Genomic DNA, 72,089 nt, shown 5'->3' on the forward strand with positions numbered 1-72,089 from the left:
TACCCTCGAAAACTGTTGTGATCCCCTATACTTGTGGGTTATCAAGACTATTTTCTGGTGCCGTTGCTGGGAGCATAGCTCTATTCTTTGAGTCACTTGGGATTTCTATCTGCTGATCACTATCAGGAACTTGAAAGACGAGAAAACCAAAATTTATCCCTCAACTATGAGGGGAGGTAAGGAACTGCCATCTAGCTCTCCACTTGATTCACCTTCTGTTTTGAGTAAGCTTTCGACACCTAAACCTGCTTCTGCTATTAATTCTGATATGTCGCATGTTATTGATGATGCCACTTCTGCTATGCATGATACTTATGATGAAACTACTTCTATGCTTGATAATACTGTGCCACTAGGTGAATTTCTGGATGAACAACTCGCTAGGGCTAGAGAGAATGAAATTATTGAAACTGATAATATTGATGAAAGTGATGATGAAGATTCTCCCCCTATATATGAATTGCCTGTTGTGCCTGAGGGTTATGTTATGGATGAAGAAACTGCTAGAGACTTTCTTGCTTGCAATGATAGGAAGGATCTTAAGAAATTATTAGCTAAGATGAAAGAAAAATCTCTGAATGCTAGAATGAAATATGATCTTGCTTATGCTACTTCACCTATATTTGTTACTGATAAGGATTATGATTTCTTTGTCGATCCTAAGATAATTACTTTGGTTGAATCTGATCCTTTCTATGGCTATGAATCTGAAACTGTTGTGGTGCATCTTACTAAATTAAATGATATAGCCACCCTATTCACTAATGATGAGAAAACTCGTTACTACTATATCCTTAAATTATTTCCGTTCTCATTAAAGGGTGATGCTAAGACTTGGTTTAATTCTCTTGATCCTAGTTGTGTGCGTAGTCCCCAGGATATGATTTATTACTTCTCTGCTAAATATTTCCCTGCTCATAAGAAACAAGCTGCTTTAAGAGATATATATAATTTTGTGCAAATTGAAGAAGAGAGTCTCCCGCAAGCTTGGGGGAGGCTCCTCCAATTACTTAATGCTTTGCTTGATCATCCTCTCAAGAAAAATGAAATACTTGATATCTTTTATAATGGACTAACCGATGCTTCTAGAGACCACCTGGATAGTTGTGCTGGTTGTGTTTTCAGGGAAAGAACTGTTGATGAAGCTGAAATTCTATTGAATAATATGTTGACGAATGAAAACAATTGGACACTCCCTGAACCAACTCCTAAGCCAACTCCGAAGAAAAGAGGTGTTCTATTTCTCAGTCCTGAAGATATGCAAGAGGCAAAGAAATCTAGCTATGAAAGAAAAAGGTATAAAAGCTGAAGATGTTAAGAATTTACCTCCTGCTGCAGAAATACATGGCCTTAATTTACTGCCTGTTGAAGAAACACATGGTCTTCATAACCCGACACAGGCAGTAAAGGTAAATTCTCTCTATAGATATGATAAAGCTGAAATCCCTCCTACTAAGTTTGCTAGCCAATTCTTAGATGAGTTTGATAATTTTATGGTTAAGCAAGAAGATTTTAATGCTTATTTTGGTAGACAACTGAAACGCAATGCTTATATGATTGAACACTTGAGTGATTATATGTCTAGAGTTAAAGGTGAACTTAAACTCATTAGTAAACATGCTTCTATGGTTACGACTCAAGTAGAACAAGTACTTAAAGCTCAGAATGATTTGCTCAATGAATTAAATAAGAAGAAGAATGATAATGCTGTTAGAGTTATGACTAGAGGGGGTAAAATGACTCAGGAACCTTTGTATCCTGAGGGCCACCCTAAGAGAATTGAGCAAGATTCTCAGAAAACTAATATAGATGCACCTAGTCCTTCTAAGGAGAAGAAAAAGAAAAATGATAGGACTTTGCATGCTTCTAGTGAACCTGTTGTTGACACACCTAAGAATCCCAATGATATTTCTATTTCTGATGCTGAAACACAATCTGGTGATGAACATGAACCTAGTGATAATGTTAATGATGATGTTCATGTTGATGCTCAACCTAGCAATAACAATGATGTAGAGATTGAACCTGCTGTTGATCTTGATAACCCACAACCAAAGAATCAATGTTATGATAAGAGAGACTTTGTTGCTAGGAAGCACGTAAAGAAAGAGAGCCATGGGTTCAGAAACCCATGCCTTTTCCTCCCAAACCATCCAAGAAAAAGGATGATGAGGATTTTGAGCGCTTTGCTGTAATGATTAGACCTATCTTTTTGCGTATGCGTTTGACTGATATGCTCAAAATGAATCCTTATGCTAAGTACATGAAAGAAATTGTTACTAATAAAAGAAAGATATCGGAAGCTGAAATTTCCACCATGCTTGCTAATTACACTTTTAAAGGTGGAATACCCAAGAAACTAGGAGATCTAGGAGTACCAACTATACCATGCTCCATTAAAAGAAACTATGTTAGAACCGCTTTATGTGATCTTGGAGCCGGTGTTAGTGTTATGCCTCTCTCTTTATATCGTAGACTTGAATTGAACAAGTTGACACCTACTGAAATATCTTTGCAAATGGCTGATAAATCAACTGCTATACTTGTCGATATTTGTGAGGATGTGCCTGTTGTGGTTGCAAACGTTACTATTTTAACAGACTTTGTTATTCTTGATATTCCCAAGGACGATAGTATGTCGATTATCCTTGGTAGACCCTTTTTGAATACTGCAGGGGCTGTTATTGATTGCAACAAAGGAAATGTCACTTTTCATGTTAATGGCAATGAGCATACGGTACACTTTCCGAGGAAACAACCTCAAGTTCATAGTATAAACTCTATTGGAAGGATTCCATCGATTATTTTTGGAGGTTTTGAATTTCCTCTTCCTACTGCCAAGAAGAAATATGATATTCTTATTATTGGGGACGTGCATATCCCCGTTGAGGTAACCTAGTGCTATTAAAAAATTCTCCGGTTTCATGCAATTCGGAATGAGTTTGTTAACAAGACCTGATCAACCTTGTTAGTGGATTCCTTTTGATGAGCATGAGATGGATGAAGTTAGAACGCACAACCTTCTGTACCCTCCTTTTACTTTTTGTTATCTAGATTAAATAAAGTAAAAATAGTATTTTCTATCTGTTTTCTGAATTATCCGTGCAATAAAAAATACCCTGAAAATAAAAGTTCTCCAAATGCCCCGAAATTGAAATATGATTTTTCTGGAATATTTGAGAATATCTGGCACTAAGAACACAACAGGAGGAGCAAGCACCTGGCCATGAGGGTCCATGGCGCGCCCACCCCCCCAGGGCGCGCCCACTGCCTCTTGGGCCACTGGTGGCCCCCCTCCACTTTTTCCAGACACCACACACTCCTTCTTCCTCCCAAAAAATCACCAGCCAGCTCAAACACGAGTTCTAGCTCATCTTGCTGCCATTTTCGATCTCCTTGCTCAAAGCTCCACTCACAAAACTGCTTTGGGGGATTGTCTTTGGTATGTGACTCCTCCAATGGTTCAATTAGTTTTTGTTCTAGTGCTTTATTCATTGCAAATTTTTGCTGCTTAGGTGACCCTGTTCTTGAGCTTGCATGTCAAATTTATATGGTCCCAAGTAGTTCTAATGCATGATATAGTCTCTAGGCACTAGTGGGAGTAGTTGCTATCAATTTTGTTGAGTTTGGTTACTTTTATTTTAAGTTACTAAAAATTTCAGAATTTTTCAGAAATCGATGAAGAGATTTTTGAGGGGCTCTTCGAACCGAAGCTGGAAGGATAAGCAAAGTGAAGAAGACAAGAGGACCAAATATAATCTCCCTCGCACCGCGGAGGTTCGGCCGTGTGAATGGCCTTGTGATGATTTCTTGAGAGCAGCCGGGATTTATGATGATTTTTATGAGTTGGCTGAGAATGCAGGCCTCACCGACTTCCTCCGCGACCAACGCGAACAGTATCTCATACTCACTAATATTTTTGTGCAAAATTTTCATTTCCATGCTAGGAGGTCACCACCTTCGGTGGATTTATATTTATATGATGAGTATAAGGAGATGTCCCTCTATGAATTTTGTGAGGTTTGCAAGTGGCCCTTTTCGGGCAGCGCAGAGGAACCACATCGTAACGATGTGGAGGGGTTTATTGATACAATTGCTGTAGGGGAAACGAGGAAGGTTTTCGACGCAAGAATTACTAGCATACACTTTCCTATTCTACGTTACTTTGCAATATTTGCTAGTAGATGCTTAATTGGTCGCGGAAACTGTGGCAACCTTAGTGCCCCAGTATTGTCATTTTGTGCCATGCCTTGTTCCGTGATGACACATTTAGTATGGGCGCTATTGTTGCAAAGCGGTTAAATCTTAACCATACGAAGGGCTCATCTTGGGAGGTATTTTCGCCTCGCGCCTCGCTTCACATTTTAACATACCTATTAGGCATTATGAGAAAGAAGAAAAGTTGCTGCCTCCTGTTTTTCTAGACTATAAGAGCATGGTAGCACATAATTTTATCGTTAAGAGCAGGGAAAAGGAGCTTAAGTACAAACTGATATTTGATAAAATTCGCCCTGAGATTATTACTTTGCCTGCTCCTTCCTTGTTTGACTTATCTGCAGGCAAGTACCTTGTTCCGCCGTAGGTCATTCACGCCTACCAAAACCCCACACTAGCTTAAGAGCTAGAGCCACAATTTGATCCTTCACGCAGTCTGTTTACCAGTGGGATCCGGAGGAGATTGCCAGCTAGTGGCACCCCGATGCTCCATCACAGTATGACCCCAGTTACAACTTCGGATATCCGCCAAGCCAGCCATGGCAATAGACCAACTTAGGCCAAAAGCCTAAGCTTGGGGGAGTACGTATTTCTCACCGACATTACATTTATATTCACACACTCATGCTAGTTGTCGGTGCTCATTTTTTCATTGTATTATCCATGCTAGTTTATTTTCCCTTTTTATGCTTTCTTCTTGTGTGTTTGAAAAACCTTAAGAAAAACCAAAAAATTAGTAGTAGCTTTTAGCTAGTTTACTTTCCATGCTTGTAGTGGTATTAATTAAAAAGAAAACCCAAAAAGATTTATTGTTCTTCTTTTGTTTGTTGGGAGCTTTCCCGTGTAAATAGTTTTATTTCTTTTCTTGTTCTTTGGGGGTCGAGAGGAGAAGACCATAATGAAAATGTTGAAGTGGCTCTTATATACATTATTGTAGATTTAACCAAGAGCCCATATTGCCTTGTCTTCTCCTTTTTATTGAATGCTTGCAGATTCCAGCTTAGTCCAATGCACGTACACTATTATTATTATCATCGTTCGGTCGTGCAAGTGAAAGGCAATAATGACAAGATATGATGAACTGATTGAGATGAGAGAAGCTGGTATGAACTCGACCTCTCTTGTTTTTGTAAATATGATTAGTTCATCATTCCTGATTCAGCCTATTATGAATAAACATGTTTGCAATGACAATTAGAGATTATAGTTGCTTATGCCATGCTTAATTAGCTAGGAGTTTATAATGGTTTACCTTGCGTGCCAACATGCTATTAAAATGGTTGTGATGTGGTATGATAGGGTGGTATCCTCCTTTGAATTATTCGAGTGACTCGACTTGGCACATGTTCAAACATGTAGTTGAAACAAAATCAACATAGCCTCCACGATATTTATGTTCATGGTGGATTATATCCTACTCATGCTTGCACTCAATGTTCATTAATTTTAGTGCATGTTCATGGCTGTTTTCGCTCTCTAGCTGGTCGCTTCCCAGTCTTTTTCTAGCCTTTACTTCTACTAAGCGGGAATACTGCTTGTGCATCCAATCCTTTAAACCCCAAAGTTATTCCATATGAGTCCACCATACCTTCCTATATGCGGTATCTACCTGCCGTTCCAAGTAAATTTGTATGTGCCAAACTCTAAACATTCAAATGAAATTCTGTTTTGTATGCTCGAATAGCTCATGTATCAACTAGGGTTGTCTGTATCTTCCATGCTAGGCGGGTTATTCTCAAGAGGAGTGGACTCCGCTCCTCACTCACGAGAAAATGGCTGGTCACCGGGATGCCCAGTCCCATGCTTTAAGCAAATCAAATCAAAATAATTGCAAACAAAACTCCCCCAGGATTGTTGTTAGTTGGACGGTACCCGTTGTTTCGGACCAGCCGTGGAGTGTGCTTGTTGGTGGTGGGGGAGTATAAACTTTACCATTCTGTTTGGGAACCGCCTATAATGTGTGTAGCATGGAAGATATCGAGATCTCTCGGTTGTTATGTTGACAATGAAAGTATGCCGCTCAAAATATTATTTATCTCTATTTCAAAAATCGAGCTCTAGCACCTCACAAATTCCTGCTTCCCTCTGCGAAGGGCCTATCCATTTACTTTTATGTTGAGTCATCACCCTCTTATTAAAAAGCACTAGTTGGAGAGCACCGCTGTCATTTGCATCCATTACTATTAATTTATATTGAGTATGACTATGACTGGATCTCTTTTACCATGAATTACAATGTTTGGTCAGTCCTTGATCTTTAAGGGTGCTCTGCATTTATGTTTTGTGGTCTCGGAAAGGGCTAGCGAGATACCATCTTGTTATATCATATTATGATTGTTTTGAGAAAGTGTTGTCATCCGAGATTCATTATTATTGCTCGCTAGTTGATTATGCCATTGATATGAGTAAACATGAGACCTAAGTGTTATTGTGAATATGGTTAGTCATAATCTTTGCTGAAAACTTGAATGCTGGCTTTACATATTTACAACAACAAGAGCAAACAGAGTTTGTAAAAGTTTTTCTTTATCACTTTCAGTTTATCAACTGAATTGCTCGAGGACAAGCAAAGGTTTAAGCTTGGGGGAGTTGATACGTCTCCGTCGTATTTACTTTCCAAACACTTTTGCCCTTGTTTTGGACTCTAACTTGCATGATTTGCATGGAACTAACCCGGACTGACGCTGTTTTCAGCAGAATTGCCATGGTGTTATTTTTGTGCAGAAACAAAAGTTCTCGGAATGACCTGAAACTTCACGAAGATTATTTTTTGAAATAATAAAAAATACTGGCGAAAGAATCAAGGCCAGGGGGCCCACACCCTGTCCATGAGGGCGGGGGCGCGCCTGACCCCCCCGGGCGCGCCCCCTGCCTCGTGGGCCCCCTGGAGCTCCACCGACCTCAACTCCAACTCAATAGATTCACATTCGGGGAGAAACAAATCGGAGAGAAGGATTCATCACGTTTTACGATATGGAGCCGCCGCCAAGCCCTAAACTCTCTCGGGAGGGCTGATCTGGAGTCTGTTCGGGGCTCTGGAGGGGGGAATCCGTCGCCGTCGTCATCATCAACCATCCTCCATCACCAATTTCATGATGCTCACCGCCGTGCATGAGTAATTCCATCGTAGGCTTGCTGGACGGTGATGGGTTGGATAATATTTATCATGTAATCGATTTAGTTTTGTTAGGGTTTGATCCCTAGTATCCACTATGTTCTGAGATTGATGTTGCTATTGTAGGAGATATGCCCTAGAGGCAATAATAAATGATATTATTTATCTCCGAGTTCATAATTATGTTTATGTTCCATGCTATAACTACAATGATTCTCGAGTCTGCAATATCCACGAGGCTCGGAGGAAGACTCATATGCACGTGTGGAATAATAAACGGTAAGAAGTATTCTTAGTCTGGCCTCTAAGACTAGCTCAAGTGTTGCATGATGGTTCTGTTTTCCTGATCATGGGCATGTCAATGCCAGCAACTTTGAGGGCACAATGTTAAGAGAACATTTGTGTTGAATCGACCCGGATTGATGTTATGCTATGAGATACATTCGTCACAAGTTAATGGTTTATAACACAGAGATAGTTAATGTTTGCATAATTCCTTAGACCATGAGAGTATGGAGTTTCTTCATGCTTGCTTCATGAACTTTGGGGTTTGTTAAACGTCATCCGTAACTGGATGGCTATTACGGCGGCTTACAGGTTCATGGGAAAGTATGTTAAGTAACTTGATAGCTCGAGATTGGGATTTTCTCCTCCGATGATGGATAGATATACTCAGGCCCTCTCGGTGTTACGGTGTCCATCATCGTCTGGCCACACACTTTGTGATTTGATCACGGCGATGCCGGAACACGAAACGAGAAAAGAGAACAAAACCGGGAACGAGGTAACTAGCATAGTGGACAAGTTGTTGATCCACGGGAATGCCAACATGTCTCACCTCGGGTATTTGTAACATATCGCGAAGCAACAGGAATAGCACACGGCAACTGGAGGTTCACTCGAATATTTATTCGTGTGGGTATAGGGGTCAATATGGGTGTCCACTGCTCCGATGTTGATCATTGATCGGAAGGGGTTCCGGGTCAAGTCTATACTTCACCGAACCTATAGGGTCACACGCTTAAGGGTCATCTATCTGCTGAATACTAGACAGGGAGTCTGAGAGAAAATCACCGAAAAAGTTTCGGACACCGAAAAGTGTCGGACAGCGGAATCGTACCACGGAGAGAGGTCATTGGATAAGTTTCGATGACACCGAAAAGTTGTTTCGGGATACACCATTAAGTCAAATTGGTTTCGGCACATGCCTGATAATTCTTGGAGGATGCCAGAATCATTCTGGAAGCTTTTTGGAATTTTCTGAGATAAAAAGCGGAAATGTTCCGGAGCTGCCGGAGCCACTTCAGATGCGTTTCGCAGATGAAAATCACTAAAACCAGAATTGTTTCAGAACGCGTTGAAAATCATTTTAGTGGGTACTAGAAATGTTCTTAGCCCACATAAATATTTTCAGTTCGATCAGACGCTGAAAAATGTCGTCATGAATAGTGAAAATCAGCTTTATGGTTACTTTATGGAAAGCCACCTTTTGGGGCTTTGCTCCAAAAGATCTTGGGGATGACATGGATGGATAGGAGCCATTTTTTGGGCCTCTCATGGGGGTGTGGCCGGCGACATGGGGTATCCCCCCTTGGGGACCCTCTTGTTGATTGGTTTCACTCCTAGGTCCTTGTGGAAGGACTTCATTCATGTGCATTTTGGGTTTTTTGTGAAACTACCCTACCCCTTGGGATTTCCTATAAATAGAGGTGGAGGGGCAGCCCTCCACACTCATCCCTTGCTCTCATACACATGCCATGCATTATCTGGCTTCTTCTCTCCCTCCCACGAAAAGAGTTTCGTAGAGCCGTAAGGCTGTCTGGGTTCCAGCAGGAACTAGTTCTGGACGGCGAAGCCCTGCCGGATAGATGACACCGTATGTGTGCAACTCTGTAGAGAGATCATAGTTTCGGTCTTAGTTCGTGAGTGCCTCCCGAAGGGCTGTCCGTGTGACCGTCCGAGTCTCGAAGGTCCTCCCGAAGGGCTGTCCGAGTGACCGTTCGAGTTTCGAAGGTCCTCCCGAAGGGCTGTCCGCGACACCGTCCGGGGGGCTGTTCGACCGCCTCTCGGAGGGCTGTCTGAGGAGCAGATGAGGGTATACATCCTTGCGGTTGGGAGGTTGTAAATCCTAGCTGCGGGGATCTGCACCGCCGATCGTCATCGACTCTACTTCCCGCTGCGCTACGAGTCGGTAACGAAAAAGATCAAACCATGTATGTAGTCTCCATAGTGGTCTTGGGCTGGTGCGTATGTCGGAAATTTTTTGTTTTCTGTCGCGTTACCCTACAGTGGCATCATGAGCCGTGCTATGCATAGATGCAGGTTGCGATCTAGAATACATAGAGATGTATGGGTATTGCATAATATAATTAGGTAGTAGATGAGATCTATTGCTGAAAATTATTTATGTGGGTGACAGATGAAATCTGTTACCCGACGTTCTTGGTACTTCCCTAGAATTTGCGTTTGCTCAATCTCGAGACAGCATGGTGGAATTTGACAAAGTTCTGGCAATCCGTGATCCTGATTGATCATGGAAGTGCTATCAGTTCTTTGGGTTCTGCCGTAGTCAAAAGAAAGATGAAATTCGCAGATGAAAGGGCATTGCAGATATGATCTGCACGAGGGTCATGCGTATGACGAAGTTTAGTATGGGGCTCAAGATTTAATTATCTCGTGTTTCATACACCCCGAGATGTTAATCTAGCAACTTGAATAATCATACTTGATGATAAAACGTTGGTAGCTGCGGTTTAAGTCAAAACCTTAGAAGCCACGGAAAATAAAATTTTGCATAAACCGATTAGAGGCGTCTAACTTGGTTTTGCAGGATATGCATGTGATGTGGTATAGCAATGCTCATATTCAATTTGATTATGTATGAGATGACTATATGATGTAATTAACATGACCTGCGTGTCATGATTTGGCATGATGGCTGGAGCCATATGATTGTCACTTTAATGACCTGCGTGTCAACCTTAAGTAATGCACTTATTTTATTAGCTATAGAGATAGCAATATTATCTGGTGCATCAATAGGATGGTGGCAATCTTCGTGAAGGTGAACACCGACGCGAATGCCAAAGACGAAGAAATGAAATACTTCTCCGTCAGGAAGGGCTATACCATATCATGCTATTATGAATTGCCTGAGATGTTTATCCCTTATGATGCACCCTTCTTGATTGCGCGGTAGTCGCTTTTTGTTAGGGTGATCTCTCACTTAAAATATCAAAGTAGTTAGTGTTCACCCAAGTGTAGCACCGTCCGAAATTCGTATCTTTTCGGGGTGCGCCATGTACACATGAGCACGAACGAATCGAGAGGAATGAGGTGGGTGAGGTCAGACCTCGTAGCAAGATCACTTGGTTGTCTTTGACGTTCAGGCAGGAGAGTCCTGAGCTCGGAACACGCCCACCGAAAGATGAACAAGAATCACATAGAGATGTGATCGGCAAGTTGGCCTACCGATTGCAATCCGTGTCATCAGTGATGAACCCGTCAATGGCATCGAATAGAAATATGGATCTTGAATCACTCTAAATCAATTATGAGAGATATTGATTTGAGTGGGAGCGCACTTTTGAATTAACATGTTTAATTCTCAGTGCAATTAATTATGAACACTGTCTAAGTGTTTGTTGCAAAATAGTTGTAGAATAATGGCTCGCGTTTCCACCTTCCCTGTTAAAATTGAATAGCTGTTAAATATCTGGTTAAAACTTTACGTTTGGTAACGTAATGTGAGGATTGTCCTCAAAAGTGCCGAGAAGGATTTTGTCCTTTCGCATGCTTTCCGTATCCTCCCGCTAATGCTATGGATCATGTGACTCTCGTCCTTCGATCCAAAAGCTAGAATTCTGTTACGGTCAAGTGGAATATGTTTGCTTCCATGAAACCCAAACTTCGAAAGTTGGGATAGTATTTGATATTCATGGAACTGAAAATTATTTTCAGATACAAACAAAGCAATGTTTGTTTGCAAGTATTAGTAAAAGTGTTTACTATGCATTTGACTGTTCGGAAAGGGATCCAGAAGAACTCCTGTCATATAATGAAAGGTGAATAAAACAACAACTTAAAGATAAAGGAAGTGTCCAAAGGGTGTTAGTATGACTTACACGCCTAGGAAGTCCGGGGCTAATGCCACTCTTAAGTTGGGTGCTTCTTTTGCGAGTAGGAGAAATACTAAAAGTTAAACAGTTAGAAGTATAAAGGCAGAAAGAGAGATGACTGGAATATCCAGCTCATGTATGAATGTCATACAAGTTTTTGATGTATAGAAGGCTGGTCAAAGATATAGTTCTTGGGAATTTTGGTTAAACATGTTAATCGCTAATTCTTGGGTATTGTGAGTTAATCACAAAGATACCCGCTCGATTGCATTTTGTTGCGAATCAATGTAAGAGCTACTATGGCCTAAAAAGACTAGCCAGAAATGAGGTTAAGGTATACACAGGGAACATAGTAAATGTTACTATACTTTCCATCGGTGTATTGCCGTCTGTATTTATTTTCATAATTCATTTAGAGTTTTACAAACTCTAGCCCGTTGCATAAGGTATCTTGCAAGAAGGTTGTTCATAAGAGAACTTTTTATGTTCGATGTTATGAATAACACAAGGGCCATACTTTCATTATGAATGAGATGTATGTTATGAATATTGATAATAATACAATACCTCTGGGTTTACTTTCATAATTCATTTTAGAGTTTCTTACACTCTAGGCCATTGCATAATGTTTATTGCAAAAGGGTTGTTCATAAAAGAACAATTGTTGTTCAGTATTATGAATAACATGAAGGGCCATGCTTCCATCCAAGATGGGATGTATGTTATGAATATTGATGGTAGAATGATACGTCCATAACACTGACGCTAAATGTCGCAAGACTATGAGAATACCACACATGTGTGGAACTGCATTTGGTCACATTGGAGAAACCCGCATGGAAAAATTCCATTATGATGGATTTTGAAGTCGTTTGATTTTGAATCATCTGACACTTGCAACTTTCCTCCGAAAAGTGAAGTGACTGAAATACCGTTCACATCATACATTTTGATGTGTGTAGTTCAATAAATGTTGTTGCAAGTAGTGGATTTATATATCTTCAGAAATGACTCAAGTAGATATATGGATATTTGCTTGATGAGACGTAAGTCTGGATCTTTTGAAATCATTCAAAGGGTTTTCAAAAATGAAGTAGAAGTTATTGTAACAAGGAAATTATGTTTCTACAATTTGATTGCAGAAAGGAATATCTGAGTTACAAGTTTAGCGAATGTCTGATGAGTTGTGAAAAGAGTTTCATAACTTACACCTTCCGGAACACCACTATGAGTGGAATGTCTGTGAAGATGTAATCAAACCATTTATGACATGGTAAGGTCAAAGATGACATAAATAAATTTGCCATTATCCCTTTTAAAATGATGCTTTAGAGACTGCGGCTTTTACACTGAAAAGAGCTACATCGGGTCTGTTGAAATGAAGCCATGGTATGGTACGCCCAACCATGTTATATCTTTTCTTAACATTTGGAATATGGGGCTTGTGTAAAAGGTTACAAACCTATTCCAAATCAGACAAGTGCTACTTTGTAGGTTATACCAAAATGTTGGGTATTCCTCCCTCACTATACCGAGGCAAATAGTTTTGCCGCGAAACGGTGTGCTTTTAAAGAGAATGGTTCTTTCAAAAAGGTGAGTGGGAGAATAAGTGCAACTCGACGAGATAAACAGTATCTTCGTCATGAGATCAAAGGAAAGAGACCTTGGAAGTAATTCCAGAGTTTCCTACTGTGACTGATACGGAAGTCTCTACCATAAAATGTATGAACTTCGGTCGAACTTGCAGCTGAACCACGTAGGCAAGGCTCGTGCAAACCTCTCAGGTGCACAAATGAGATATTGTTGTTAGACAACATTATACCTACGATACACAAGGAAGCGTTGATGGGCCCTGACTCCGGAATTGGCTAAATGCCAATACAATCCGAGTTAGTTTCCATATAAGTGATTCAAGATTAAAACCTTGATACACCTTTCGGAAGACTTAGAGTCTAACGAATATTTATGGAACTTAAAACTGATACGGATAAAAATGTTTTATCCATAAAGCTCGACTTGTTGAAATAACAAGTTCAAGAGTTGACTACGATGAGGTTGTTTTCATCATAGCGATGCTTAAAGTCGGTTCGGGTTGAACTAGCAATTAATACATATTTCAATCATGACATATGAAACATCGATGACAATAGGATTTCCATCTGATGGAAATGAAACCAAGGACTTGCATGTGTTACAGTCCAAGGCATTTTGTCTATCCAGAGGATGCTAGTAAGGGTGCAAACTTCAGAGTTCCAGCGATGGACAGAAGAGAGCAAAATGGAGTTGGAATCTTCGTGCTTTGATGAAATGGTCAAAGGGGTTTGACTTCATCAATGGGTAATGAAGATGCTTGTAATTCAAGAAAGTAAGTGGGAGCATAATAATATTTCTAAAAACCTTGTGTGCTTGACACATTGTTAATTGGAAATAAATTTCTTGACACGAATTAGGACTTCATTTGAAAATAGTTTTTTGATGAAGTGCTTAGTCTAAATAGCCTCAATATTAGGCATAATGATCTATGGAGATATATTTACCTAATAGGGCTAAGCAATGAATACATATTGACAAGGTGCTAAAACCTTTTAGCATTTAAAACCGCCAGGGAGTGATTCTTGCCGGAGTCACATGGAAGAGTTTTTTGCAAGACTCGGTGTCCCAAAACACTGATGAGCAAAATACATGATGCAGATTCCACACACTTCTGTGTTTGGATTAATCATGTATTCCATGGTATGTAAAACAACCAGATATGTCCGATACTCCCAAGGTGTTGCGAGTATGGATACCAAAGTGATCAAATTACTGATCATGGGACAATAGTGAAAGATGTCACAGAGTACTAGAGTAACTACTGATGACATGGTTTTCTCGCAAGCAGAGATCATGAAGAGTTCGTTGTAAAATGTTACATCGATACAGTCTTCATCTTTTCTCCATGCGATTTTTGATTTAAATTAAGGGTTTTGTGTAACATGCAATGTGGTGGCACAGTTAGTTGGAATTTGTTCAAACTAGTTACTGTGGCGAATTCTATAACAAGGGCTAAGTATGTTGACGCTTTAGAAGCGACAAAGAAGATGTTGAATCATATAGTTCATTAATGAACTTAGTATGGTTCCAAGATGGCTTCTGGCAATGGGACACTACTGCAGGTAGTTGCTCCATAACTCAGTCTGAGGAATCCAGGTTCGACCTGTGATTCACATACATACAAAGCCAAGTCCACGCAAAATATGAATTTTGTGAAAACATGAAAACGCGAGGACATGCAAAGATACACACGGAGCTGAAGTCGTCAGATCCGTTGGACATCAGGCTATACCACAAGCGAAGCATATTTACACCGGTGTGCCACAGGTGTGAAGTGCATTAGCATTAACTAGATTATTGACTCTAGTGCAAGTGGGAGTCTGTAGGAGATATGCCCTAGAGGCAATAATAAATGATATTATTTATCTCCGAGTTCATAATTATGTTTATGTTGCATGCTATAACTGCAATGATTCTCGAGTCTGCAATATCCACGAGGCTCGGAGGAAGACTCATATGCACATGTGGAATAATAAATGGTAAGAAGTATTCTTAGTCTGGCCTCTAAGACTAGCTCAAGTGTTGCATGATGGTTCTGTTTTCCTGATCATGGGCATGTCAATGCCAGCAACTTTGAGGGCACAATGTTAAGAGAACATTTGTGTTGAATCGACCCGGATTGATGTTATGCTATGAGATACATTCGTCACAAGTTAATGGTTTATAACACAGAGATAGTTAATGTTTGCATAATTCCTTAGACCATGAGAGTATCGAGTTTCTTCATGCTTGCTTCATGAACTTTGGGGTTTGTTAAACGTCATCCGTAACTGGATGGCTATTACGGCGGCTTACAGGTTCATGGGAAAGTATGTTAAGTAACTTGATAGCTCGAGATTGGGATTTGCTCCTCCGACGATGGAGAGATATACTCGGGCCCTCTCGGTGTTACAGTGTCCATCATCGTCTGGCCAGACACTTTGTGATTTGATCACGGGGATGCCGGAACACGAAACGAGAAAAGAGAACAAAACCGGGAACGAGGTAACTAGCATAGTGGACAAGTTGTTGATCCACGGGAATGCCAACATGTCTCACCTCGGGTATTTGTAACATATCGCGAAGCAACAGGAATAGCACACGGCAACTGGAGGTTCACTCGAATATTTATTCGTGTGGGTATAGGGGTCAATATGGGTGTCCACGGCTCCGATGTTGATCATTGATCGGAAGGGGTTCCGGGTCATGTCTATACTTCACCGAACCTATAGGGTCACACGCTTAAGGGTCATCTATCTGCTGAATACTAGACAGGGAGTCTGAGAGAAAATCACCGAAAAAGTTTCGGACACCGAAAAGTTTCGGACAGCGGAATTGTACCGCGGAGAGAGGTCATCGGATAAGTTTCGATGATACCGAAAAGTTGTTTCGGGATACACCATTAAGTCAAATTGGTTTCGGCACATGCCTGATAATTCTTGGAGGATGCCAGAATCATTCTGGAAGCTTTTTGGAATTTTCTGAGATAAAAAGCGGAAATGTTCCGGAGCTGCCGGAGCCACTTCAGATGCGTTTCGCAGATGAAAATCACTAAAACCGGAATTGTTTCGGAACGCGTTGAAAATCATTTTAGTGGGTACTGGAAATGTTCTTAGCCCACATAAATATTTTCAGTTCGATCAGACGCTGAAAATTGTTGTCGTGAATAGTGAAAATCAGCTTTATGGTTACTTTATGGAAAGCCATCTTTTGGGGCTTTGCTCCAAAAGATCTTGGGGATGACATGGATGGATAGGAGCCATTTTTTGGGCCCCTCATGGGGGTGTGGCCGGCCACATGGGGTATCCCCCCTTGGGGACCCTCTTGTTGATTGGTTTCACTCCTAGGTCCTTGTGGAAGGACTTCATTCATGTGCATTTTGGGTTTTTTGTGAAACTACCCTACCCCTTGGGATTTCCTATAAATAGAGGTGGAGGGGCAGCCCTCCACACTCATCCCTTGCTCTCATACACATGCCATGCATTATCTGGCTTCTTCTCTCCCTCCCACGAAAAGAGTTTCGTAGAGCCGTAAGCCTGTCTGGGTTCCGGTAGGAACTAGTTCTAGATGGCGAAGCCCTGCCGGATAGATGACACCGTATGTGTGCAACTCTGTAGAGAGATCGTAGTTTCGGTCTAGTTCGTGAGTGCCTCCCGAAGGGTTGTCCGTGTGACCGTCTGAGTTTCGAAGGTCCTCCCGAAGGGCTGTCCGAGTGACCGTTCGAGTTTCGAAGGTCCTCCCGAAGGGCTTTCCGCGACACCGTCCGGGGGGCTGTTCAACCGCCTCCCGGAGGGCTGTCTGAGGAGCAGATGAGGGTATACATCCTTGCGGTTGGGAGGTTGTAAATCCTAGCTGCGGGGATCTGCACCGCCGATCGTCATCGACTCTACTTCCCGCTGCGCTACGAGTCGGTAACGAAAAAGATCAAACCATGTATGTAGTCTCCATAGTGGTCCTGGGCTGGTGCGTAGGTCAGAAAATTTTTGTTTTCTGTCGCGTTACCCTACAGCTATGACTTTGCTATGCTTAATGCTTGTCACTAGGGCCCGAGTGCCATGATTTCAGATCTGAACCTATTATGTTTTCATGAATATATGTGAGTTCTTGATCCTATCTTGCAAGTCTATAGTCACCTACTATGTGTTATGATCCGGCAACCCCGAAGTGACAATAATCGGGACCACTCCCGGTGATGACCGTAGTTTGAGGAGTTCATGTATTCACTATGTGTTAATGCTTTGGTCCGGTACTCTATTAAAAGGAGGCCTTAATATCTCTTAGTTTCCAATTGGACCCCGCTGCCACGGGAGGGTAGGACAAAAGATGTCATGCAAGTTCTTTTCCATAAGCACGTATGACTATATTTGGAATACATGCCTACATTACATTGATGAATTGGAGCTAGTTCTGTGTCACCCTATGTTATAACTGTTACATGAATGATTGCATCCGGCATAATTCTCCATCACCGATCCAATGCCTACGAGCTTTTCACATATTGTTCTTCGCTTATTTACTTTTCCATTGCCACTATTACAATCACTACAAAACTATCACTGTTACTTTTGCCACCGTTACCGCTACTATCATACTTCTTTGCTACTAAATACTTTGCTCCAGATATTAAGTTATCCGGGTGTGGTTGAATTGACAACTCAACTACTAATACTTGAGAATATTCTTTGGCTCCCCTTGTGTCGAATCAATAAATTTGGGTTGAATACTCTACCCTCGAAAACTGTTGTGATCCCCTATACTTGTGGGTTATCAGATAGCAAAACATCTCTAAGCTTGACACCAACGCTCGTCACCTACCTCCGGCACCACCATAGCAGCCACTGAAGAAAAGAATGACGAATCACCACCTCACCCGAGCTCGAAGCGGCTCCATCGCTGATATGCAGCTTTGCGGATCTCCAAGGTGGCTCACCAAAAGTGAAGCTCTTGCCATTGAACGAATCAGACCGGGGCAACAACCCGGACACAACATTGAACTCCAGATCTGGCACCCCACCACGACTACGGTGCCGAAGGAGGAAACCATATCTGCCATCCATGAACCATGAGCCCAGCACATGTTCCGTCTTCCAGATGTCGTCGATGCAGACCACAATCTGCATCCGCTACTGGACTACCTCCCAAGCTCCGCGCCGACGCTCGAGCAAACATCATCGCAACGGCAGAGCCTGAGGACACAGGTCCACGACGAGGATGCCACTGCCGCCACGACATCCTTACTTGAATAGACTGGTTTCCAAATCCATCCCCAACCACAGAACCGATGAGCTTGTCAGGAAAGGATCCGAAGAATATTTATTCAACGTCGTCATCATCTCTGTCGAAGCAAAGACGATGAACAACCTAAAAACCTAGACTACAAATGAGGAAAAATGATGGATCTAGCAACCCCCTCACCACCGACGACCGAGGTCGCTGGCGGAGGGGAGCCGTCAGAGAGCAGCGTTGGAAGATCGGCCTCTGGTGGCGGCTAGGGTTGCAGCCGCCAGATATGAGAGGAAAATAGCAATGCCTCATGCATGGCCGTGCGTGGTGTTTCACCGGAACGAGTGAACGTATCAGCTCAAGCGCTCGCCAAAGGAAAATGGATAAAAAAGACAACTCCAAGCCATGCATGGTGTCTCTACATCCGGAGCGGCGAAAGACCATCGATCTCTCCTATTGCATGCATGGTTACCCAATGTATTAGAGGTTCAGGGAAACCCATAGCTGAACCCCAATGGATTACGCCAACGGTTGAATGAAAAATAATGGTTAACATATACTCCATGAAGCTGAATAAATAGGCATCTACTTGCACTACAAAAAAAAGAGACATCCGTGACATTTTGGGTCGAACGAATTTTTTCTGTCATACTTATGACACTTCTATGACGATAATTGTGACAAAACCCGGTATCATCATAGATGTGGTGGGGTCCTACTTCTATGACAAAAAATCATGACAGAAAATGGGTTTTTCGTCCTGGGCGGGCCGGAGACGCAGCTGCATGACATTCTTTGGGCCGTCCATGACGAAAAAACCGTGGTAGAAGCGAGGGCAAGGAAAATATCGGGGAGTTCCCAGTTACAGTGGGTGGTCGGGGGCCGAGCGATGCGCGTTTCTCTCGTACGTACGCACGTGTGCGCGAGGCGTTGGGCTCTAACTGAACCCGAGTGAGGCGTTGGGCTCTAACTGAACCCGAGCGATTGCACTGCAGGCTATGCGTTACTGATCCCGAGCGATCGATCGATCCCTTGCTGTTAACTGAACCCGAGTGATTCCTTTGCTACTGCTGCTAACTGAAGCCGATCGATGCTGCCTCTGGATGAATAGTGAGCGTTGTTGGGGGGGGGGTTGTATGAACAGTTCTCGGTGGGGGGTTGGATGAACAGGACCCCGTGGTAGTAGAGGCCCTTGCCGCTGGATGAACAGTACCCCGATCGATCGAGCCGGTGGATGAACAGGACCCCGTGGAGGGCTGGATGAACAGGACCCCCATGGAGGGTTGGTTGAACAGTAGCCGATGGAGGGCTAGATGAATAGTAGCCCGTGGAGGGGTGGTTGAACAGGACCCCGTGGAGATGGCTGATTGAACAGTAGTCGGTGGAGGAGCCCGCGGTGGAGGCTGGATGAACAAGAGCCCGTGGATGAACAGTCGCAGGTGGAGGCTGGAGGAGGTCGACGGTGGATGAACAGGAGCCCGTGGAGGCAGTCGACGGTGGATGAGCAGTAACCCGTGGAGGCAATCGATGGTGGAGATGAACAGTATCCCGTGGAGTCCCGTTTTGCGGTACGCCACACCCCTCCTGATGAACAGGACCCCCGTTTCGACCTAGCGCTCCAACGCAAGTCCGTTTCCTCCGTTTTGTGGTACACCACAGCCCTCCCGATCAACAGGACCCCGTTTCCACCGTAGGAGGTCCGTTTCCTCCGTTTTGCGGTACGCCAGACCCCTCCCGATGAACAGGATCCCGTTTCGACCATGGCCGGTCGTACACAAGGCCGTTTCCTCCGTTTCATGGTACGCCAGGCCTAGTTTCCATCGGCTGTTCCGTCCAAGCCGGTTGGCTCCCGATGAACAGCACGCGTTCCGTTGCCTCCCGATGAACAAGACGCATTCCGTTGCCTCCCCATGAACAGGACGATGGCGCAACTTCTCCGTTCTGACCCAGCCATGTACACGAGCCCTGGCCGTACGTATGCGCGAGTAGGCGTTCGAGACCCCGCCCATATGTATGTACGTGGTCGTATTTTCTTTCTTGCACCCTGGCCGTTGTACGTACGTGTACATGCTACATGCGCGCCTCTACTACAACACGTGCGCGCCTCTACATCGACCAGTATGTATGTACACGTTCGCGGCCAGAATGACAAAGCTACATACGCTTCGACCAGGTGGGTTCCGACTGTCAGGCACTTCCTTGCATGCGAAGATGTAGCTGGTGGGTCCCGACAGTCAGGGGGCGAATCATTTTTTATGCCCATAATATGGACGCACTTCCTTGCGTGCGAAGATGTAGCTGGTGGGTCCCAGCAGTCAGCGGGAAATGTTTTTTTTTTTGCAAAATACGGTGGCCCGTCCGGTGAGTCCCTGCTGTCAGGTGGAGGAATAATTATTTTCGTGTAATAAGGAGGCACTGTTGGTGAACGTAGCAGAAATTCAAAATTTTCTACGCATCACCAAGATCAATCTATGGAGTAATCTAGCAACGAGGGGAAGGGCACTGCATCTACGTACCATTGTAGATCGCGATGCGGAAGCATTGCAAGAACGCGGATGAAGGATTCGTACTCGTAGCGATTCAGATCGCGGTTGATTCCGATCTAAGCACCGAAGAACGGTGCCTCCACGTTCAACACACGTGCAGCCCGGTGACGTCTCCCACGCCTTGATCCAGCAAGGAGAGAGGGAGAGGTTGGGGAAGACTCCATCCAGCAGTAGCATGATGGCGTGGTGGTGATGGAGGAGCGTGGCAATCCCGCAGGGCTTCGCCAAGCACCGCGGGAGAGGAGGAGGAGGAGGTAGGGCTGCGCCAGGGAGAGGAAAACTCATGTGTTTGCAGCCCCCAATACCTCAACTATATATAGGGGAGAGGGAGGGGGCTGCGCCCCCTCTAGGGTTTCCACCCCAAGGGGTGCGGCAGCCCCAAAACCCATCTAGGGCGGCGGCCAAGGGGGGAGAGGGGGAAACTTGCCCCCCCAAGCAAGGTGGAGGCGCCCCCTCCCCAAAACCTAGGCGCCTTGGGCCCTGGTGGGGGGGCGCACCAGCCCACCTGGGGCTGGTTCCCTCCCACACTTGGCCCATGCTGCCCTCTGGGGCCGGTGGCCCCAGTTGGTGGACCCCCGGGACCCTCCCGGTGGTCCCGGTACATTACCGATATCACCCGAAACTTTTCCGGTGACCAAAACAGGACTTCCCATATATAAATCTTTACCTCCGGACCATTCCGGAACTCCTCGTGACGTCCGGGATCTCATCCAGGACTCCGAACAACATTCGGTAACCACGTACATACTTTCCCTATAACCCTAGCGTGATCGAACCTTAAGTGTGTAGACCCTACGGGTTCGGGAACAATGCAGACATGACCGAGATGTTCTCCGGTCAATAACCAACAGCGGGATCTAGATACCCATGTTGGCTCCCACATGTTCCACGATGATCTCATCGGATGAACCACGATGTCGGGGATTCAATCAATCCCGTATACAATTCCCTTTGTCTATCGGTATGTTACTTGCCCGAGATTCGATCGTCGGTATCCCTATACCTTGTTCAATATCGTTACCGGCAAGTCTCTTTACTTGTTCCGTAACTCACATAATCTCGTGATCAACTCCTTGGTCACATTGTGCACATTATGATGATGTCCTACCGAGTGGGCCCAGAGATACCTCTCCGTTTACACGGAGTGACAAATCCCAGTCTCGATTCGTGCCAACCCAACAGACACTTTCGGAGATACCCGTAGTGCACCTTTATAGCCACCCAGTTACGTTGTGACGTTTGGTACACCCAAAGCATTCCTACGGTATCCGGGAGTTGCCCAATCTCATGGTCTAAGGAACTGATACTTGACATTAGAAAAGCTCTGAGCAAACGAACTACACGATCTTGTGCTAGGCTTAGGATTGGGTCTTGTCCATCACATCATTCTCCTAATGATGTGATCCCGTTATCAACGACATCCAATATCCATGGTCAGGAAACCGTAACCATCTATTGATCAACGAGCTAGTCAACTAGAGGCTTACTAGGGACATGGTGTTGTCTATGTATCCACACATGTATCTGAGTTTCCTATCAATACAACTCTAGCATGGATAATAAACGATTATCATGAATAAGGAAATATAATAATAACCTATTTATTATTGCCTCTAGGGCATATTTCCAACAGTCTCCCACTTGCACTAGAGTCAATAATCTAGTCCACATCACCATGTGATTAACACTCATAGGTCACATCACCATGTGACCAACATACAAAGAGTTTACTAGAGTCAACAATCTAGTTCACATCACTATGTGATCAAACTCAATGAGTTCTGGTTTGATCATGTTATGCTTGTGAGAGAGGTTATTAGTCAATGGGTCTGAACCTTTCAGATCCGTGTGTGCTTTACGACTATCTATGTCATCTTGTGGATGCTACCACGCGCTACTTGGAGCCATTTCAAATAATTGGTCTACTATACGAATCCGGTCTACTACTCAGAGTCATCCGGATTAGTGTCAAAGTTCGCATCGATGTAACCCTTTACGACGAACTCCTTTTCACCTCCATAATCGAGAAAATTCCTTAGTCCACTAGATACTAAGGATAAGTTCGACCGCTGTCATGTGATCCATTCCCGGATCACTATTGTACCCCTTGACCAACTCATGGCAAGGCACACTTCATGTGCGGTACACAGCATAGCATACTTTAGAGCCCACGTCTAAAGCATAGGGGACGATCTTCAACTTCTCTCTGAAATTACTTGAACCTTTCAATAATTCAGACTTGTGTTTCATCAAGTAAATACACTCAGCATCTACTCAAACCATCTGTGAAGTAAGAACATAACGATATCCACTGCATGCCTCAGCACTCATTGGACTGCATACATAAAAAATGTATTACTTCCAATAAGTTGCTCTCTTGTTCCATCTTACTGAAAAAACGAGGACTTTCAGTCATCTTGCCCATGTGGTATGATTTGCATGTCTCAAGTGATTCGAAATCAAGTGAGTCCAAACGATCCATCTGCATGGATTTTCTTCATGCATATATACCAATAGACATGGTTCACATGTCTCAATCTTTTCAAAAATGAGTGAGTCCAAAGATCCATCTACATGGAGCTTCTTCATGCGTTCTATACCAATATGACTCAAATGGCAGTGCCACAAGTATGTGGTACTATCATTACTATTTTATATCTTTTGGCACGAACATGTGTATCACTGCGATCGAGATTCATTTTAGGTGCAAGACCATTGAAGGTATTATTGAAATAAACAGAGTAACCATTATTCTCCTTAAATGAATAACCGTATTGCGATAAACATAATCCAATCATGCTCAACGCAAACACCAAATCTCGATGGTAGAGGGAGCATGCGATGCTTGATCGCATCAACCTTGGAAACACTTCCAACACATCGTTATCTCACCTTTAGCTAGTCTCCGTTTATTCCGCAGCTTTTATTTCGAGTTACTAACGCTTAGCAACCGAACCGGGTATCTAATACCCCGGTGCTGCCAGGAGTACTAGTAAAGTACACATTAATATAATGTATATCCAATATACTTCTGTCGACCTTGCCTGCCTTCTCATCTACCAAGTATCTAGGGTAGCTTTGCTTCGTGACCGTTCCCCTCATTACAGAAGCACTTTAGTCTCCGGTTTGGGTTCAACCTTAGGATTCTTCACTAGAGCAGCAAATGACTTGCTGTTTCATGAAGTATCCCTTTTTCCCTTGCCCTTCTAGAAACTAGTGGTTTTACTAACCATCAACAATTGATGCTCCTTCTTGATTTCTACTTTCGCGGTGTCAAACATCGCGAATAGCTCAAGGATCATCATAACTATCCCTGATATGTTATAGTTCATCACGAAGCTCTACTAGCTTGGTGGCAGTGACTATGGAGAGCTATCACTATCTCATCTGGGAGATTAACTCCCACTCGATTCAAGCGATTGTGGTACTCAGACAATCTGAGCACATGCTCAACGATTGAGCTTTTCTCCCTTTAGTTTGCAGGCTTAAGAAACTTGTCAGAGGTCTCATACCTCTTGACGTGGGCACTAGTCTGAAATCCCAATTTCAGTCTTCGGAACATCTCATATGTTCTGCGACGTTTCAAAAACGTCTCTTGTGCCACAATTCTAAACCGTTAGCATTACGCACTGAACTATCTCGTAGTCATCAAAACGTGTATGTCAGATGTTTCGTAACATCTACAGACGACACTGAGGTTCAGCACACCGAGCGGTGCATTAAGGACATAAGCCTTCTGTGCAGCAATGAGGACAATCCTCAGTTTACGGACCCAGTCCGCATAATTGCTACTACCAACTTTCAACTAAATTTTCTCTAGGAACATATCTTAAACAGTAGAACTAAAGCGTATGACATAATTTGCAAAGACCTTTTGACTATGTTCATGATAATGAAGTTCATCTGATTATTTAATGAACTCCCACTCAGATAGACATCCCTCTAGTCATCTAAGTGATACATGATCCGAGTCAAACTAGGCCGTGTCCGATCATCACGTGAGACGGACTAGTCATCATCGGTGAACATCTCCATGTTGATCGTATCTGCTATACAACTCATGTTCGACCTTTCGGTCTCTTGTGTTCCGAGGCCATGTCTGTACATGCTAGGCTCGTCAAGTCAACCTAAGTGTTTCGCATGTGTTCTGAGGCCATGTCTGTACATGCTAGGCTCATCAACACCCGTTGTATTCGAACGTTAGAATCTATCACACCCGATCATCACGTGGTGCTTCGAAACAACGAACGTTCGCAACGGTGCATAGTTAGGGGGAACACGTCTCTTGAAATTTTAGTGAGGGATCATCTTATTTATGCTACCGTCGTTCTAAGCAAATAAGATGCATAACATGATAAACATCACATGCAATCAAATAGTGACATGATATGGCCAATATCATTTTGCTCCTTTGATCTCCATCTTCGGGGCACCATGATCATCTTTGTCACCGGCATGACACCATGATCTCCATCATCATGATCTCCATCATTGTGTCTTCATGAAGTTGTCACGCCAATGATTACTTCTACTTCTATGGCTAACGCGCTTAGCAATAAAGTAAAGTAATTTACATGGCGTTATTCAATGACACGCAGGTCATACAAAAATAAAGACAACTCCTATGGCTCCTGCCGGTTGTCATACTCATCGACATGCAAGTCGTGATCCCTATTACAAGAATATGATCAATCTCATACATCACATATATCATTCATCATATCTTCTGGCCATATCACATCACATAGCACATGCTGCAAAAACAAGTTAGACGTCCTCTAATTGTTGTTGCAAGTTTTTACGTGGCTTGTATAGGTTTCTAGCAAGAACGTTTCTTACCTACGTAAGACCACAACGTGATATGCCAATTTCTATTTACCCTTCATAAGGACCCTTTTCATCGAATCCGATCCGACTAAAGTGGGAGAGACAGACACCCGCTAGCCACCTTATGCAACTAGTGCATGTCAGTCGGTGGAACCTGTCTCACGTAAGTGTACGTGTAAGGTCGGTCCGGGCCGCTTCATCCCACGATGCCGCCGAAACAAGATAAGACTAGTAACGGCAAGTAAATTGACAACATCGACGCCCACAACTACTTTGTGTTCTACTCGTGCATAGAAACGACGCATAGACCTAGCTCATGATGCCACTGTTGGGGAATGTAGCAGAAATTCAAAATTTTCTACGCATCACCAAGATCAATCTATGGAGTAATCTAGCAACGAGGGGAAGGGGAGTGCATCTACATACCATTGTAGATCACGATGCGGAAGCATTGCAAGAACGCGGATGAAGGAGTCGTACTCGTAGCGATTCAGATCGCGGTTGATTCCGATCTAAGCACCGAAGAACGGTGCCTCCGCGTTCAACACACGTGCAGCCCGGTGACGTCTCCCACGCCTTGATCCAGCAAGGAGAGAGGGAGAGGTTGGGGAAGACTCCATCCAGCAGCAGCACGATGGCGTGGTGGTGATGGAGGAGCGTGGCAATCCCGTAGGGCTTCGCCAAGCACCGCGGGAGAGGAGGAGGAGGAGGTAGGGCTGCGCCAGGGAGAGGAAAACTCCTGTGTTTGCAGCCCCCAATACCTCAACTATATATAGGGGAGAGGGAGGGGGCTGCGCCCCCTCTAGGGTTTCCACCCCAAGGGGTGCGGCAGCCCCAAAACCCATCTAGGGCGGCGGCCAAGGGGGGAGAGGGGGAAACTTGCCCCCCAAGCAAGGTGGAGGCGCCCCCTCCCCAAACCCTAGGCGCCTTTGGCCCTGGTGGGGGGGCGCACCAGCCCACCTGGGGCTGGTTCCCTCCCACACTTGGCCCATGCTGCCCTCTGGGGCCGGTGGCCCCAGTTGGTGGACCCCCGGGACCCTCCCGGTGGTCCCGGTACATTACCGATATCACCCGAAACTTTTCCGGTTACCAAAACAGGACTTCCCATATATTAATCTTTACCTCCGGACCATTCCGGAACTCCTCGTGATGTCCGGGATCTCATCCGGGACTCCGAACAACATTCGGTAACCACGTACATACTTTCCCTATAACCCTAGCGTCATCGAACCTTAAGTGTGTAGACCCTACGGGTTCGGGAACCATGCAGACATGACTGAGACGTTCTCCGGTCAATAACTAACAGCGGGATCTGGATACCCATGTTGGCTCCCACATGTTCCACGATGATCTCATCGGATGAACAACGATGTTGGGGATTCAATCAATCCCGTATACAATTCCCTTTGTCTATCGGTATGTTACTTGCCCGAGATTCGATCGTCGGTATCCCTATACCTTGTTCAATCTCGTTACCGGCAAGTCTCTTTACTCGTTCCGTAACTCACATCATCCCGTGATCAACTCCTTGGTCACATTGTGCACATTATGATGATGTCCTACCGAGTGGGCCCAGAGATACCTCTCCGTTTACACGGAGTGACAAATCCCAGTCTCGATTCGTGCCAACCCAACAGACACTTTCGGAGATACCCGTAGTGCACCTTTATAGCCACCCAGTTACGTTGTGATGTTTGGTACACCCAAAGCATTCCTACGGTATCCGGGAGTTGCACAATCTCATGGTCTAAGGAACTGATATTTGACATTAGAAAAGCTCTGAGCAAACGAACTACATGATCTTGTGCTAGGCTTCGGATTGGGTCTTGTCCATCACATCATTCTCCTAATGATGTGATCCCGTTATCAACAACATCCAATGTCCATGGTCAGGAAACCGTAACCATCTATTGATCAACGAGCTAGTCAACTAGAGGCTTACTAGGGACATGGTGTTGTCTATGTATCCACACATGTATCTGAGTTTCCTATCAATACAATTCTAGCATGGATAATAAACGATTATCATGAACAAGGAAATATAATAATAACCTATTTATTATTGCCTCTAGGGCATATTTCCAACATGCACTTCCTTGCTGCGGCCGTGGACCCAGCTGTCAGCCTCTCCACGTACAGTACTCTTCCGACGAAAGTCGTTCGTTGACCACATTGACCACGCCGTGCCGAGAGCACCAGGGCGGTGGACGACGGCGAGTCCTAGGAAGGGGACGACGCGGAGCCGGGGAAGACGCGGCAGCGGATGCCCATGCGGAGGGGAGTACGTGGGTTGACTGCTTCGGCTGGGGTGTGAGGCTGCCGTCGCCGGAGAATAATAGGAGGTGTGGGTGAGTATAGAGGGATGGCATGCCCAGCGGTGGCAGCACAGCCGGACACGGGAGGCAGGAGCAGGCGGCATGGCTGACGCTTGTTTGGGCGGCTGGAGCAAGAAGACAAGAGGTTGAAGAAGCACTACGGCCGTTGGATGGACATCGTACGGTCACTGGAGCTAGAATCGTTCATATTGACTAAGTTGACGAAGCCCTCCACCCCCGTCATCTTAGTAGGCCCACAAGTTAGCCTCCCACTATGGTGGGTCCCAGCTAGCAGGGGCATTCATTTTTGTGCGTAATAACGAGGCACTTCCATGCGTGCAAAGATATAGCTAATGGGTCCGACCTGTCAGCGGGGAACATTTTTTCGCGAAATACAGAGGCCCTTCCGGTGGGTCCCAGCTGTCAGGTGGAGGAATCATTATTTTGCGCGTAATAAGGAGGCATTTCCTTGCGTGCGACCATGGACCTAGCTGTCAGCCTCTTCACGTACACTCCACTTCCGATGCATGTCGTTCGTTGACCACGTTGACCACGCCGCGCTGAGAGCACCAGGGCGGTGGACGACGGCGAGGCCTAGGAAGGGAACGACACAGAGCCAGGGAAAACTCAGCAGTTGTTTCCCACACGCAGGGGAGTGCGAGGGTTTACTGGTTCGTCTGCCATCGCCGGAGAATAACAGCAGGTGTGGGTGAATAGAGGGATGGCTAGGCCAGCGATGGGAGAACGATGGGGCGGTGAGGCCTGCGCGGCAGCATAGCCGGCCACGGGAGGAGGGAGCAGGCAGTCCTGCCGATGCTTGTTTGAGCGGCTGGAGCAGGAAGAGCAGAGATTGAAGAAGCACGACGGCTGTTGGATGGACATCCAATAGTCACTACTCTCGTGTGTTGACTAAGTTGACACGGTGTTGCGCGTGCGTCAACCTTATTTTTTAGAAAAGCATACGCGTCAACCTGTAGTAGGCGCACAAGTCAGCCTCAAATCTGTGGAAAACAGCATACAGCCCATCTGCCATTATTTCTAATAATTAACAACCCATTTGCTAATTCTTAAGAATTTTTTGGAGCCAATCTTCTTTTTGTTAGCATTACACCCCATATTGTGGCCACGGTTAAAAATTATACGAAATTTGGCATATTTCGGTGCGGTCAACTATTTTTAATCCTGAAATATCGAGTCACATTCAAACTATTTTGAAAAATTATTTATATAAATATAAAATCCAAATAATTGTCCAGGCATAAAAAACAATGGAATTTAAAATCTTGTAATTAAAAAAATGAAACTAATTCCCGGTTTGATGTGTTTAAAAATATACATCTCATTTCTGGGCAAACCGAATGAATCTCTCTCCTCGTCTTGAAAGATTTGCAGCCCAGCAGGGCTGATAAAGCAAGTAGGCCTCATTTGGGTATTTCTTAAAAAAAATAGAACTGGGCTAGCCATTTTCAGCAAGAAAAAAACACAACTGGGCTCATGATGTGGTAGACATAAATAAAACCCTGGCTAGATGGGCCACAGCCCCCGCACAGCCCCGTTGTTACCCTGATCCGTCGCTAAAACTAGTATAAATAACAACTGCTTGTTCCTCCAAAAAAGTAAATGACAACTGCGCGACCTGCTGGGTCCCTGGTGTCAGCTGCTCGTTGTGTAATTCTCTCGTTTATTGACTACGTTGACAATGGCGTGAGCCCCAGATGTCCAACCATTAGGAGGAACCATTTTTGGGGGCTTGTAATAACGAAGCACTTGCTTGCGTACTGCCATGACGTTGGTGGGTCCCTACTGTCATCCTCTCCACATACAATCATATCCTTGTTCCTCTCGGTTCTTGACGGCGTTGACAACGCAAGAGGGCGGCGCACCGTGCACGGTGAGCGAACCAAGGCCAAGGACGACGGCGAGGCGTCGAACGGAATGAACAGGAGCCGTGGAAGATGCGCCGGTCCAGTCGCAGGCGGAGGGGAGTACGAGGGTTGACTGATTCGGGTGCGGGTGCGTGTTGGGGCTGACGTCGCCGGAGAATAACAGGACGTGTGGGGGAATAGAGGGAGGGACTGGCCAACGTTGGAGGGTATGGTAGGGCGGCGGAGGCGCAGCCAGCCATGGGAGGCGGGAGCAGGCAGAGCCGACGGGGTGGTTTGGTTTGGGCGGCTGGAGGAAGAAGACCAGAGATAGAAGATACACGACAGATGTTGGATGTCAATCCAACGGTTGGTAGGCAGAAACGTTTGTTGACTAGCTAGTAAGTCGACACCACCTTGGATAGGCTATTTCCTCGTGGGTCCCAAATGTCAGAATCCAAATCTGTCACGGTCATGCAGCCTTTCCTATGAAAATTTACAGCCCATTTGGTGTGCTAGTTCAAAATAAGTTTGTGGGTGCTGGTGGGGGCTAATCACTTGGCTTCTATAATGCACAGTGAGCTCAAGAAGCCGGCGAGAGTGATGTTGTTTCCCTTGGTTGGGATTTGTTACAATATTTCACTCTAAATTAAACGAATGGCAAGCCATTTGCCTTGTTCCAAAGAAAATATGACAGTCATAGCCGAGTTGAAAAGGGCAAGAACATCTAACTCCAGCTTACAAACTATACGAAAGCACGAGGGTTAATTGTTCATCAGGTTTAGACAAAACCCAGGTTGAAAAGGGCAACAACATCTAACTCCAGCACTGTTTTCGGCAGTCACAGTCAAATGGATCGGTCAGGTCCATAGAATGAACATCCTGGGTCGTAAAATTTACTGGATTATGACCACAATATGTTGTAAATAGAAGCCCGGCATGTTCAGAAGCTCTTTTGCCCACCTGAAACACCTTTTTTTGCTCTTCAACATACCCATCCGTCAAAACCATGCTGCTGATAAACTTAAGCCTGATGGACAATAGTAACCTCGCATTCAGCAGGAAGAATGTGACAAATCTAGTGTTTGCATGGTTGGCTACATATCGTTCTAGCATTGTTGTCTTCAATCGAATGTCATGAGAAGCAAGAAAATCCCGGTGCTTATGAATCCACCGATTGGTTATAACTTTCTTACCCCGTCCTGTTGCCTAAATAGACATGAAGATTGAAAATAGTTAAGGTCTAAAAAAAGAGTGTGGAAAGAGCAACAGCTGAACGGTTAATTCTAGTACACTATATGCGGGCTTCCAATGTGCGTGAAATTATCACCTTCATATACAACTTCTCCAGACATGGAAAGCATTGCAGCAAGCCAATAATCTTGTTTAGATCAAAACTATTCATTTGGATATATAAGATCTTGACAGAATCCAGCACCATTGATAGGCATCCATGGAGAAACTCTTCGTTGAGCATAGAACATAATATTAGTACAAAATGTGTACTCCAAGATGATATATAACTTATGCGCAGAAATTTAAAATGCTGCTTATGGTTACAAGTGTAGATGATAATATAAAGTACCTGAAGAACTGTGGAGCCAAACACCATCTTGAAATGAGCATAGAGATCATGTAACACCCAAGGTCTCCAGTTTAGGCGCAGAGAGGACGGTTATTTGCGGCGGTGAATAACTAGAATCAAGGGTTAACCTTTGAAGTGAAGGGGCATCTTGGATAATGAGCTGCCTTCCGTCAAAAGAAATTCCAATTCTTACATGGTTAGGCGACTTTATTTGGAGACAACCGATTCTAACTATGAAAACAAGCACCAAGCACTCCAGGGCAGGGCAACTGGAGTGGATGATGCTGTGCCATGAGGCCTCCGATATACGAACCTGCACAAGTGAAAGTTTCTTGAGAAATGGGAGTCGAAGGTTTAGTACCAGATTGTCTGGTAGGTAGCACATCGCAAAGGTGGCGGTACGGAGAGAGGAGGAAAACCGTGAGATGGACATCGGTGCTGAGGGCACAGGTAGATGGCGTTCGGTATCTGGTAGGTGATTTCCAGGGGAATAGCAGAACTCAAGCAGCTATAGTTCTGTGAATTCAGGGGATTTCAGCTAGGCGTCCACCGTGCAGGGCATGGTATGCTTTCTCAGGTAGCATGACGGGATGCAGAGGCTTTGAACGGAGCCCTGGTGGGAGGAGATGATGGCTCTAGGGATTTCAAAATCATTGAAGAGAGGTAGCTGACAACAGTCGAGATTAAGGGGCATGGCGCGCCATAGAGGGCGCCACTGATTTGAGAGGACTTGGGTGCGGCAGCAATCCTTGGTGGGGAGAAGCGAGATGATCTCCCCAAGGACGGCGTCCGGGAGATCGCTGATGCGGTCCACCCGAGATTCTACGGGTTCCTCGGATCCGGTGGGGGTGGGGTCGCCGCTTCTCCCCGCGCTGCCGGGTGCGGGATCTACAACAGGCGTCGCCGCTGGCGGGAGCCTCATCTTCTTGGCGCTGGGGTCAGCCGACTCCATTTTCCTCGAGGGCGTCGCGTCGCGTTCACGGATTTGAGCAGAGTAACGAATGACGAGCCTAGTTGTAGTGCGAGTGAAGAAGAAGGGGAGCTGAGGTTTTTCTGTAGTAGTGAGGAAGAAGGGGAGCTGGGGTTTTCTGTAGGAGTGAGGTGAGGAATTTGGGGGTACGAGTGGAGCGAGCTGACGTGAGGTGGGTGGGAGTGAGGAGGAAGAAGAGCACCCAGGTTTTTTTGGGGGCGGTGAGCTGGGTGTGGGTAGCGCCTCTCATTAAGTAAATATATGGGCTTTTGAATTGATTTTATTATTTACTAGGGTGGATGGACTGTTTTGTCTTGGGCCCAGAGAAACAATTACTACTAGTACAGTGGAGACACTCTACAGCTACCAGAAAAACAATTACTACTAGTATAGTGGATACACTACCGCTTCTGGCTCCTCCTAGGTCATCGAAACATCTCCCTCTACTGAATGTCGTTTTACTTTTGTTCACCGACATGCGGGCCATGCCGCGTGCGGGCCCAAATGCCATCCACCAAATTAGAAGGCAGTATGCATCCGGAGAGTCACCCCGGTAGTAGCGCGGCAGTAACGAGCCGTCGTATCACAAAACCCCACCTTCCCGCAGTCTAAGTTTGACGGACGAAGCAACCATCATTTCACTCATCGCTGAATCCCCTTCTCCCTCACCGTCTTCAAGAAAGCCAATACTCGTATCTGCCACTGTTCTTCTCTCCCAACGAAGGGAAGGTAAGCCGATCCGTGATATTGGTATATTTTCATTCAAAGAAAAAAAAAGAACTTTTGCAAAGCAGTAACCGATCCTCACTCTCTTTTTTGTTTCATTGTCATTGCGATTGTGTTTTCCTTTCAGTGGTCTCCTAGTATTCGTCAGTTTCATGATGGACCAAGGAGAGAACCAGGCAAAGATCTGCCGATATTGAAGCAGACGCGGGAGGCTGATCCCCACGAGACAACTGAGAGCTCCAAGAAGATGGAGGCAGCCACCGAGCCGACCCCAGATGCGCTCACGGCCACTACTGAGATGGTCAACGCCCCGTTTGAGGTGACAGCCCCCGTGGCACTGCAGGAGCAGTTTTCCCCCTTCGAGGATGTGCCCCCCCCCCTGCTGAGCTGCCCAAGGTGATTTTCTTCTTTGCCGATCTCGATTGTAGTTTTTCATCTAAGTATGTGGTGATGAATAATGCAAAATTTTATTAGCTTCGATGCCATGCTATACATAGTGGTTTAAATAACTTGTGTTTCTTATACTGGAAAGTAATTCAGAATTTGTTTCTGTTTCAATTAGAGCCTTGATGCAGACAAGGATTGTGTGGTTGTACATGTCACTCGCTATGAGGTGGAAGACCTGAATATACGCACTGGGAAAACAGAGTTCTTAGGCTGTTGGATCCTGCAAGCCATTTGCGCTTATACCGATGTCGAGTTGTATTCCAGCCTCACTGTTGTTAGGCGTGTTGTCCAGGGTGTACTGAAGCACAAGAAGTTCAAAGCTACTCCTTCGTTTGTGAGGCATACTGTTCTTGTCAAGCTTAGGCAGGAAGATGACGTGGCATGCCTCCACAAACAAGTTTATGAGTGGCAAGGCCACAAGGTTATCTTCATGAAGGTTCACAGGATTGAGCTGCTGCCGGACGTCCTCGATGATGTTCATGGCAAGGTCTGTCTTGTGTCCAGCCCAAATTAGATCGAGGCATGAAATAGTTGCCCCAGCTAGTGTTTAATACTAGTTTGGATTGTGTCTACTTATCCGAACCTTGCCTATTATCAGGCCCTCTGGGGCTAGTACTCTGTTTGAATCCGTCTATGGGAACTGCTGCTACTTTTGTGTGCCCGTGAATCATGTGAGAACCATCGTAATTGTTGTCGAAACAGATGCGTCCTTACTAGTTTTTTCATGAATATGGCATGGTAAGACATAAGTTGTCACGGTTTATCATACGAGCAGTGTGTGTTTGATGAAATAGAGTACTCATTTGAGAAATGTGCGCTGACGTATACATAAGTACTTGTAAAGATTGTTGGTGCTACCCCACTTGTAAGCAGTTGTGCAAAACATGACACATTGGCTCAGCTCGCTTCAACACTAGGCTATCGACCAACTAACAATCAATAATCTGTTGTCTGACATATAAGCAACTATGTATCTTGTTACAGTGGTTCATGCAGTTAACTGAGGCCACAATGTAAATTCCAAACGTTCACACGCTAGTCCAGCGTTCATGTGGAACACTCACATTAAACTCGGCTTCATAAAAAACTTGAAAAGCATAAGTTAAGCAATTTTATACATCTCAATGATTCATAGAACATAACAAACATATACTAGTTCACAGCAAAAGACAAATTTATGAGAAGGTTTACAAATCAGGAAAAAACAAGCAAGGCTTCTCTGAGCAAAGGGCCTCCCGGCAGACTTAAATTTCCTGGAGTTCACTCTGGTTTTTTCTTGTTGCCACCATCCAGGGTTAGGTTCTCTCATTCCAGAATAACCAATTATAATTGTGTTCTCAGCTGGAATGCTAAACTGAACCATGTAGTGTACTGACCAGCTGAAATTCTTGTGCATTCCACTAAATTTAATCACCGCTATTTGCAGAAATAAGCAGACCACAATGCCTCTTGTCGGCGCACCTGTCCCAAAAACCTCCGTGCAGCCGTGCCAACTAGTCCTCGGTCCATGCATCACCTCATAGAAAGTGCATTCCGAACTAGGATGCAGTTGTTTTCGCTCGTCCCTGCACTGCAATCAGGAAGTAAAACGTACAAATTAGCTTCTTTTAGATTACGTTGTTCATTCTACCTAGTTACTACCAATGTAGTAATACCTGGAAGACTGGTGGTTAGAGGACGGCAGCTAGGAATAGCCATCTCATTTTGTGCAGTTGTACTAAAACTGAGGTGTGTACTTTTGGTTGCGCAGATAGAAATGATATGGAGACAGACATCCCTGTTTGCGCAAATATGAAATAAAGTTATTTAAACAGTGACAGATATTTGCAGTGGCGTATGATTAAAAGCAGCATCTATTGTGTTATAATTGGCACTAGATTGACAGTATGAAAGTGCCCTTAAGTAAGTAGCATCACATCACATCAACACTGCCACTAGATTAACATGCAGAACAATAGCATTAGTATTACTGTCATGAGAGTAGCACATGGTCAATAAATGTGCAATCAAATTTGTGCAGTTCCACCGGGATGAAGCAATGTTAGCGGTGTGAGATTTAAGTGCAAAAACACAATTCATGGGAAATAAAGCAAGACGGAAGCACTTCATAAAATGGTGGTGGCATTGCTTCAATTTATCGATGGCACTAGACCATTACTTATAGTGACATTAGGTGGCATTGCTTAATGCTTCATGTGATTTTACATTAACGGTAGCGATATGGGCGTAGGGACAGCAGGGGCATAAAGTGGTGTGGCAGATGTGGTTGCCGAGAGCGGCAAACACTCAGGCAGCATGTCTGCATTTGTCCCATTTTTTATCTCCTCAACGACATTTTCCTGTGTGAGCACAGGAAATCTAGACCTGCTCATTCTCATTTCCCTTGTCCCCCAACACCCCTAACTTTCTTTCCTTTTTCAACCAAGAGACAGGTCCACTTCCCCCCACCCTTCGCCATCCACCATGCTTTCTTCGCCTTTTCAACCAATAGACCGGTTGGGTAGCCAGTATCTACTACTTTCCCCCGTTTCCTATTAGAACCAAGTCCTAGATTCATGCTACAGCTTTCCCAGTTTCTTCCCTATTTGAACCAACTCTTAGATTCGACTGTATGAACTAGCTTTACCTCTAATAATAGTAAAAGTCTAGGTGGCTTTGGAACAGCCGACGGAAGTAGAAAAAGATCCACACACAGTCACGTGGGGAGCTGGGGCAGTAGAGCAAGGCAGGTTTCGAAGGAATATATACCTGAGGGTCGTCGGCATGTGGCAAAGACGGCGTCGGGAGGCCGCATCTTGGCCACAATACCGCAGGGAGGAAGAAGGGGTCGGAGGCCCTCCCGAGCCGGCGCGGCCGCCGATCGGGACGCGCGGGCAGCCGTTGGTCTCCTCCCTCGCCGCCGACGACAGCGTGAACGATGCACCTACACCCCTGCCCCGGTCGAGGTGGTCCGGCCGGATTTGTGATCAGCCATGAGCAGAAAGAGAGAGTGTGTGGCCACCTATGTCTTGCTTAGATCTGGAGAGCATGAGAGAGTGAAAGAGAGGAACCCTAGTAAAGCAAGCACTAAGGCTCCTGCTTATATATATAGTGGAGTGATTTTGTTGTACCAGCTTCAAAAAAATGCGCTCCTACGTGTACCCGCGAGTGGGTGTGAGAGAACTAGTGCGTGCGTGCGCCGCTTCTTTTCGTGAGAGTACAATATACTATGCCCAAAAAACGTTCACCACAAGAGTAATAGTATAAGTGTGTGACGTGTGAGCTAAAATAAAAGGTGTGCGACGTATTTTGTTTTTTAGAAGTTCTGAGGGTAGGGTGTGAAGAGCACATATGTGTGTGACGTCTACCTGCAGATAGACGGTGGGTGCGAGAGGAATCGGGAGAGTCGTGACTCGTGAGGGTGCGTGTGTGCGTGAGAGAGAGGGGGCACGTATCAATGCAATGCATGTGTCCGTAAATCATTATCCGACAAACGTTCGCCACAAGCCGTTTCCTGACGAACGCCGTAAAACCCGTTAGATCGGCATCCGACAGTGTCAGTTTTGCCATGTCATTTAACAGAGCAGCCACTCCGCCTACACACAAATCTTCCACGTGAGTGTTAGCAAGTGCCGTATGCTCCTCCCTCCGTTCCAAAATGCAGTCCATATAGCTTTATTGAAAATTCAAACCTTGCAAACTTTTACCGAGTTTTCGTGTACCAAAATGCACATATAGAATATCCAGTATATATCATTTCATTCATCTTCGAGAGGTAACTATAAAGATGGAGGAGGAGTCTACAAAGAAAGACCGTCGTTTCACCTGCGGCAATTTCAACCATCCTTTGGTGTGGAGGAATATCATAGGAACTCTATATGATATGATTTTTATAGGATTTTTTCCTTTGGAGCCAATTGGTTCATAGGAATAGATTCATATACTCCACATTTCAAAGGAAATAAACATGATATCATTTTTATAGCTTTAGAGCCACTTGGTTCATATGAATGGATTCCTATACTCCCATAATTTCAAAGGAAAATAAACATTAGCGTATATTCAATACAAAAGTTCCTATGATGTGAACCAAATGACATCTCTTTTCTAATCCCTCCTCATAGGAATTGAGATACATGTCATCTCTAGATTCAATAGAGAAGTTCCTATGATGTGAACCAAATGACATCTCTTTTCCAATCCCTACTCATGGGAATTGAGATACATGTCATCTCTTTCCCTACAACTTCCATGTATACATCTTCTATTCCTAAATAGCTAGTACAACCCACTAGTAGTTTTTTTCCTAGACATGCAACTATGGCACAAGAACATGTCATGCATGCAAGTCATAAATCACATTGTTTTTTCTACTCTATGCATGCAAGCACCACATCATCAATTCATGCATGTTACTCATAAGTTATTTCTTGCATTAAATTTTGCATTGACAATGTATGTGCTGGTCACGTGCACACATATGCAGTTCACATTCACATTTTTGTTAGAAATGCCATTCTTTGAACTGCAATTCATTTTTTTCTCTTTGTACTCCCTCCGTCTAGGTGTGTAAGTCATCTTCTGAAACCAAATAATCCCAAAACACTTTGGCACGGTACATTAACTCCCTCCTCGTTTCTTGTTTCGTGACATATCAACCAATAAGAGATGTGGGTCGTGCATGCTTTCCCAAAACACAAGCACTTCTCCTTTGTTATAGAATCTTCCGTATCATAATTGCCCAAACTTTTTTTTCTAAATGAATTGCCATTATTTGTTTTTTACTTTATGCTTTACAATGCACAATCCCATGAATCTTAACCTTTTTATAAACCTAATTGATTTTGAATGAGATTAACTATAAGAACTAAACGAACATCTACATCATGCATATATGACTCAAAGCTTTACCTGCTATAGTGTGTATTTATTCATAATTTGGTTTCCAAATCTCATGTGTTCAATGCATGTACCTTACTAGTTTTGAGTAGAGTAGCAAATTTCACGCGGCCGCGGGTATATCAAAATGCAGGGCCCATGCATCATTGCCTTTCGGTCGAACCTACGTCCATAATTTTTTGTATGTATATCTCCACTGGTCCCCGAACCCAAAATGCTTCCTCGTTCCCGTAAAACCAAGCGCCCCACACTTATTAAGGCGTCGACTCAAACTCAATCCCTCTCCCATTTACTACGACGTGGCCCCGCACGCCGTAGTACTCCTACAAACCCTACCGCGCACGCATCATCGGTTTTCTTCAAGAGGACGAGGGAGAAGCGGATTTGTAGTGGAAGCGCTTTCAAAAAAAGGATTTGCAGTGGAGGCCCCTACCCTAGGGTGCCATAGGTAGCTGCCGCACGCATCATTGGTTTTTTATTTTCTTTATGCTCTTGCGCCCTAGAGTGAAATGAAGGTTGCTTCGTCCGTCCAGCTTAATGCGGGAAAGGTGGGGCTTTGTGGTTTGACCCCTCATCGCTCATTTACTACTACTGCGGCGCTACGACCGGGGTGCCTCCAAGTCCAACCGCTGCTCCAAACTGTAATTTAGTGCATCGCATGTGGAACAAGACGGTGGATGAGCCACATGTCGGCCGAAGGGGTCCTATTAAGTGTGTCACCATTTCGTGTGTGGACTGACCCTGCTTGAGTTGCTACACTAACACGACAGGAGCAGCCTACCACTTAGTTCTGCTCCTCGGTGAATCTCGACTATATTGATCTAAAAAGATACGTACTGTACTACCCTCCCCGTCTCGGTTTATAGGGCGCACACGTAGTTCTCGATCATCCATTTGACTAACTAAATATGAGCTACTATGTCACAAAAAGTATATCATTCGATTCTTAAGCGGATGTAGTTTCTAAACATATACTGTTCATCACATATATAGCTAGTTAAATTATCAACCTAGAACGACGTGCATGCCCTATAAACCGATACGGAGGAAGTAGTAAAAATGAGGTGATTTTACCGAGCGATGGGCGGGGGAGCATGGCCTGTGATGCGGTCCCACGTGTCATGATGTACCAAGGCGATGCATGTGTCCCTCTTGAGGCAGAAGAAATACTACGTGGTTTTCTTGAAGGAGATGATGGAGAAGCGAAGTGTGAAATAATGGTTGCTTCGTCCGTCTGGGAAGGTGCGCCATTGTGATTTGACGTCTCATTGCTGATTACTACTACTGGGGCGATAAGACTGGGGTGCGTCCCCTGCTGTTCTGCACTGTTAGTTGGTGCATGACACGTCGACCCGGTTGCTATATGTCCCACATGTCGGCGACAGGAAGTACATAATTCATGAAAGCGAGCGTCGACGGAGGAGTACAAGACATGGCTTGGTTTTTGCTGCTTCGCGCGATCCATCGATACAAACCCGGACTAAAAAAAGGCGAGGGCGGGTCTTTTCCCGCGCGGCAGGCAGGGGAGTTTGGCATAGTCTGTTCGAGGCAACGAGGCAGGAAGGGAAACAGCAAATAAAGGTTGAGCGACTTAGTTTTGGGAAAATCTGATTTTACAGAGTACGTACCCACTATGGAGGTAGTATACTACTTACTACTCCCTCCTTTCCGGTTTATAGGGCTCGTCTGAAAAAATTCGTTTTTTCCATTTTATAAGTCTCAATTCTACTAGTAGTAGTAGTACCATCACATGTTGGATTTCGAGGTGCGTTAAATCACCCGATGCAAGCATTGTCAAGAGAAAACTCACCAATGCATGTAGAAGTTCATGCAAATTTAGTGGTCATGCATGCATTCGTTCTAATTAATGCCTCGGTAAACATAACTTCTTGAGAAAAACGAGCGTACATTACTTGTGCAAACTACGAAATTAATTCCACCACTCACCGTCTACCTTGGTTGGAGAGATTTTGAAATTGAGCCATAAACTGGAAAGGAGGGAGTAGTAACAAAGCCTAGGGTAGCTTGCTGCACCACGGACTCCAAGGAAATTGTTGTAGTAGTACTACTCCTATATACTACTCTAAGGAAATTGAGCCATAAACTGGAAAGGAGGGAGTACTACTAAAAGACATATATTCCAAACAATATGATAACCTCTCTAACCAAGGTAGGGACGAGAAGTAAACGGAGGGAGTAGTAAAATTTTCTCCTCGTCCTGCGAGCCACTGCGCGCGTGGGCGAGGGAGCGGGCGTAAGGCGTAGTACTACTACCTCCGTCCTGGTTTATAGGCCACCTTTGTAGTACGTGCTAAATTTTTACCAAATATTTAGCTAACAAAATGTTAATGCATGTCAACAAAAATTATATCGTTGGATTCGTATTTCAACATAGTTTTCAATGATATCATTTTTGGTAACATGCACGAATGTTTTGTTAGTTTAATCTATAGTCAAAATTTGACACAATATACAATGGGGACCAATAAACCAATATACAATGAGTAGTAGTAAGCAAGCTTCACCTCGTCCTGCGAGCCACCGCGCCCGTGGGCGGGGGAGACGGCGTAGTAAGCAAGCTTCTCCTCGTTCTGCGAGTTGACGGGACACATCAAAAGTAATACATACAGAGCATCTCGAGTGTATAGAACCTTGCCTCTAAGGTAGGCCCCACATGGTTTGCCTCTTTTTTAACATAACGCGTCAAGTCGCAATTTGTTTGTCCACCCGTGGTAGACGATCCTCCATCAAGCGGACAACCAGTACACGTGTCAAATTACCACGTGGGCTGCCTTCTCGTATAGAAATGAGCTCCACCGTGTAACCGCGCGGGTGTGGTTGGGAAAGAGACGGGAGTACGTGCACCGTGCGTGCACCTCTTCTCTTCATGCACGCCCCCACCTACGTGGGTGTGTGTGAGAGAGATACAAACCTAGACATAATGCGCCGTCCATCCCCATGCCTCCGCCCAGTACGACCACTACTCACCACCACGCCCCACTCCTCCTCACCTTATATCTCATCTTTCTCGAGATATCATTTTTTCGATAAAATTCTCGAGATACCATTTTTCTGATAAAATTCTCAAGATATCATTAGTTTTTACACATGGGATTACTCCTGCATGGGTCAATCACAACAGGTGTTTTGTAAAAAAATGCATCTTGATGTTCCCTGCAATGCACGGGCATCTTGCTAGTCCATGAAAACAACACATGGCAAAATTTCACGGCGAACGAGGGATTTGAATCTGCTGGGAGGGGCTGTTTGGATTTTGCCCGGGGTAGCCAAAATATTGGCGACCCTTTTGTCCACCCGTGCCTTTGCCACCGATGAACGAGGAATGGCTCGGGTGCTCATGCATCCTCCAGCGCGCACGTTGGAGACGAGCTCGCACGAGCTGTGCTTTTTTTGTCCCACCACGCCGCCCGAGCCGGCCGCGGACCGACCGGCGACCCGCATATTACGCCATCCAACCATAGCCGCACACATTTTGACAGCAACTCAACCAACCGGACAAAATTCATGCAAACACGGCGATATTTCTCATAAACAATGACAGAATTTATATCGGATTTTCATACAAACATGACGGAATTCATTACATTCAAATCAACTAAGAGGTGCTAGTTCTAGACAGCACAGGTATATAATACCTGGCCTAAATGGTCGCCCGTCGATCCATTTGTGTTCCTCATGTCCGGCAGCACGATCACCGGACTGCCGGGAGCCCCAGAGGTATAAGCTTCAGCACGAAGGACGGCTCGCTTCCCCGCTGCCCAACTGATATGGTTGGCTGATGCCCAAGATGATGGTGTAAGGGGGCTTCTCCGCTTCCATGAAGCCCATGCGGGGTCGGCAAAGGTCCTCGCAACAAAAGGATCCGGCAAGACACATGTTGTGTACGCCGGCGTCACCTCTGCGGTGGCCTTCATGGGACCCAAGCGGCGACGGCCTCCCGTGTTCTACTTCTGCTCGATGATGGCAGCGGACGCGGAGGCGCTGACCACCGACTCGTCGCTCTCCGCGCACCCGGCTTCTGTCTCTGCTTGCATGGCACGGCCGCCGGCATGGGAGTCTCGGCCACAAAAACGGGAGACGCGGTCGCAGACACGGGAGGCGCGGTACGAGGCGGCAACGTGGACGGCAGCGATGACGCCCGTGCGCCGCTCCTCGTCGAGCTAGCCTGGAGCGGCGAGTTGTTGAACCGCGCGCCGGCTTAAGGCGGCAACTGGCTCCGTTGGCCGAGGGGAGGGAGGTGGATCAGAGAGCTACATAGCTCGTATCCGGCGGGCTCGGCGAGCCACCCAGCCGGCTTGGATGCAGTATAACTACTCTTCGTAAGCCATTGTAAGTGGACAAAATGGTGAAGGAGGAGATAGGGGAGCAGCGGAGGGGTGCGATTCTTGGCCGGCGTTTGGCCTCGTTTAAATGGGAGATTAAATAGACGGCGGACGGGAGGAGCTCGGCCGATGTTGCATTTAATGCCGGCCCGGTCATGAACGGACGTGTGTCCAGAGTGGGTCGGCTTCCACACAGGTTTCATGGAGGCGTTTGAATGCGGCAAGGAGGCGTGTTCAGCCGGCGCGTGCATCAAGTGGCGCCCTCGACTCTGACGTACGACACCGCGCCGTTCTTCCACTGATGTGTGTGCTCTTTGGGTACATGGCCTGCATGTTAGTGACCCAACGCAGGCAGCGCATGGTAGAGGAACTTTTGGTGGGCCAGGGCGGTCAGAAGCGGGCATTTCATAGACCGATGATTGTTCATTGAGTGTGACGTCATCTATTTCATATAGATAAGCCTACTATATAATGTAAGAGAATTTTAAAATTTTCATATATACGTTGATAGCCCGTTCAATACGTTGTGATTCATAAAGACCGCTGCAAACATCAATGTTCTGCTTATCACAGACAAGATTGATTAAACCTTGCAAAAAAAGACGAGATTGATTAATACCCGTAATAATCCATGTCCTTAACAAAGGGTGCATGCACGTATAGGTTGAGCATGTGTCTTGTGTCGTGTGCGGTGTGCATGCAGGCGTGCGAGTGTTGCGTGCGTGCATGTGTACGTTTCAGTGTTGCATGCATGTGTGTGTACGTGCGTGTGTTCGTGAGTGCATGTGTACGTGTCAGTGTCGCACACCTGCATGCGTGCGTGTATTCGTTATGTGTACGTGTCAGTGTTGCACGCCTGCATGCATGCGTGTGTTCGTGCGAGTGTTGCATGCGTGCATGTGTACGTGCGGGGTGAGGCTACACGTCAGTCGACTGACTTTTTCATCTCTGGCCAGTAGATTTTCCAGCCATTGGATACGAAATCAAGGGCCTGCAGTTTATCTTCAACCTCCACCCCCTAAGCCGCCAGCCACCGCCGGCCGTCGCCGCCCGCGGCCGGCCCGCGCGGCCACGCCGCCCCGCCCGCCCCGAAACCACTCCCCACCGCTGGTCCGCCGCCGCCCCGGCCTTCCCTCTAGGCCCTCCCCGCGCCGAGCTTTTTCTTCGGCGATCCCCATGCCACCGCCCAATCACCACGCCCCCCCACCGCCGCCGACTGCCAACCAGAGGTCTCACGACTTCGAATCCCCACCGGCCACTAATTTATTACCATTTCAGTCTTTCATATACGCGCTGACGGGTGGGCCCTATGGTAATGTGCGCTACTGAATGTGAACCGTTTGACTGGTCAATTGATCGTGTCATCAACAAATTACAAAGCTGTATGGTGAGCCAGTGACCGTATGATCACCCTAAAATGTATTTTACTAACACAGTACAGACTCAGAATACCATTTCTTTCTTTCATATACGCGCTGACAGGTAGGCCCCACGGTTACGCGTTGCGCCACGTGGAACGTTTGACTGGTCAATTGATTGTGTCATCAACAAAATAGGGAGTTGTACGGGTGAGCCAGTGACCGTATAATCACGACATGTATTTTTTTAACACGGTACAGACGCAAGTGCTCATATATACGCGCAAGCACTCACTGCTATAAGCGCACACACACAGACCCTACCCCTATGAGCACCTTTGAGAGAGTGAGCCAGCATATGATCTTGAGATTTTACGAAGTCACCATAGGTGCCTGATAGTCGAGTGGAACGTCTCCTCCCACTGAACGCATATCACCGGAAAAATACTGAAATTAACCCAGGATAAATGCGAGCACTAGGACTTTAACCCTGATGGGTCGAGAAACCACTGTCCTCCTAACCATCCAATCACAGGTTGGTTAGCACCACAAAATGTATGTGTTGACCGTGATGAGCTTATTCTGAAGTCCAGTGACCATATCATGCTTTCTCTTCAAATACAATGACCGTAAGTGTCGTCAACAAAATACGGAGTACGCATCAAATACAATGTCTGTCAGTGTCATCAACAAAATACAGAGACGTATTACCGTATGATCACCACGAGAATATATACGGTGACCGTAATGAGCATATTCTAAAGTCCACCGACCGAATAGTGCTTTCGCTTGAAATACAGTGACCGTCACGCGTGAATGTGTCATGGGCATGCATACTTTTAGAGGGCCGAGAGATAGTTTGTGTGCGTACGAGAAAGTGGTGTAGAAAGAGGGGGTGTCCGGTGGAGACAAGTAGAGATATGCCCTTCGTTTCTCTTTCCCGTGACTAATATTTTAGGAGAAAATATAAACATTCACAATGCAGAACAAATATTTTTGGATGCACCATGCAATTAACTTTCATGTATAACATTGTACTATTGTATATTCTTATTTTCTTAGTGGCCGATTGCGTGTGTGGTGTGGTGGGCACATCATTTCTAGTTGGGGTGGGCACATCATTTCTAGTTGTGGTGGGTCAACATGAGGACTCATGGGTCGGTTCCATCCCGCACCACATAGGTTGGACCGAGACGCATTATACGAAGACCCATGTGAAGGACTCGCGTACGACACGAAGCTACCAGAGTCGTGGAGGACTCTATCCCCACTGGTGATAAGCCGGCTATATATGATTTGTAACCCTAGGCCCCGAGTATGTTATAGAAGTCTGGGGGCTAGTTCGTCGATAGTATACACACACGCACAATGCCTACTATTCACGTGTACTTTGTACACACCCCTATCACTAATATACAGTACCAGGACTAGGCTCTTTCCTCAACTGCAAGGGTCCGAACTTGGGTAAAAACTTGCCTCGTATTACCATCCAGCCTAACCGTCAGGGATATCCTACCGAATGATCTGATGGAATCATATCTGCCAACTACTAAGAGGGAGGTGTGTCTGTGGGGGGGGATGTGTGCGAGAGAGGCCTAAAGATAATGTGCGTGCGGGAGTCACGTAGGCACATATATGTGCGTATAGAGGGCTAGTAGAAATCGTGCGTGTGTATATATGCATGTGAGAGAAATAGTGTTTTCCAACTGAGATTAGTGAAAAGAGTGGTACATAGTAGTCAGAAAGAGAGAGAGAGAGAGAGAGAGAGAGAGAGAGAGAGAGAGAGAGAGAGAGAGATACAGAGAGAGAATGTGCGTGAGACACCCCGGCACCCCGGGAGAGATTGTGAGCATGTGTGAAAGAGAAATGCCGATGTATATGAAGTGTGTGCACTTGCGTTAGATAGAGAGATATATAGTACGTTTGTGAGAACGGGCCGAGGCATAGTGCATCTACGTGTAAAAGGCAGTTCTACGCATTAAATTAAAATATAAATGCATTATTATTTTTGGATGAGATCATGAATTTTGCAATTTGTGTATGAACAAAAATTGGTCTATCAGACACCCATACTCTATTGAAATCTAACATGTGCATGTGTTTATTTCATATTATCGATCCATAGAGTGAGAGCGGTTTGAAATATAGGCAATGCATTGCTTTTGTAATTCATATATAAACATTAATTAGTGCACTCCATGTTATTAGTGAAACACTTTATACATTTGTCACTTACATGGATACATTCCAAATTGCTAGCTACGAAATAGAATACATGTTGAATTCAACATAAAGGGGGTTTCGAAGATTCGAATTCATAAGAAGTGCATTCATCTATTTGAACCCGAGATAATGGCATTTGTAAATCAGATCTAAAAGGGGCATCAATCTTTGTTGTGCGTTTGAACATGCTATATATTCATACGCATGTCTAACTATTTTTTGCAACAAGGAGATTATATCTGGAACCATGCATGAACTGAGGTAAGTTGCATATTTTTTAATATATACTCGTATACAATGTATATTCAAATGTACCCCATCCATTCGAAAATAATCGTAGTTTTAGGATTTTCAAGAGTAAAGATTTGTGAAGTTTGACAAATCCTGAAAGTTCAATTCAAGAGAACCGAAAACGTTAATGCTTCTGCTCCCAAATATTGAACGAAGCGCCAAATAAGCCTCTAGTCACCCGAAACCGCGCGAGACTAATGTTTAGTGGTAGGAAATTACTGTCCTGACTCTGGCACGTGTAGCCTATCGGCCCGATGTCCAAATGTCTAAACCGGGGTAGGTTTGTGACTTCACCAAGACGCTAGTCTCAACCGCCTCCTAGAAGCATTCATACGCCGTGGGCGCCTAAACACCCATGTGCTCGACCAAAATCTATCCCGCCCACCAATTGGGACACCTAAGATTACTGTCCTACCCCCAACCCGCAATATGTCCAAAATTTTAGATGGGGGCAAAGTTTGTAACTTTCTCCAAATTTCAAACAAGCGCGTCCCAAACCGAAACATTGTTCACCCTTAGTTCCCCCTCCCTCTGTTTCCCCATTCATACTCCATGGGCGCCAAAACGTCCTCTCCACCAGCCGCGAAACCCCAGCCTCCTCCGTCCTCCACCCCATCGCGCCCAATCCACCGCCGCCCTCCTCCATCACGCCGGAGCCGGTACCCCGACGTCGTCGTCCAACGCAACTGCAACCGCAACGCCCTGAAGGACTTAGCAGTTGAAGCCGAGGCAGAGCTGCCTCCATGATGCCCACGCCGATGTGCGCCGTACCAGAACCACTTCGATCACGCCGTCCTACGCCTCACCGCTGCCGCTCCACTGTCGCAACCGTCCACCGCACCAGAGTTGTTCCCGCTATGCCGTCGTTCGCCGCCTCGGATCTAGTTCCCCGCCGCCGACAGACGGCCACCGCACCACACTCAACAACTTGGCCATGGGTTTGTCCAAGGCTCCACCGTCCTCCACAACTTCTCGTTTCCAGCGAACCACAAGAAGATCGTTGGAAAAACAGGAGGACACAGCACTGCCAGCAGAAAGAGGTACACCTCTTCCCTTATACATGCAAATCTTACGTCTCTGCTCACACTGTATTCATCCCACAAAAGAAACTAGTTGAGCGCTTCGTACTGCATCTTCTTCGTGATACTAAATGCATAAGGTTTCCTCCCATTTACTATTTCACCTTTGCTAGAGGTCAGTAGCCCGCCTGGATTTCAATTCAGGGCCAGTCGAATCGCAATTAAAAGAAGCAGCACCCGCTTAGGCACGCGGAGCACCTAGTCCGCCTGTTCGCCGGGGAAGCGGCGCATCGGTGTCTATCATAGGGGTGTGGGCGCAGGAGCTACTTGCGCCCGATCTAGAGGTCGGCAGGGCTTGAAGGGATGGCCGGGGCGGTGCCAAGCACGGTGGTGCGGTGAGGTCGAGGGGAGGGCAGAGGTAGGGGACTGGGCCGGTGGTCGCTGGCGTTTCGAGGAAGATCGTAACACTGACTGGCTGGAGGTAGATGAAGGCGATCTGCCCGTTCTTTGTACATCGGACGATGCAGAAAAATGGACTGACCTATTTGTTTTCAGTCGACTGTTATTTTCATAGGACCATACCTTGTGGTGTGCTGGAGGAGCATCTGCATTTCCCAGCCATCCCTGTGCTCATATTTTAAAATCCTAGAATCTAGTAATTTCGTGTGCCATGCATGTTGTAGAGCTATCATATGTCTCTCGTCATTTATTTCTCACTGACCTGCTATCTTCTACCTTTACACTTCACTACTTGTGCACACACTTCACCCATACTCACACTATTGTTTTTTTATGCATGGGTATTTCAGACTCTGACGCAGTGTTGATGAATACAAAAAAGAAAAGATAGAAGTCGCTCAAGTGTAATTCGAAGATAAGCACTAAGCATCTCAGCACTCTAAAGGGTGCAGTGCCAGCAGATGGAGATAGTAAACGTAGCTCTGCAGTTGATGATCACAATTGCCACACACAACCATCCCAGGTGCTTGCTTTAACTTCGCCCTGTCAAATGTGGTTGCATGTTGCATATGGTGTCTAGCTTATATTGCTTCCAATTTGGTTAAATTGCATCAGCTTACTTTACACATTATACCTTTGATAATGACATGCCTTCCTGTTTTTGATACATACTACATGTCTATTAACCATGTTCGTACATCAAACTAATGCTCTTTTGTATCCCTCATCAATCACTTATGACGAGACAGTCACCCGAGTGGGTTACTGTGAGACGCGCCACTTGTTTAAAGAGTGCAGTGTCATCCTCCCCACATGATTCTCAAGAAACAGCAAGGCTAAATGAAGATAGTCATGGTAGCTCTCTAGTTGATGACCGCAATTCTCCCACACCACCATCGCAGGTGCTTGCTCTTACTTGGCAGTGTGATGTGGTTGCATGTCGCATATGGTGTCTACCTTGTAATGCTTCTAATTAGGGTAAATTGCATCTGCTTAGTAAACACATTATACATGTGAATATAACATGCGTTCATGTTTTTGGTACATATTACGTCTTTCTATTAACCATGTTCCTAACCAAACTACTTTTCTTGTGTATCCCTCATCAATCACTTCTGACGAGACACCTTCAAGTTGACAATGTAATATTGGTTGCATCTTGCATATCATTTCAAACATGTATCGCCTCTAATTTGTTGAAGTGCCACTTATAATGAGACACATCTAACTTGGTAGAGTGATTTTGGTTGGATCTTTTATATGGTGTCTAGATTGCATTGCTTCCAATTTGTTGAAATACCTTCTGCTTAGCGTTTTTCGTACATATTCCATCCTCCTACAATGTGGTTGCCATACATAAAAGTTGTGCTCGTCAGTATCATGCATCAACGAATTTGGAAGTGCGAATTTCATTCCTTTTTCTTGTGTGTTTACTTGACAAGGCAAAATCTAAAAGAACGAAGGCATGGAATGATGGTGGTCCTCTGGAGCAACTGAAACAGATGATCTCTGCAGATTCTCCTTCTACTCCTACTGCAGTGCAAGTTCCAAATCTCATCTCCCCTACTCCACAACCGCAGGTGCTTGCTCTAACATGGCAGTGTGATATCTGGTTGCATGTTGCATATGGTTCCTAGCTTGTATTGCTCCTAATTTGTTAAATTGCATCTCCTTAGCTTACACATTATACATGTGAATATGACACGCCTTCGTGTTTTTGGTACATACTACATCTGCCTATCACACCATGTTCTTACATTAAACTGATGTTCTTTTGTATCCTGCATCTATCGCTTATGATGAGACAGTCACGCCCGTGGGTTAGTATGAGACGCGCTACTCTTATAAAGAGTGCAGTTTCATCCTCTCCACATTATTCTCAAGAAACAGCAAGCCTAATTGAACATATTGAACGTAGCTCTGTACTTGAAGACCGCACTTCTCCTACACCACCATCGCAGATGCTTGCTCTAACTTCGCGGTGTGATATGTGGTTGCAAGTTGCATACGGTGTCTAGCTTGTAATGCTTCTAATTAGAGTAAATTGCATCTGCTTAGTTTACACATTATACCTATGAATATGGCATGCCTTCCTATTTTTGGTACACACTACATCTATGTGTTAACCATGTTTTTACATGAAGCTACCTCTCTTCTGTATCATGCATCAATCACTTACGATGAGACACCTTTATTCGTTGCATATTGCATATTATTTCTAGCCTGTTGCGATGTATTGCTTCTAATTTGGTCAAATACATTTGTTAGGCCACCCTTTTAATTTGGCAGAGTGATATTAGTTTCATCTTTCATATGGTTTCTAACTTGCATTGCTTCTAACTAGTTCAAACACCTTATGCTTAGTTTACACTTAAAAAATCATGCATGTCAATATGTCATGCCGTCCTATTTTTCATACATATTCCATCCTCCCATCATGCGGATGTCTTACATGAAAGTAGTGCTCGTCAGTATCATGCATCAATGAGTTCTGAAGAGCAAATTTTATTCCTTTTTCTTGTGGGTTTGACTTGACAAGGCAAAATCAAAAAAAAAAGAAGGAAAAGAGTAAGGAAGGCGATGATGGCGGTCCTCTGCAGCAACGTAAACGGAGCATCTGTACGGATTCTCCTTGTACTGTTAGTGCATTACAAGTTCCATGTCTCCGCTCTCCTACTCCACCATCCAAGGTGCTTGCTCTAACTTGGCAGTGTGATATCTAGTTGCATGTTGCATATGGTGTCTAGCTTGTATTGCTCCTAATTAGTGTAAACTGCATCTGCTTAGCTTACATATGATACGTGTGAATATGACATGCTTTCCTGTTTTTGGTACATACTATATATGTCTATCATTCTTACATGAAACTACTCTTCTTGTGTATCCTGCTTCAGTCACATATGATGGGACACCTTTAAGTTGGCAGTGTGATATTGGTTTGCGTCTTGAATATGATTTCTAGCATGTAGTGCTTCTAGTTTGATGAACGCCACCTATGACGAGACAATTTTAACTTGATAGAGTGCTATTGATTGCACCTTCCATATGGTGTCTAGCTTGCAGTGCTTCTAATTTATTGAAGTGCCTTCTGCTTAGTTACCACATCATAGGTGTGAATATGTCAAGCCGTCCAGTTTTTCGTACATATTCCATTCTCGTATCATGACTTTACTTTTCATCAGAGTAGTGGTCGTCAGTATCATGCATGAATGAGATCTAAAGAGCGAATTTTATTCCTTTTTTTATCGGTTTGACCTCACAATGCAAAATCAATAAAACAGAAGAAATTGGTAAGGCATTGGATGATGGTGGTCCTTCCGAGCAACTGAAACGGAGGGTCCCTACAGATTCTACTCTGCCATCCTCCCAACAAGATTCGGAAGACAACGCAAGGCTAGACAGTTAACGTAGCTGTGTAGATGATGAGCACATCTCCCCTACTCCACCATCGCAGGTGCTTGCTCTAACATGGCACTATTATATGTGGTTGCATGTTGCGTATGATGTCTAGCTTGTATTTCTTCTAACTTTGTTGAATTGCATCTGCTTACTTTACACATAATGCCTGTGAATATGACACATGTTCTTGTTGCTAGAACATATGTGTAGATGATGAGCACATCTCCCCTACTCCACCATCACAGGTGCTTGCTCTGACTTGAAACTGTTATATGTGGTTGCGTGTTCCATATGATGTCTAGTTTGTATTGCTTCTGATTTTGTTGAATTGCATCTGCGTAGCTTACAACTTACCTGCAACGACCACTTACCCATAAGATACATTTAACTTGGGAGTGTGATGTAGGTTGCCCGCTTCCGCAAGGTGGTGAAGCAGCCGAAGACGGTGTCGGCGTAAGTGTAGATTCTCTTGCATACTATTTCTTCTTTTCTTGTCGATTTCTGAATCCTTGTCTTGTCTCAAAAATCAGGGCTCCGCTTTCTCTTGAGCGGGTTGCTGCCGCCTCCGTGGATGGATCGCCGGGAGGATCCGGGAGCACCCGCCGTGTGGACCCCCGCGCCGAGCTTCAAGCGGCGACCGAGCGAAATGCGTGGGAGGCGCGGGAGGAGCGGGAGGCGGAGGAGCTGAGGGCAGCTGCCGCCAAGGCGGCACAGGAGAAGGAGGAGTCGGCGAAGGCGCGTGCCGACGCGGCGGCCAAGGCCCGAGCGGGCCTTGCTTGTCACCCCTCTACGTGTCGCGGCGCCCGAGGTCCCGGAGCCCCCGCTGGAGGAAGCCGGCGGCGACCTGCCGGGGTTGGAGAGGGAGGACGACGTCGTCGTCCCGGAGAGGGAGGCGGCACCGTCCTCGCCGACTGGGGCGGCCCAAGGCAGCCGGCCTAACGTGCCGCCTGCGCAATCGGCTGGGGGTGAGCCGGCTGCGAGGACGGACCTGGTGGTCCAGTCGCCATCGCGCCAGCGCGTGGGGAAGGCCACTTCGGCTCCTGACCCGCAGAAGGCCGCGGGCTCCAGATCGTCGGCCCAGGACGTGGAGGCGGCCAGCGCCAGCTCGGGGTGGACGCCGGGTGGAGGGACGGCCGTGGTGAATGTGGCGGCGCAAGAAGTCCGGAACCGGCTTCAGTCCCAGGCCGCAGCGTTGAGGCAATATAATGACGAGTTCCTCGCGACGCGGGCGGCCATTCGGGTAGGTCTTCCCGTTTTTGCTTCTTGATCTTGGTTTCTTCCGTGGGGCGCGTCAGCACACCTACTGGGTGTAGTCTCCGAGTTCTGAGTCGGCTGCTGAGCAGGTGGCTTGGAACTTCTTAGTGGGCTTTGTTTGCTATCTTGTTCTCATTCGCTTCTCTGTCTGACTTGCAGGACTACCACAACCTCTGTGTGGCTGCCTTCAACTCCCAGGCTCGGGAGCTGACCCAGAAGAATGCTGATCTATCTAAGAGCCGGGGTAAGTGCTTCATCTTTTATCTCATGTGGGGGCGCGTCAGCGCACCCACTGGGTGTAGTCCCCGAGATTCGGGCCGACTGCTGAGCAGTCGGGTTGGATCTTTCTTGACGACTTCTTTCTTATTGTTTTTTTCTTATCTGCCATGTCTGCAGCGGTCAACGCCAAACTGAGGGAGCAGCTGGGTGGGACTCAGGCCACCCTTCGCGCTAAGGAAGCCGAGTTTGACGCCTTGGCCCAGGAGCGTGACCGCCTGGTCAAGAAGCTAGCCGACCAGGAGGAGAGCCACAAGGCGGCCCTGAAGACGGTGCAAGATAGCGAGGCCGCCCTCCAAGCCGAATATGAGACGGAGGCGGCGAGCTGGGCCGAGGCGAGGCAGTCGTTGATCAACGGCTACGGCCAGATCGAAGACTTGGTTGACGGTAGGCCGCCCTCTTCTTCGTCCCTTGCTTGCCGCTTGCCATTTGGTTCACTTTCTGACTTGGTATTTTTCTATTCTTTCTCTTTCTTTCTTGTGCAGAGTACTTACCTGGCTACTCTACTGCCGCCAACCAGGTCGTCGAGGCCCACCGCGAGGTGCAAAGGCAGGCTGGCGCCAAGATCGCGCCGAACGCTCGCCGATCGCTTGAGGAACAGCTCCTGGCGATTCAAGCCCGCCTCCAGCCGGCTCACCGTATGCTCCGCCGGCTTCAGTGTGTTGGGGCGCAGGTGCTGGCCGCTCTCTGGCCCGGCGAGGTGATTCCCCGCACCCCCAGTCGGACTGCCGACTGGCTGAAGGTGGCGGCCGGCCGCTTCGAGGCCTGCAAGGCTTCTGCAGCTCGGTCAGGTGTCAGGCGGGCGCTGGAGTTCGTCAAGGCCTGGTATCCTGAGCTGAGCTTGGACCAGCTGGCCACCTGGCGGCAGGAGGCCGACACGGAGCTGGAGCCGGTGCAGCCGGCTATCATCCAGCGAGCCTCGGCGATCGCCGACTACACCGACACCAGCGCCTTTGCTCCTGAGATGGATGACAACGGCGTTGCCCAGCCGGAGGAGTGGTTCGGGCTGAACCCGGCAGATGGCGAGGACTCGACGGAGGAGATCGACTCCAGCGACGAGGGCGAGGAGGAGGAGGAGGAGGGTGAAGGCGCCGCGCCAGATGGTGGAGCAGCCGGTCAGCCTCAGCTTGACCATGCCTCCAGCAACAAGGCGCGTGCGAGCGCACCGCCTGCAGCCGGCGATGATCAAGCCGAGGCTCGCCAGCCGGCCACTCCTCCAGCCGGCGCTGCCGTCTCCACCGACCGGCCCGGCTCCCCTGCTGCGCCCTTAGTCTAATCTGCTGTCTCTACTTTCCTATTTTATTACTCTTGGAACAGTATTTTGTTAAGTTTGCACAGTTCCACCCACTGGGGGTGTATTCGAACTATATTGACTGCCGGCCTGTTGAAGGCCTTATGTGTAAATATAATCATGCATGTGTTTGGCTTTTCATTGTTCTTTGCTTTTCATCCTTCGGCTGTTTCCTTTACCGCCCTCCCTTGGTTGCCGCCTTCCCAGCCGAACAGCTGCTCTGCAGTCTGTGGCTGGAGAAGTGCTTGGCCGGTTGGGAGGGCAAGTACTCTAGCTTTGTTGGATTTGTAGCGAAGTGACTGGGAAGCCGGCCAGCCGGCTGTTTTGACAGCCGGTAGGCGTGGTTGGAGGCCGGCTTGTGTTATATAAGTTCGTTAGTCCTTAGCCGTTTTTCGTGTGGGCATCCTTTCTGCCTTTGGCTCTTGCCAGTCGGACAGTCGGTTCTTCGAGCTGCGACTTACAACAAGAGAGGGCTCGGGTGCTGGCACACTACTTGTCTGACTTCAGGTAGAACTTTTAATATAACTTAAGGCGGCCAGCCCCCGGGCCGACTAGTCGAACCCGGTGCCAGATAGAAAATCAAATGTAATAGTACATTCATGTGTATGACACTCGTCATTCATAGATAAAGGAGGGCAGTCCCTGAGTGCGCCTTGGAGGGCCCGTTGTCTTGTGCTTAATACAAAAAGGTAGCATGATACATACTGCTTTTAAGTGTAAAATCTTCTCAGGAGATTGGCGTTCTATAGTCGTTCCGACTCCTTGCCGGAATCATCCCTCTTGCGTGCTCTTGGCTTCTGTGCGTCGATCAGGTAGTAGGAGCCGTTGCCTAGGGCCTTGCTGATGACGAAAGGGCCTTCCCAAGTGGCCAAGAGCTTGTGTTGGCCGGCTGTTCGCTGGATCAGCCAGAGCACATTGGAAGGATCTTGGCTTGACCTTCCGGTTGTGGTAACGGCGCAAACCCTATTGGTAGATGGCAGACCGGCTGAGTGCTAACAGCCGGCCTTCTTCCAGCAGGTCGCCGCCGTCTTCTCGCACTTCCTTGGCCTCCGCCTCCGTGTACATGGTGACCCGAGGCGAGTCGAACTCGATGTCAGTTGGGATGACAGCCTCGGCACCATATACAAGAAAAACGGAGTGAAGCCGGTTGACTTGTTCGGGGTAGTACACAGACTCCAGAGGACAGCCGGCAGCTCATCGAGCCAGCAGCCGGCCGATCGCTCCAGTGGTACGACCAGTCGGGGCTTGATGCCGGAGAGGATGAGGCCGTTTGTTCGTTCGACCTGGTCGTTTGACTGCGGGTGGGCAACGGACGCTAAGTCCAGTCGGATGCCCTGTGTCGCGCAGAAACGTGCCAGTGCTCCCTTGGCAAAATTCGTGCCGTTGTCGGTGATGATGCTATGTGGTACACCATACCGAGTAGTGATGTCTGCGATGAATGTCACGGCAGTCGGCCCGTTCAGCTTCTTGATTGGCTTCGCTTCAATCCACTTGCTAAATTTGTCCACGGCGACCCGTGGCAATCAGTTTGTAAGCTCATAACAAAATAAAGTAAACAGATAAACTGGATCCATGGTTAGCCAATATATGTACCCAAAGATCTGAAAAACCAGTACCTTTCATCTATTGTAGCATCAGTGGCGCTTGCTCGGAGCGCAGGACAGTGTGCTCTGGTTCATATAAGATATCCATGAAAGAGTTAGAAAGACCTGGAACAACTTGGCTAATACAGATAGTAAGACGGTAACTGTGGTAGTAGATGGATAGTGTAGCCAGCCACATATATGTCTATAAGATTGACAGGTGCAAATGGGCTCAATCTGAAAGTCGTGTAAAGAGACCATCCAAAGAAATTAAGCAAACAGCCACGAGAATAAGAAAGAGAGCCACCAAAATCCATAACCTAATTTTTTTACGCAGCGCTGAGAGACGATGAACTATTGGACCATTCTAACCAAAAGTTACTAAGCAAACTTTGCAACCCAAATGAAGCTGTTGTACTGAAACTTTGAACATCTGCACTTCGTCCACAACAGGTTCTCTTGCAACAAATAAAAATTCCAATTATTTAATAGAATGTGATACAAAATAGAAGAGGTAAAAAGACCTATGTTGCAAAATGAGGAAGATTACCACTATAAGAATCCCAACTAATTAAATTAATATTAGGGAATATATGTGTTGTAAAATGAGGAAGATATATATTGTGCCTTGCTGGGCCAATACCTTGTAAATTCATAGTGCAACAAAATTGTCATAAAGAGATGCCGTAACTAAGGAGTAGCCCATGCAATAGCTACTTCGAAAATCTTGAACCATTCATTATCATCCCTGACTAAGCCTCGGGGTTGTGCCATAAAGGACGCCATTATAACATCTCACATCCTCAAAGCAAGTGCACCTGTGACTACCATGAGTAACATCCGATGGGCAAAAAGCTCACCAGACGTACATGGTAGATACAACCAATTAGACTGCCTAATTTTTGTTTCCTCCGCCTTCTAGTCCATACCCTGTCAGAACTATCCCAGGTCCACTCCGAAGGGAAATTCAAATATCTTAAACACCTAGCATCCTCATATTCTTGTAATTAGTGTTCTTATAGCGAGTATGTTCAGAGGACCATAGAGAAAAACAGGTTCATATTAATTGACTGGTTAATTGACTCTACAGCCCCTCACAAATTATACACAAACAGGATCGACAAAATCCGGAGCCGACCCTCAAGTAAGCTAGCTAGGTTCTGGGCTTAGTGCTGAGTGCATAGTACTGTGCTACATCACAATACAGGGAGACGATGATACCAGCAGGAGGAAATTGAGTATCCTGAACTGTAACAGAACAGCCCCAAGACCACAAACCGTCAATACATCAAGATCTTTATTTTACCATCTCTAAATAAATCTCTGAACACACAAAAAGCTTGAGATATTTATGTTAGCCTGTCTAAATTACAGATTTATTTGAGTAATAAAAAGAAGAGCACAAAAAGGAAAGAAGACAAGGATAAATATCAGCACATTCACAAGAAGCTAGGAGTAGTATGGATTCACATATAGGTAGGTCTAGCCAACATAAATTCTGATAAACTTACTCATCTCTTCCCAAATATATGTGAAGACTTCAGGACAAGGCAACATGATTTAAAAGACAGCAGTGCATATCACACACATACATATATATAAGCTATGAGGGCAGCAATACATGATTTTACTGACCTATTCCAGACCTATTCTCGGGTTGGATTTAGACTAAGAATTTAGAGAGAATATGACTCTGAGTAGGAATAAGCCATGAGGGGAAAAAACAATGCTGCATCCAGTCTAGTAAGTAATTCTTAATCCAAATTTACTGATTGGATGAGGATAATAGATGTAAATCTCAATAAAATACACTGAATAACAGATGACACAGGCACACAACACAAACAGAACCAAGGGAAACTCTGTTTTTTCTGACAATTAAGGGTAGCATGTTGTGTAAGAAAACAGACAATCAGATCCTCTTGACTACAACACAAAAAAATTCATGTCAATTTGTTAATCAAGGCAAAACCTGCGGGAACCTGAACATTTTTTCAGTTATCGATATATTTAGGTGCATAAGAGATACTAAAACTGCGAATTGTGTAGGGTAATTAGTCTTACGAATCACTCGGGGAAAAAAGTCTTAAGATTACTTGCCAACATTAGAATGATAAAAATCATGCCGGATGGAGAGCTGTGACTATATAGAGCGCTGTGTGTCATGATTTTGGATATGATCATTTGCTCAAGACGCAGCCCCTCAGAAATATCCCTTGTGGCTATGTCCTACTCCCTCTGTAAACTAATATAAGAGCGTTTAGATCACTACTTTAGTGATCTAAACGCTTTTATATTAGTTTACGGAGGGAGTACATCATAATTCAGATCACAAGAAAAGACGGACTGAAAAATGTCAGCTTATTGATATTGATATAATTCGTTGAGCAAACAGCAAAGTACATATATACCTACAGTACAAAATCAAGTGCTGTACCTAATCTCAGTCAGGCTAAACTAAAGTCGTATTAAGAGAAATTATAACTTCTTCCATTAATTTTTGCAAAACACAAATCTATTTGACTGAAAATCATGAAACAACAGAACTGTTAAAGAACAGAATCAGAGACAGAGCCAGTGGACAAAAACAATATGTAAAACAGGGGATTCCATCCAGTGAATATCAAGGGGATACATACCTCTGGTGTAGCCTAGGCAGGCAAAATTGGACGGTTGGACGGATGTTCTTGTTCCTCCGGCGAACTCGGCAGTTCCCCCTCCGGCGAACTCGGTGGCGACATTGGACGTTTCGTCGAAAATTGCAATTTGGACGGGCTTTGATGGAGCTTATGGTCCGAGGACGCAACCTGATGGAGATTCGAGCTGATGGCATGCGGCTCGTGCAGCTGCTGGTCGCCTGCGCCGAGGCGGTGGTGTGCCGCGACCGCGCTCAGGCCGCTGCGCTGCTGCGTGAGCTGCAGGTCGGTGCGCCCGTGCACAGCACGGCGTTCCAGCGCGTCGCGTAGTGCTCGTGCAGGGCCTAGCGGACCGGCTGGCCCTGGCGCACCCGCCGGCGTTGGGTCCGGGTAGCATGGCGTTCTGCCTCCCACAGTCGTCGTGCCTCGACGGGGCGCGCGGCGAGGCGCTCGCCGTGGCGTACGAGCTGTGCCCGCCCCTCAATCTCAACTACTCTGCCGCGCCGCCCCACAATCTCTCCTGCTCCGCCGCGCCGCGCCGCCCCTCAATCTCTCCTGCTCCGCCGCGCCGCGCCGCCCCTGACCTTCTCCTGCTCCGCCTCCCCCGCAGCTAAATGGCATGAAATACAATTGATACCTTTACTTCGATACTACACAAGGTTGTTCATTTTTTCGGCTCATCGCCTGCCAGTGTCCAACAGATTGTAAATTGGACATAACTAGCCTGATACAATTAATCAAGTCAATTTCCCCAAGAGTCCTGCTAGAGGGACGACATGACCCATGCCCGACACAAAAGATCAAATCGTCCCTGAGCAGATTCAAGATGCGACGCACCATCAGATGTTGCATCGTATGAGGATCGAGCGTGCGAACATCATGTGTACACACTAGTTTCGTTTCCCCAATAATTATTGATGCAGAGTGATCTACTTCCTTCAGATTTGCTCTCAAAACCACAAACTGTATTTTCATACATGCCTAGTTCATGAGCCAACCACAATATATTATGCACTCGGTTTGAAATATAGTGGCCCAAACCACCCAACCTCTTACAGGTACAACCCATAATTCCAGGTTCCCATCTGAGAGATTCATGAACAAAATGTATAACTGGAACTTTGCAGCAGCAACAGCTATTCAATCCTTTCGACGAACAATTCATTGTATTGCATTGCATTGCTTGGTTGGGGATAACACATACATAGAACAAGGATACTTGAATTTCCTTCCAACACTAGCTAGCTAGCTAGTTCATATTAGGACAACACTTGGGCAACACCATCAGCTAGCCGACAAAGAGAGCATCAGTCTAAAGCCATGACATTTTATTTTATGTGTACACAACACTACATCAAGCACCCATATCAATAATTAGCAATTCGACACAAAACAACCAGACAAGAAACAATGCACAGATTAACACGCCCGCCGGTCCGGCTCGCGTTGCCGTTTCATCTGGTGCTTGCAAATCTCGGATCTAAGAGGTACTTCTCTCCTCGGCACCTTCTGACATCGTCATGCATCATCAATCTCAATGGCACCAAACCATCACTGTCGTGCACTGCACCTGAAAGCATAACGCGTGCATCAAGTCAACAACACTTTAATACCACCACAAATCCTAGAATTTATAAAGGAGACATGTAAAGCTATATGCTGAACGAGATACATATTAAATCTTAAAAGGACTAGTTTGGATAAGTTCCCAGCAAGCTAATCTTCGAAGTTTGGACAGAGCATGCATTACCCCAATATTTAGATGTGTGATAATCACCCCATTCTGAAAGACGAGATAACTAGGGATTGTTTGCCACCAGCAGAACGAGATACATCTTAAATCTTGGAAGGACTAGTTTGGACAAGTTCCCAGCATGCTAATCTTCCAACTTTGGACAGAGCAACGCACAGAGCATACATCAAACCCAATATTTAGAACTTGCCACCCTATATGTCAATCAAATCAGGTGAGCAACAAATTGTGGTAGATAATCAGGAATGCAGTGAATCCTGACGCCAATTGAGTTCGAATACTCAATATACCAAACTAGCTAGTCAACTAGCCACATCTACATTGTTCTGATTAGAATCCAAATATTTATCTAGCATATATGGTGCCAAAACACAATAGCATCTAAAAAGAAGTACAGCCGAATCTAACCTACTGAAACAAGTGAACTTTCCCTAGCTTACAAAGTGAAAGCACAAGTGCTCCCTCGGTGATTTTAGTAATTAATGTCAACATATCTCCTGTTGGAATAATGCCTTTACCTAGTGTATTTCAGACAAGTTCAACAAATGTCGTCGCATGGACAAGAGGATGTGGAATGCCCTCAAAATGCTAAGGACAAAGATTGGCGAAGCTCAAGACTCTTCATTTCTATTTTAGTGATCCAAGATCAGATTGAGTCCATAGGAAAGCCAATACTATTAAAAGAGGATAAGGTGTTGCTTAATGGTCTACTTGCTCAAAGTGCTTAGTGATATTGCTCCTAAAACCCTCAGCCACTTTCTCATATCCAAATATGTCCAAAACGCTAAGTCAATCTCGACCCCACCAATTTGATCCATCCGGCGCCACCGAGTTCTGTTAACATATTCATTGCCAGAAACCCTAGACAGTCCGGCGACACCGATACGGATCTCGGTCTCACCGAGATGGCCCTGCAAATTCTCTATTTCCCTTTCTTAACATTTCGGTCTCACCAAAATGAGCGATCGGTCCCACTGAGTTTGCCTGAGCAACTCTCTGGTTGCTCTTTGCTGAAATCGGTCTCACCGAGTTCATTCATTCGGTGTCACCGGGATGAGGTTTTGCCCTAGCCCTAGCACATCGGTCCCACCGAGTTGCTTCCGTCGTTCCCACCGAGATTCCTAACGTTCACATTTTGAACTTCATCGGTCTCACCGAGTTCCTTTATTCAGTCTGACCAAGTTGGCTCAAATGTGTGTAACGGTTGGATTTTATGTGGAGGCTATATATGCCCCTCCACCCCCTTCTCCATTTGTGAGAGAGCCATCAGAACGTGCCTACACTTCCACTACTCATTTTCTGAGAAAGAACCACCTACTCATGTGTTGAGACCAAGATATTCCAATCCTACCACAAGAATCTTGATCTCTAGCCTTCCCAAGTTTCTTTCCACTCAAATCATCTTTCCACCAAATCTAAATCTGTGACAGAGAGTTGAGTGTTGGGGATTCTATCATTTGAAGCACAAGAGCAAGGAGTTCATCATCATCGCATCATCTATTACCTTTTGGAGAGTGGTGTCTCCTAGATTCGTTAGATGTCACTTGGGAGCCTCTGACAAGATTGTGGAGTTGAACCAATAAGTTTGTAAGGGCAAGGAGATCGCCTACTTCGTGAAGATCTACCCGAGTGAGGCAAGTCATTCGTGGGCGATGGCCATGGTGGGATAGACAAGGTTGCTTCTTCGTGGACCCTTCGTGGGTGGAGCTCTCCGTGGACTCACCCAGCCGTTACCCTTCGTGGGTTGAAGTGTTCATCAACGTGGATGTATGATAGCACCACCTATAGGAACCATGCCAAAAATCTCCGTGTCTTCATTGCATTTGCACACTCCAATCCCATCCCTTTACTTTTTTGCAATTAGCATGCTTTACTCTTTCCGCTGCTCATACTCTTTCCATGCTTGCTTGAAATGTATTGTGAATGCTTAAACTTGTGCTAAAACTCTATCTCAACTTGAAGAACTTAAAAACTGCCACTTTTACTTGTTGTGGGTCTAATCACCCCCTCTAGACCCCTCTTCTCGATCCTTTCAATTGGTATCAGAACTTTGGTCTCCATGCTTTGGTTTAATCACCATTGGAGGAAGATCGATGAGGCTAATTGGGAGTATTAGACGAAGAGTGTCTATGCTTGATGGAGAGTTCTATAGTACTTGGAAGAATGAGATGCTTGAGATTTTCAATGAATATAATTTGAATAAGTATATTACTAGTCCTTATGTGCCACCTATTGATACTTTGCATCCTACCCCTGATGACTATCTTGACATGGCCCGCAAGCTTAGAACTATCGATCTTATCATAAGAGGATTGCCTAGAAATTTGCTTTGTTTGCTTGCCTACATTTGAATGTGCTTTTGCTATATCGGAATATCTTGAAGAGCGCTTTCCAGACTATTCCTTGAAAAATCTAGATGAGATTCTTCAAAAGTCCATTGATTTTCAAAATATGGATACCAGTGACCCTAAATTTGATGAAAGTCTATTTGAGCTCCGTGATCTTATGCGTGCTAAAGGAGATATCAGAGTCATTGGTAGCATCATTTCGCAAGTCATTAGAATTCATAAACATGATGATAACCCATAAGTATAGGGGATCACTTGTAGCCTTCTTCGATAAATAAGAGAGTCGAACCCAACGAGGAGCTAAAGGCAGAACAAATATTCTCTCAAGTTCTATCGACCACCGATACAACTCTACGCACACTTGACGTTTGCTTTACCGGAAACGAGTATTAAACTAGTTTGTAGGAGTGATGCTAGAACTACTTTGCAAGAATAAAACTAGAAGTTCTTTGCAAGATAATAAAAGTTAGGTGTTTAGTAAAAGGGTTTGTGTCAACAAGAAAGTTATTTGTCCCTAGGCAATCGATAACAAGTACCGGTAATCATTCTTGTAATTTTATATGAGGGAGAGGCATGAGCTAACATACTTTCTCTACTTGGATCATATCCACTTATGATTGGAACTCTAGCAAGCATCCGCAACTACTAGAGATCATTAAGGTCATGAAACCCAAACATAGCATTAAGTATCAAGTCCTCTTTACTCCCATACGTCATACCCCACCTACTCGGGTTTAAGTTTCTATCACTCTCGCAACCCACCGTGAGCGAACCATGGAGATATTGCAACACCCTACAGCGGGGGCCCCTCACGTTTGCGTGAGACGGAGGGAACCGTAGGACAACACCATAAATAAAATATACAATCATACCAACCAAGATCATGATTAACCCACAGGACAAAACGGATCTACTCAAACATCATAGGATAACCATAGATCATTGGGAAATAATATATGGAGTTGAGCACCATGTTTAAGTAGAGATTACAGTGGGGAGAAGAGGTGTTACTCCGCTGCATAGAGGGGGAGAGAGTTGGTGTTGACGGTAGTAAGATTGTTGATGTAGATCGCCGTCCCAATCGTGGCCCCGGCGGCACTCCGGCGCCACCGGAAGCGAGGGGGAGAGAGCCCCCCTCCTTCTTCTTCTTCCTTGGCATCCTCCCTAGGTGGGAGAAGGGTTTCCCTCTAGTCGTTGGCTTCCATGGCATGGGAGGGTCGAGAGCCCCTCTGAGATTGGATCTGTCTCTCTGTTCTCTTCTGTTTCGCGCTCCCCAGATCTGGCAGAAAACCGTTTCTTATATTCCCGGAGATCCGTAACTCCGATTGCGCTGAGATATTAACACGATTTTTTTTCCGGATATAAGCTTCCTTGCGCCCGAAGTACAGCTCCAACCGACATACGAGGTGGGTACAACCCACCACCGCGGGCCAGGGGCCTCTGGCGCGCCCTCGTGTCTTGTGGGCGGTGTGGGCCCCCGTTTGCGTTGATTCCACCTCCTAAAAATCACATATATTCCAAAATAATTTCTCCGTAAATTTTTATCGCATTTGGACTTCGTTTGATATGGATTTTCTGCGAAACAAAAACATGCAACAAACATGAACTGGCACTGGGCACTGGATACGTAAGTTAGTCCAAATAAATCATATAAATTGTTCCAAAAGTATGTAAAAGTTGAATAATATTGGCATGAAACAATCAAAAATTATAGATACGACGGAGACATATCAGCATCCCCAAGCTTAATTCCTGCTCATCCTCGAGTAGGTAAATGATAAAAAAGATAATTTTTGATGTGGAATGCTACCTAACATAAACTTGATCATGTATCTAATCATGGCATGAATATTAAGACATAAGTGATTCAAAGCAATAGTCTATAATTTGACATAAAGACAACAATACTCAGGCATCCCAACAAACAATCATGTCTTTCAGAATATGAAATGCTAAAGAACGTTATCCCTACAAAATCATATAGCCTTGTCATGCTCTGTCTTCTCAGCTCAAAGTATAAATCATGTACTACCCCGGTGTCAGCCAAGCAATTGGTTCATACTTTTTAACGCGCGTCAACATTTTCACTCTCACGCAATACATGAGCGCAAGCCATGGATATAGCACTATCAGTGGAATAGAATATGATGATAGGGGTAAATATAGAGAAGACAAAAACGTAAGAAAGTCCCACATTGACGCCGCTAACCAACCGGCTATGGAGATGCCCATCAATCGATATCAACATGAGGAGTAGGGATTGCCATGCAATGGATGCACTAAGAGCTATAAGTGTATGAAAGCTCAATATGAAACTAAGTGGGTATGCATGAAACTCTACTATGAAAAATTCCCACTAGTATATGAAAGTGACAACATAGGAGACTCTCTATATGAAAAACATGGTGCTACTTTGAAGCACAAGTGTGGTATTTGCATGCCCCTTTTCTTTTCTTTTTAATTCTTTTTTTTCTTTTTTTTTCTTTCCTTTTAGTCCGGAGTCTCATCCCGACTTGTGGGGGAATCATGGTCTCCATCATCCTTTCATAACTGGGGCAATGCTCTAATAGTGAATAATGATGATCATCACACTTCTATTTACTTATAACTCAATACTACAAAATATGACTCTATATGAATGTGCCTCTGGCAATGATCTAGCGTAACATGTATGAAAATGATGAACGGTGGCTGAGCCACAAATGCTATGTCAGCTATATGATCATGCAAAGCAATATGAAAATGAATGCTCAAGTCAAACGGAAGCGATGGAAGTTGCATGGCAATATATCTCGGAATGGCCATGGAAAAGCCATAATAGGTAGGTATGGTGGCTGCTTTGAGGAAGATATAATAAGGCTTATGTGTGATAGAGCGTATCATATCACGGGGTTTGGATGCACCGGTGAAGTTTGCACCACGTCTCGAGGTGAGAAAGGGCAATGCACGGTACCATAGAGGCTAGCAAATTGGGGAAAGGTAAGAGTGCGTATAATCCATGGACTCACATTAGTCATAAAGAACTCATATACTTATTGCAAAAGTTTATTAGCCCTCGAAGCAAAGTAATACTATGCATGCTCCTAGGGGGAGGTTAGTAGGAGTTAACCATCGCGCGCCCCCGACCTTCACACAAAGGTAGACAATCAAGGATAAATTGTGCTCCAACTTTCATAGCATAACGAGAGACTATACGTGCATGCTTCGGGAATCACAAACCTTAACACCAATATTCTTACTAACCACAACCGTTTACTAGTACCTCCTACATATTATCATCTCTATATCGCAAAACTATTGCAAGGAATCAAACATATCATATTCAGTGATCCATAAGTCTATGTAGGATTTTATGACTAACCATGCAATTGACCAATTCCTGTTAACTCTCTAAATATATATAAGTGAAGCATGAGAGTTTAATTCTTCCTACAAAAGGCCATGCTCTAACAAATATAAGTGAAGCAAAAGAGCATTCTACAAACATCGGTTTTCTATGTGAAGAGAAACAGGCAATCCAAACTTCAAATGATATAAGTGAAGCACATGAAGCATTCTATAAAGCCACACTCAAAAGATATAAGTGAAGTGCAATGAGAATTCTATAAATCAACCATGGACTATCTCATACCAGCATGGTGCATAAAGAAAAGTGAAAACTAAAAGCAAAAGACGCTCCAAGATTTGCACATATCACGCGAATGAAACGAAACCGAAAACATACCGATACTTGTTGAAGAAAGATGGGATGCCTTCCAGGGCATCCCCAAGCTTAGACGCTTGAGTCTCCTTGAATATTTACTTGGGGTGCCTTGGGCATCTCCAAGCTTGATCTCTTGCCTCTCATCCATCTCCTCACATCGAGACGTCCTCGATCTTCGGACACTTCATCCACACAAAACTTAACCGAACTTTTAGTGGCGGGGTTAGTGAATATGGCAATGAAATCCCATCATGTACTGCTGTAACATTATTGTATAATTATAAACAAACATTACCCACTGTATGCTATCACAATTCTATGGCCCCAAGTCAAGGAGGCTTCAACAAGAATTCAAACATACGCAAATAATGAAGCTATAACAGCAATCTATGAAAATAGGACAGCATAAAGATTTGAACATCCACCATACTTCTGTAACTCACAAAATTCTGAAAAAATTAGGAAAAATAAATAAAATTGTATAGCAAGACAGTGCAAAAAGTTTCAGAACCATTTGACGTTCCAGTAAAAATAGTAAAATCGAGCACTACAGCCAAAGTTTCTGTTTTGCACCGCACAAACCAACAAGCAATCTAATCATACTAAAGGCAAACCTTGGCACATTATTTTTATAATACAATGTAATTGTACAAGGGGATAATTATTTTTTTGAAAAGTTTCTGTAATTAAGATTCACAAAGTTTCCGTGAGCATGAACAAAGTTTAAGGAGCTCCCCCACTTCAACAATGCTTGTCTCTCTCACTTTCACTTTCCTTTTTGAAAAGTTTTGGGTTCCCCTCTATATTTTTTGTTTTTAAAATTTATAAATCACTCAACAGAAATAAATGAATCTCTAAAACTTCTGGGTTGTCTCCCTGGCAGCGCTTTCTTTAAAGCCATTAAGCTAGGCATAAAGTGCTCAAGTAGTGGATCCACCCGGATCCCAAGGTATATCAAAGCCAATTTTAATTAACAATGATTTAGCATTTAGTAGTGAGCACAAAGCAACATATATCAAGCAATGACGAAGTCTAACTCTCTTCCTATGCATCGGCATGTCATACAAAAACAATTCATGAACATCAAGTAAAGGCCAATACATAGCATAAGCAGTTTCTTGCAATTTTATCGTGTTGGAAACATAAAGAGGTGGAGATGTAGTTCCTCTCTCATAATAATTGCAAGTAGGAGCAGCAAGCACATGCATATTATACTCATCAAAATCATCATGTGTAATGGTAGAATACAACCCATCAATATAATCCTTAATAAGAGCCAACTTGTCCGATATAGTGTAGTTTGGAGAATTCAAAAAGATAATAGGACTATCATGTGTGGGTGCAATAGCAACAATGTCATTCTTAACATAAGGAACTATAGCAAGTTCATCTCCATAAGCATAATTCATATTGGCATCTTGGCCACAAGTATAGCAAGCATCATCAAAAAGGGATATTTCAAAAGAATCAATAGGGTCATAGCAATCATCATAGCATTCATCCTTCGGTAAGCACAAAGGGAAATTAAACAATGTATGAGTTGAGGGGTTACTCTCATTAGACGGTGGGAACGGGTGATCAATCTGCTCTTCCTCCTTTTGTTCTTCGCTCTCCTCCTCATCTTTTTCATCCAATGAGCTCACAATATCATTAATTTCTTCTTCCATAGACTCCTGTAAAATATTAGTCTCTTCTTGGACAGAGGAGACTTTCTCAAGAAATGCATCAATATCGGCATTTTTCATAGTTCTCATAGCAATATTCAAATATAGCAAAATTTTGAGATCTATAAACAACATCATCATAATCTTCATACTCTAGAAACAGACATTCACTTTCATAAGCACCCTTAAAAGTAATAAATTCTTCTATTCGTTCCATATCATAATAATCATATGTACCATTAGCATAAGAAGCTAAGGTTTTATTATCATTAAATTCACATGAAAAGGGAAGATGTGGAGCGTTCATCCTAGAGCAACAAGTATAATCATATCTCTGGCATAAGTCCCAGGCATACCAATGCAACATAGAAATTTGATCCCATAAAAGTTTCCCATTTTGTGTCAAGCAATAATCCCTAAAGTATTCACATTGATCCAACGTTACTCCCATTATATAGTTGAATGGGGTTTTATCAGGATTATCAAAGTAGTGCATAATATCTTTCACATAACGAGCATCGAGGGTTTTAGGAGGTTCCCCATCTCCATGAGCAGCAAGTACCACTAATTTTTTTGGTGTTTCGTGTTCCATATCCTTAACTAAAGATAGAGAACAACTTATAACAGAAAATAAAAACTACTTAGTGATAAAGCAAACAAGCACACACGAGAATATTCACCCCACGCTATTGCTCCCCGGCAACGGCGCAAGAAAAAGGTCTTGATAACCCACAAGTATAGGGGATCGTTTGTAGACTTCTTCGATAAATAAGAGTGTCGAACCCAATGAGGAGCTAAAGGCAGAACAAATATTCCCTCAAGTTCTATTGACCACCGATACAACTCTACGCACACTTGACGTTTGCTTTACCGAAAATGAGTATGAAACTAGTTTGTAGGAGTGATGCTAGAACTACTTTGCAAGAATAAAACTAGAAGTGCTTTGCAAGATAATAAAAGTTAGGTGTTTAGTAGAAGGGTTTGTGTCAACAAGAAAGTTATTTGTCCCTAGACAATCGATAACAAGTACCAGTAATCATTCTTGTAATTCTATATGAGGGAGAGGCATGAGCTAACATACTTTCTCTACTTGGATCATATGCACTTATGATTGGATCTCTAGCAAGCATCCGCAACTACTAAAGATCATTAAGGTCGTGAAACCCAACCATAGCATTAAGTATCAAGTCCTCTTTACTCCCATACGTCATACCCCACCTACTCGGGTTTAAGTTTCTGTCACTCTCGCAACCCACCGTAAGCGAACCATGAATATATTGCAACACCCTACAGCGGGGGCCCCTCACGTTTGCACGAGACGGAGGGCACCGTAGGACAGAACCATAAATAAAATATACAATCATACCAACCAAGATCACGATTAACCCACAAGACAAAACGGATCTACTCAAACATCATAGGATAACCATAGATCATTGGGAAATAATATATGGAGTTGAGCACCATGTTTAAGTAGAGATTACAGTGGGGAGAAGAGGTGTTACACCGTTGCATAGAGGGGGAGAGAGTTGGTGTTGACGGTAGCAAGATTGTTAACGTAGATCGCTGTCCCAATCGTTGCCCCGGCGGCACTCTGGCGCCACTGGAAGCGAGGGGGAGAGAGCCCCCTCCTCCTTCTTATTCCTTGACCTCCTCCCGAGGTGGGAGAAGGGTTTCCCCTCTGGTCCTTGGCTTCCATGGCATGGGAGGGGCGAGAGCCCCTCCGAGATTGGATATGTCTCTCTGTTCTCTTCTGTTTGGCGCTCCCCAGATCTGGCCGAAAAGCATTTCTTATATTCCCGGAGATCCGTAACTCCGATTGCGCTGAGATTTTAACACAATTTTTTTTCCGGATATAAGCTTCCTTGCGCTCGAAGTACAGCTCCAACTGACGTACGAGGTGGGCACAACCCACCACCATGCGCAAGGGGCCTCTAGTGCGCCCTGGTGTCTTGTGGGCTGTGTGGGCCCCCGTTTGCGTTGATTCCACCTCCTAAAAATCACATATATTCCAAAATAATTCTCCGTAAATTTTTATCGCGTTTGGACCTCGTTTGAGATGGATTTTCTGCGAATCAAAAACATGCAACAAACAGGAACTGGCACTGGGCACTGGATAAGTAAGTTAGTCCAAATAAATCATATAAATTGTTGCCAAAAGTATGTAAAAGTTGAATAATATTGGCATGAAACAATAAAAAATTATAGCTACGACGGAGACGTATCACATGAACATTGTCATGGTCATAAATCTAATGAATCACTCTCTCTAGGTGATGACCATTCACATGACGATGTTGAACATGGATACTATGATGATGATAGTGACTTTGGTCTCGATGAGTTGATGAGACACTTTGGTATTATGGCTAACCTACGTGGTTACATGGCTAGAGGAAAGGAATGGGTTCTTGATAGTGGATGTACAGATCATATGACCGGAGATAAAGACATGTTTCGAGAGCTTGCTGAAAACAATGGTCCCCGAAAGTATGTCACTTTTGGTGAAAACTCTAAGGGTAAGGTAGTTGGCCTTGGTAAGGTGGTTGTCTCACAAGCTCTATCCAAAATGTTATGCTCATTGAATCCCTTGGTTATAATCTGCTTTCCGTATCTAGACTAGCTGACTTCGGTTTCAATGTCTTATTTACTGAAGTAGATTGCCAAGTGTTTTGTAGAGATAATCATAAAATGGTCTTTACCGGTATTCATAGAGGTACCTATACATTGTTGATTTCACTAAGAAAGCCCAACCTCGTACTTGCTTAATTGCTAAATCTTCTAAAGGTTGTTTATGGCACAGAAGGTTAGGTCATGTGGGTATGCAAAATCTTGATAAGCTCATTAAAGGTGATCATATCCTTGGTGTTAAAGATGTTATGTTTGACAAGGATAGACTTTGTAGTACGTGTCAAGCAGGAAAACAAGTTGGAGGAAGCCATCCCGTGAAGAACATCGTTACCACGAGAAGACTGCTTGAGCTACTTCATATGGATCTATTCGGTCCCAATGCATACAAGAGTCTCGGTGGTAACTCATTTGGTTTGGTCATTGTTGATGATTTTTCTAGATTTACGTGGGTGTTCTTTCTCGATGATAAATTACAAGTTCAAAAGATCTTCAAGAACTTCGCTAGAAAGGCCCAAAATCAGTTTGAAGTGAAGATCAAGAAGGCTTGGAGTGATAACGGAATAGAGTTAAAGAACGCAAATGTGGATACCTTTCTTGATGAAGAAGTGATTTCACACGAGTTCTCGGCTACGTACACACCTCAACAAAATGGAGTTGTTGAGAGGAAGAACCGAACATTGATTGGGATGGCGAGAACGATGCTTGATGAATACAAGACGCCAAGACACTTCTGGGCAGAAACGGTTGAGACAGCTTGCCATGCTACAAACAGACTATATCTTCACAAGCTTCTCGGCAAGACGGCATACGAGCTCCTCACCGGTAACAAACCCCAAGTTGATACTTTTGAGTATTTGGCTCAAAGTGTTGCATTCTTGACAAGCATCATCGTTCGTAATTTGCTCCTAACTCTCATGAAGGTTTCCTACTCGGTTACGGCTCAAATTCTCACACTTACCGTGTCTACAACAATTTCACCGAAAGGTTGAAGAGACGATAGATGTGAAGTTTGATGAATCCAATGGCTCGCAAGTAGAGCAATTGCCAATTGATGCATGAGTCAAAGACCCTTCAGAAGCAATTCAAGACTTGTCTATTGGCAAGGTTCGTCCAATGGAGGTGAAGGAGAGTACTTCGTCCATTCAAGTGGAAGTCTCAACTTCACACCAAGGTGAACCACAAGTTGACTTGGAGGCATCCACAAGTGGAACACGTCAAGACGAAGGAAACGAGGAAGTACAACAAGATGAACCTCATCGACCTCCCTCTCCACCTCCACAAGAGAACACCAACGCCAACAACGATGAAGAAGGACAAGAAGAAGAAGAAGAAGAAGACAATGATGAGGATGTTCAACCTCAATGCAAGCAAAAGCTCTCACAAGTTAGAGCAAGAATTGCAAGAGATCATCCCGTTGAACAAATCTACAATGACATTCGAACCGGGACAATCACTCACT

The 72,089-nt window shown here is 45.0% G+C and overlaps 1 protein-coding gene across 1 annotated transcript; it reads right to left on the reverse strand.

Annotated features, from left to right (window-relative positions):
- Positions 1-34,471: 34,471 nt before the first annotated feature.
- LOC120964305 (uncharacterized) lies at positions 34,472-59,136 on the reverse strand. The gene is made up of 4 exons (XM_040388829.2): positions 58,535-59,136; positions 55,929-55,982; positions 35,177-35,298; positions 34,472-35,091 (listed from the first exon to the last, which is right to left on the reverse strand). The coding sequence occupies exons 1-4, from the start codon at positions 58,726-58,728 to the stop codon at positions 35,060-35,062; spliced, it is 402 nt and encodes a 133-aa protein (XP_040244763.1). The 5' UTR covers positions 58,729-59,136; the 3' UTR covers positions 34,472-35,059.
- Positions 59,137-72,089: the final 12,953 nt, after the last annotated feature.

This window comes from Aegilops tauschii, chromosome 5, assembly GCF_002575655.3.
Source record: "Aegilops tauschii subsp. strangulata cultivar AL8/78 chromosome 5, Aet v6.0, whole genome shotgun sequence".
NCBI lineage: Eukaryota > Viridiplantae > Streptophyta > Magnoliopsida > Poales > Poaceae > Aegilops > Aegilops tauschii.

Coding starts and splice junctions, on each gene's coding strand:
- LOC120964305 (XM_040388829.2), bottom strand. CDS start 58,728: ATGCCATCAGCTCGAATCTCCATCAGGTTGCGTCCTCGGACCATAAGC. Junction 55,983..58,534: donor CTGCCTAGGCTACACCAGAG/GTATGTATCCCC, acceptor TATATGAACCAG/AGCACACTGTCCTGCGCTCC. Junction 35,092..35,176: donor TCTAACCACCAGTCTTCCAG/GTATTACTACAT, acceptor TCCTGATTGCAG/TGCAGGGACGAGCGAAAACA.